This window comes from Leuciscus leuciscus (genome assembly GCF_965113295.1).
Source record: "Leuciscus leuciscus genome assembly, chromosome: 1".
Classification (NCBI taxonomy): domain Eukaryota; kingdom Metazoa; phylum Chordata; class Actinopteri; order Cypriniformes; family Leuciscidae; genus Leuciscus; species Leuciscus leuciscus.
The window spans coordinates 22,601,919-22,674,007 of NC_138725.1; the positions used below are offsets into that span (position 1 = coordinate 22,601,919).

Below are 72,089 nucleotides of genomic sequence, written 5' to 3' on the forward strand. Positions count from 1 at the left end.
TGAAAGACTAACACTTACATCTAATTATTTTGATTATATTATATTTTAGAATCAGAATATCTATTTCAATGTGATTGAAATTACTTGTTATTTTTAACAGTTTAACAGTACTATTATTATTAACAGTTTTAAAAAGAGTATGTAAACATGTGCAAATTAGCCTGTATAGAACATAAAGTTCTGTTGGTGTTTGTGTTTAAGAATAATGAATGTAAATGGAACAAAATGCATTCAATGACATCTTTCAAAGCAGTGATCCACAGTTTAGCTCACATAGACGGATGGTGTGATCACTGTGTGAAGAGAGTTTTGAAAAAGTGACTTTAGAATTGGGAAACTTACATTTTATTTGTGTTTGGAATAATCATTAATTTAGTTTCATTGCGAACATAGTGCTAAACAAGTAAACAAGATTTTATATTTAAATATTATATTATAATATATAATACTGATTTCAGAAAATCCCTGGGAGTGTGAATGAATAGAAATCAAACAATCGCGGGACAAATTATCAGTGTATTTTCCGGAATCTCTGTGTGAACGGGGCTTATGTGAGCCAAACTGTGGATCATTTATTATTGCTTTGGCAAAATTTTTTATTTATTTCTCACTTAACACAAACACCAACAGACATTTATGTTCTATACAGGCCAATTTGCAGATGTTTTAAATTCTGAATCTAAAAAAAACAAAAACAAAAAAATTATATTTAACTAAACACCTATACAAGTGTTAATCTCAGTTTCATATTTTTGTACAGTATTGTAAACGTGGATAATGTAACATTAACTGCAGTGAACAGTAGATAGTGTAATTCTTGTTTTATTTATTTTTTAAATACATTTTTACAAAAGAAAACTTTACAAAATAAATTTGGCAGGGTAAATCCCAGCGTTTTCTCTAGTTTATTCTAGTGTATTTGAGAAGTTGCACAGATATTGGTAACAGGACTCTGGGGGTTGTTGGCTCTCACCTAAGAAAAACACTGGCCTTTAAGGCCTTCCTGCATTGATATGTAAATTGTGTGTGGGGGGGAAGTGCAACAACTCAATATCACACACCCTAGTCTACATACACATGAAAAATACCTATTTTAGAAATCAAGGATAGTAATGAGTTATGGTTAAATCATTCAATCATTTATACCACAGTCTTAAATGATGTCTTAAATGATGTCAGGTTAAAAGACCATGATATCTTCTCCAAACCAACTTACAGCTTGACAGCAGTTCATTTCACATTCAAAATGCACTGAAACTTCATTCATGTGTCAGATCAACTCATTCTTCCAGAACACTAGAAAAGGTTTTACCCCCAAAAAACACACGTTAAATAAAAAAACACAAATAACAGGAAGCATTATAAAATATTTCTGCTGTTTTCTGTTGTTCAGAATTCACAACATTATATGTTACATGGTCATTGTTTACAGTACAGTACACATTTTCCCCCAAGTTTCCCCTTTTTATAGATGGTGATGAAACTGAAAGATTAATACCTGTATGTGTTCAGCTACATCTAATTGTTTTGATAGTATTTAATTTTTTAGATTCTGAATATATTTTACTACGGTATTACTGTAGAAGTGTTGCAAATGTCTGTGTCATTCAATGTTGTATTAATGCATTCAGTGACTACATCTTCCAAACTACATATTTCACTTAGACACAACCACTGCCAAAACTCAGAGCCCATTTTTATACACTCTTTTATACACTCAAAACTGTTAAACATAATTGAAAGATCTTATAAACATTGAGATCTTTCAATTTAAATGAATTAATTTCTCACTTAAACACAAAGACCAACAGAACTTGATTTACTATACAGGCTTATTTGCACATGCTTACATATTATTTCCAAGACTGTGTTATTTAATTTAAAAACCTAAGCTAGACTGAAATGTGTAATATTTCTACCGTATACCACATTGATATATATTATTCTGAAATATTATTTTTTTTAAATCAGAAAAAATAAGATGTAGCTAAACACATACACAAGTCTTAGTCTTTCATTTTCATCACCATCTATACAAAAGGTTTGTACATTAATGTAAACATGAACCATGTAACATAAACTGCATTGAATTCTGAACAGCAGAACATAGTGCATATTGCTGCCTGTTGTTTGTGTGTTTTTTGTTTTGTATATTTAATTTATGTTTGTTGGCTGAAACCTTCACTAGAGTTCTGAAAGAATGCCTTAATTTGAGACATGAATGATGTGTTTTGGTAGTTTTATTGTATGTTGGTTCATTAATGTTAAGTAATATCACTTAAATTAAGTGTAACAATTTTTAGGTCAGCATTTTTTCACCATTCCATGCCCATTTCCACACAAGTTAGTGTACATGCTAAAGATAAGCAGCAGCAGTATGCATGCACATGTTATATTCATTTCATTACACAAATTTACTTATTTTGTCCACTGTTTGATAATAAAGAATGACACGTTTGATTGCTTTTACATTTAGCAGTATCTCTGAATGTGATGGCGATGTTCATAATAACACTAAAACACCAGTCTCAGACAGCTACATAGTATCGGCCTGGATCTGGCCCACATCTGGAATCCACACAGCCCGGATGTGGGCCGGATCTGGGCCAACACTATGTTGCTGTCTGGGTTTATTGCCCTAAAAAATACACTGTAAAAAAAATACACAAAGGTCAAAACTCAATTTTATGTTGATTGTTGCATTTAAAATATTCAGATGGTTCAACTAAAGTGCCAGTGTTAAAATACATTGAGAATACTATGACTAACCGGTTAACTGACAGTAAGAATTTTGATGTATTATTACAATCAGTGGTTTCAAGTTTAATTAATTTATAAAGTACATTTAAAACAGCCACAAGACTGGCCAAAGTGCTGTACAAGACAACTAAATACGTATCCTAAATATACACACTCTAATACACAAAAATATAATATAATATATACATTAAAAAAAAAAAAAAATCAATACGCCAGAGAAAACAAATACCTTTTTAAAAGAGACTTAAAAATTGTTAGGGAAGATTCGACTCTAATCTCTAATGGCTTGTTTTCACTGAGCGGTACGGTACGGTACGGTATGCATTTATTTCCGTTTCCACTGTCAAAAGTTGTGAATGGTACCAAAAAGCCGAACCTTAACACTTTTTGGGTACCCTTCCGTTGGGGTACCAGCACAGTGGTATGGTACTAAAGGGTGGAGCTAGACTAACTGCAGGACGTTGATTGGTTGACAGAGAATCGTCACTTGCGCGTGCTACAAGGGGAATGACAACATAAGAAGCGCCATCTTTTAATTTACAGTTGACATATAATACTACTGTTACTGTGTCACGAAATGTAAATTTAAGAGTTTTTCAGGCGAGAATGTAGTTGTTTAAAGCTCAAATCTGTGGTTTATTTATAAAGATTTATGAAAATTTGATCCAGGTTGTGAGATCCAGGCAATCACCATTTGTGTGGCTATAATGTTTAAGATTTCTTTAAATGAAAACGAAAAGAGGCAGTGTGGTGTTTTATAACATATTTTGTTTTATTGTTGCCTAAAATGTACATACAGAGATAACCGGAGTAGCAGAGCGAGCTGACTGACGCTTTGAAGAACGTGCTGTTCCATTAGCAGAATTACCGGACTCGCGTCCTCGGGAGTCATTCTCCTGAGCTGGACTTGGCAAGTCCAAACTGTGCGTACTTGCTATTGAGAAACGCCTAATGTTTCTGCTGATATGGGTGCTTGCAGCATTTTGGTTCTGCTAGACATTAGCGCTGCTTTTGACACTATATGTCATATCATGGTGGTAGCGCAATGGATAAGACACATGCCTTTGGTGTGAGAGACCCGGGTTCGAATCCACTGTGAGACACCAATGTGTCCCTGAGCAAGACACTTAACCCCTAGTTGCTCCAGAGGCGTGCGACCTCTGACATATATAGCAATTGTAAGTCGCTTTGTATAAAAGCGTCAGCTAAATGAATAAAAAAAAAAAAAAAAATAAATAAAAAAAAATATCATCCTCCTTGACAGGTTGCGTGTTTTGTTAGGCACCTCTGGCATCTCTTTGCAGTATATTTATTTGGGGAAGAACAAATCGGAGGCAACATTAGTACAGCAGGGCGTCCCGCAGGGGTCAGTACTAGGACCTACTTTGTTCTGCATCTATATGTTGCCGCTTGGTGACATTATTAGAAAGTACGGTACGGGGTTTTTCCTTGTTATGCTGATGACATGCAGATCTATGTTAGCTCACTCCCTGATCCAAATCTCGCAATTACAGCTCTTACCGTATGTCTGGAAGAAATAAAGGTATGGATGCATGACAACTATCTTAAGCTTAACAAATCAAAAATGGAACTGTTACTTTTTGGTATGCTGACAGATTTGCACAAACATAACTGTCTAAGTCTGTTTTCTGATTCTGAATTATTGTCTCCAGCATCACAAGTGCGAAATCTAGGTGTTATCTTTGATCCGCATTTGTCATTTGATGCCCATATCAAAATGGTTTCAAAATCTGCATTTTTCCATCTTAAAAATATTGCCAGAATTCAAACTTATTTATCCCTGTCAGATGCAGAAAGGCTTATTCATGCATTTAATACATTCATATGATAGCACTTTATTGCGTGTAATTCACCTTATTCCGCCCCGCCCACTTTTAATACTTTGCGCTTCCGCAATTTGTCATCCGACTTCCGCTAAACTGACACGGCACATCCGGGTGTAAATCGTAAAGTACACCACAACATTCCGATCGCTTTACATTGTGTTCGTAACACTGTTGGTTAAATTGTTCTATCCTCTTAATCCAATTGTTATGGCAGCCCCTAACTGACCATATAATACTTGACATATTTTACCGTTAGAACAATAGAATTACGTCTAGAAACTAGCGTCCTTTCAGACGGAAGTTGAGGTCCCTCTCAGCCCAAAGTAAGATGACAAAACGAACGTAATGGCGTCACCCTCGTGGAAAATAAGGTGAATACACATGTCATGCACCCTACAACACTAATCCTAACCAAACATATAATACATATTACATATTACACACCACCATTACTAAACCTACCCTAAACCCACCCATGCGTATCATATGCACACAGAAACTCCTTTTCGCGTATAAATTGCACAATAAACACAATGTGTGCTATAGAGACACATTTAGTGTGACCGGGTTGGAATGACATACCAATTTCACAAATTCACGTTTATGTTGTTTACATGCAGATGGTAAAGGCATCGTTTTCAAAACCTTGCACTTTGAAACTCGTTTTCAAAAGCTTGCATTGTCAGGTGAAAATTGAAAATTATGTCCTGAAGTGTCCATTCTTTATTGCACTTTAGTTTTGTTAATTGTTCATTTAAGTTGGCCTATTTATTATATATACAGTTATATATACACTTTTATTCTGGTTTACTGTGTTCACAGAAGCACTGCGGGTGCTTGATGTGTGAATCCTCATGTTCTGTTGTTTATGCTGCTATTTGCACATGTAAATCTACATTTTTTAGGTTTTTGAATTGGTCACAGACACCTATCTATTCTAAGTCCATTTAATTCTAATCTAACCTTCAAATCATGTCAGTTAACTGATGATGACTGGTTAACAACCATCAGCTTTCAGTCAGAAAACAAAATGTTAAATGAACATCCCTACTTCATATATTTCAACTGAACCAACTAAAAATGTTCAGTGCAGCAAGTCGACATAACATTTTGAGATTGACCTCCAAAATCTTTACAGTGTGTTTGTGATGGCAAGAAATGTACAAAGCAGCCAAACACGTATCGTTCTTTACCATCCAACTGGGGACGCGAAGTTCATTTTGATTAATAAAATCATTATTCACTGTATAAAGTATGCTTTACGCTATACTAAATATAGGTCACTATAGTGACCTGAAATCGTTACCTTAAAGAGCTATTTCTGTTTGATTAATCCTATAAACCCTAAAGGGACTGCATAACCAAGCATAGAAAGTAAAAAAATTATATTATGAATGATAAGAGGATATTCTCGCCTCTGCTTTTGAACTGTTGCTGCCGGACCGTCTGTATTTTTTACCCCGTTGTAGATTTAAATGGTCTTTCCTCAAGCAATTCAATTCAATTTAGTCTGTCTTTATTTTGTAACTATAGTTACAAAATAAAGACAGACTTAACTGTTCACACACACACACACACACAGTTCCATTGCAGGCTATTGCGAGTCCCCTCTTGTATAGGTAGAAATCGTTCAGAGATGATATTCCATCTTGGCATGTTTAAAATATTATTATTTTTTTGCATATTTTAAGTTATATTATGAAAAAAAGACCTTAAAAGAAAATTGTGTATTTCATTTTTGTTTCTTCAAAATGACCAGATGCAGCAAGTCAACTCAAAAGTTTTGAATTAGATCAAGAAAGGTCCACTGTTGGATGGTAACGAACGACATATGTTTGGTTGCATTTAAATTTAGCAATATTTCAAACACTGAATATCTCTGTACATCAACATCCTAGAAACAAAGGAAACAGAAAAATAAGGACATGTCTATTGATTTTTTTTAAGAGTAGAAATTATGTTTTAATTAATAGGCAGCCAATACTATCAGTCACATTATTAATATCTTAATAATATAATAATAATTACATTATAATTATGACATTGAGTTGCAGATCCCCTCTTGGCATGTTTTTTTTTTTTATATATATAAAAAAATGCATATTTGAAGTTATATTATGAGAAATATAATATAATATATATGGTAACCCTTTATAATAACTGCATCCTATTAATCATTAGTTAAGCATTGGTAAACAGATAAATCATTATTCATAAAGCAGACATTAATAAGCAGTTTATAAATACACCTTTAAACGCTGTATTATTGAGTTAGAAGCATATCTATAATGTGTTTAATAATTGCATTTTCATACTTTATTAAATATTAATTATCAATTTATCATTTCTAAATGAAGTATAGCATTATTTACAAACCAGTTATTTAGGTGTTTACAGTGATTAATAAGATCACTTAGAAAGTGTGAGTAAATATAGTAGATTCAGGGAGTTATAAAGCATTTAGTAGTGGTCAGTTCACTATTTTGCGAGCTCATCTAAAGTGAGGACTAGTTATGCTTTGTAAATAATTTATAAAGGAGATTTAAAGACTCAGTTATCTTCTAAACAGAAAAAGGGAACAAACACACACAGTGATAGAGAACATAGAAATATTAACAGCCTTTAAATCTCCTTTATAAATGCTTTACAAGGCATAACTAGTCCTCACTTTAGATGAGCTCACAAAAACTCGTTTTCAAAAGCTTGCATTGTCAGGCCCCCAAAATGGCATTTTCGTTGAAATGAACGGCCAAAACGTTTTCAGTTTTCAGTTGAAAATGATGTCGTGTAAACAGACCCTAAAGCGTGTATTATTTATTGCACTTTAGTTTTGTTAATTGTTCATTTAAGTTGGCCTATTTATTATATATACAGTTATATATACACTTTTATTCTGGTTTACTGTGTTCACAGAAGCACTGCGGGTGCTTGATGTGTGAATCCTCATGTTCTGTTGTTTATGCTGCTATTTGCACATGTAAATCTACATTTTTTAGGTATTTGAATCGGTCACAGACTATTCTATTCTAAGTCCATTTAATTCTAATCTAACCTTCAAATCATGTCAGTTAACTGATGATGACTGGTTAACAACCATCAGCTTTCAGTCAGAAAACAAAATGTTAAATGAACATCCCTACTTCATATATTTCAACTGAACCAACTAAAAATGTTCAGTGCAGCAAGTCGACATAACATTTTGAGATTGACCTCCAAAATCTTTACAGTGTGTTTGTGATGGCAAGAAATGTACAAAGCAGCCAAACACGTATCGTTCTTTACCATCCAACTGGGGACGCGAAGTTCATTTTGATTAATAAAATCATTATTCACTGTATAAAGTATGCTTTACGCTATACTAAATATAGGTCACTATAGTGACCTGAAATCGTTACCTTAAAGAGCTATTTCTGTTTGATTAATCCTATAAACCCTAAAGGGACTGCATAACCAAGCATAGAAAGTATCTATGAAGAGAGAAAATAAGCGTTAAATAAGAAAAATAATGTTATGAATGATAAAAGGCGTAATATATAATATACTATATAATATACTATATATATATAGTTACATAATGAAGACAGACTTCACTGCCAGTTCACTTCACTGTTCACACACACACACACACACACACACACAGCTCCATTGCAGCCAAGTCCCCTCTTGTATAGATAGAGATCGTTCCGAGAGTCCCCTCTCGGCCAGTGTAGAGCGACATTGGTCTGTTAGTAATATAGATATGTATGTGTGTGTGCAATGACACATAACAATGGCAAGTAAATTGTTAGGGACTGCATAACCAAGCATAGAAAGTAAAAAAATTATATTATGAATGATAAGAGGATATTCTCGCCTCTGCTTTTGAACTGTTGCTGCCGGACCGTCTGTATTTTTTACCCCGTTGTAGATTTAAATGGTCTTTCCTCAAGCAATTACATTCAATTAAGTCTGTCTTTATTTTGTAACTATAGTTACAAAATAAAGACAGACTTAACTGTTCACACACACACACACACACAGTTCCATTGCAGGCTATTGCGAGTCCCCTCTTGTACAGGTAGAAATCGTTCAGAGATGATATTCCATCTTGGCATGTTTAAAATATTATTATTTTTTGCATATTTGAAGTTATATTATGAAAAAAGACCTTAAAAGAAAATTGTGTATTTCATTTTTGTTTCTTCAAAATGACCAGATGCAGCAAGTCAACTCAAAAGTTTTGAATTAGATCAAGAAAGGTCCACTGTTGGATGGTAACGAACGACATATGTTTGGTTGCATTTAAATTTAGCAATATTTCAAACACTGAATATCTCTGTACATCAACATCCTAGAAACAAAGGAAACAGAAAAATAAGGACATGTCTATTGATTTTTTTTAAGAGTAGAAATTATGTTTTAATTAATAGGCAGCCAATACTATCAGTCACATTATTAATATCTTAATAATATAATAATAATTACATTATAATTATGACATTTAGTTGCAGATCCCCTCTTGGCATGTTTTTTTTTTTTTTTTATAAAAAAATGCATATTTGAAGTTATATTATGAAAAATATAATATAATATATATGGTAACCCTTTATAATAACTATCCTATTAATCATTAGTTAAGCATTAGTAAACAGTTAAATCATAATTCATAAAGCAGACATTAATAAGCTGTTTATAAATACAGCTTTAAATGCTGTATTATTGATTTAGAAGGATATCTATAATGTGTTTAATAATTGTATTTTCATACTTTATTAATTATCAATTTATCATTTCTAAATGAAGTATAGCATTATTTACAAAGCAGTTATTTAGGAGTTGTCAGTGATTAATAAGATCACTTAGAGTAAATTTAGTAGATTCAGGGAGTTATAAAGCATTTAGTAGTGGTCAGTTCACTATTTTGTGAGCAAAAGTGAGGACTAGTTATGCTTAAAGCATTTATAAAGGAGATTTAAAGACTAATTTATCTTCTAAACAGAAAAAGGAAACACACACAACACAACACAGTGATAGAGAACATAGAAATATGAACAGCCTTTAAATCTCCTACATAACTAGCATAACTAGTCCTCACTTTAGATGAGCTCACAAAAAATAGTGAACTGACCTCTACTAAATGTTTTATAACTACCTGAACTACAGTAGAAATACATGTTAATAAAGCATTTATTAACACACTAAGTAACTATTACTATATGTCTGAATAATAAGTGTATGATGTATGAATGTACATTGAAATAGTTGAATCATTTACTCACACTTTCTAAGGGATCTTATGAACCACTGACAACTCCTAAATAACTGCTTTGTAAATGATGCTATACTTCATTTAGAAATGATAAATTGATCATTAATAAAGTATGAAAATACAATTATTAAACACATTATAGATATGCTTTTAAAACAGGAATAAAGCATTTATAACTGCATTTATATACTGCTTATTAGTGTATATTAATGCTTTATAAATTAATTAACTGTTTACTAATGCTTAACTAATGATTAATAGCGTGGAGTTATTATTAAGTGTTACTGAAAGCTCCTGAACTAAGCAGTTAAACAGCAGCTCTACAGTCTCAGAGCCTCTCTAGGACAGCAGCCATTCAGACAATAGAGAAGTGTGAACGACGTGTGTTAATGGGCCACTGCAGTTCCTGCTCCAGGCTACAGGAGCGCTGCTGAGTATGGACTTAAACACACACACACATGTAAGTCCCCACTTGGTCAAAAATGTAAAAAATTAACCAGAGCGTGTTTTAGCTGATTTTAACATGTTTTAAAGCATGACCAACAGGGGACTTGAAAAATGTCCCCACTTGGCTCGACGGTCCCCTGTTAGTGAGTGTGTAACGACACCAAGGTCCCCTCTTAGATAGATAGACGAGTACACACACACACACACACACACACACACACACACACACACACACACACACACACACACAAACACAAACACAAACACACACAAACACACACACACACAAACAAACACACACACACACACAAACACACACACACACAAAAACACACACACACACACAAACACACACACACACAAAAACACACACACACACAAAAACACACACACACACACACACACACACACACACACACACACACACACACACACACACACACACACACACACACACACACACACACACACACACACACACACACACACACAGAGCAAGTGATCTTGGCCTGAATGTGGCCTCTGCTGGCCTCCTCTCAGCCAGTTATGGCCCATGTGTGGCCCTTGTCTTTAATCCAGATCTAGGCCATTCCAGGACCGTCATTATTTGCAGCATGAGGACCGAGGGAAAAGGGACTCTGTGGACCGGAGCTGGACCAGACAAACATTGATATGTGGGAAGGTGTGATGAAGTTATGAAACTCCCATGAGGTTTTGTGAACAGAGTTTGCTGCCGATACAGTAAATGTTCTCACTGAACCATAAGACTGAAGCTATACTGTAGTTGATCTTTACAGATGAAGGGTGAGTTACAGTAATGTCTCTACCATGGTAAGTCTCTCTCTCGCTCTCGCTCTCTCACGCACACACTTTTGTGATTTTGTGTATTCTACTAACACAATTGAAAACATGCTGAAATGTTTGAAAAAAGTGCACTTTTGATGATCTGTTGTGATATTAGAACTAAAAGTGTAAACGTACAAAACGTAAAAAAATTTCACCTTACTTGTGAAAATAGTACCAAAGCGAATAAAAAAAATAAAACTGTATGTTAACTGAACAAGCAACACAATGTGTTAGAGATGTGATGCAAAAAGATTGTGTAAATAAAAAAAATAAAAAAATAGACACATAATTACTCTGAGGACACTGTACTGGGTCACTTAAAAATAACTATATTTCATTATGTTGAAATAGTTTTCTCTGACAAATAATCAGTAGCAATAATAGCTGGGTTTCCATCCACACGTAAAGCGAAGGCATTATGCAAATGTGTCTTCTAGTGACGTAGAGCCGTAAAGCTGTAGGATTCGAAACACAAACGACTCGTAACGGCGGATCAGAGACGATTCTTTCTTTTGGGAGAAAATAACTTTTATCGTGCACTTTTGAATTTAAAACTTTTTAGAACGTTTACATTCACAAACAGCAATATTACACTGCGTGAAAGGGAATATTCGAAAAAACATAATTGGGGAACTTTAACTCGATAAGAATTATCTTCATATTAAGAGTGTGTCAGTGATTTGAACAGCTCTCTGATAAAGACTAATAGTTTATTCTGGAGAGTGTGTTGTTTGCATTAAGTGAGGGGAAAAGGGTAACACTCTGTGACTCTCTCCTGTCATTTGTATTCATATACTGGATTATCCTGTGATGATTGGGTCAGTTCTGAGGGAGTTGAGCTGTTGTGGGTGAATCAGGCTGGTGTTGATCTGAAGACAGACTCCAGATATCAGATATTATCATCATCATCATCATATCGCTGTATCATCACTCTGACTACAACACTCCTGAATGAAGATAACAACAGAGAGTGGAGATGTCGGCTTACTCACAGAAATCAACTCAAGACCTCAGTCAGATACACTGTCAAGTATTCAGGTGAGAAAACACTCTTTTCAGACAGATTTGTCAAAACTTTCACACACTGGCTCTACTCTTCCTGATGGCTTCATATGTTTGGCAATTGTAAAATATTAGTGGTCAAAGTCATAAACTGCATAAAAATCCTTATAATTCCCAATATTGACCTCCTATGGGTCATACTAGGCTAAAATAGACTCTTCTGATTTATGCAATATTTCATGTATGACCCATGAGGGATGTCAATATTGGGAATTATAAGGATTTGTATGCAGTTTGAGGAATTCTAAGGCTTAATAATGTCATTGATTCAGGAAAGCTGAAGGTTTATGGGAAGCAGCTCACTGTGTTTCACTCTCATATAAACCAGGAATAAATGATACAGTAACATCTCTCTTCTCAACTACTGCCACTGTAAGCTGTGATGATTGAACACAAACTGCATGTCATGATCAATATGAAAATATGATGTTAATGTCCTGATGCGTCTGAACATTCATCTTCTGCAGCTCCAGTCGCTTCAACAACACTGACTCCAGTCAGAAGCTCAAACTCTGAGAAGACATCAAGCCGAACTACAGCAGCAGCTTCTACACAAGGTTCATGATCACATGATCACTGTCACACATCATCAGTCTCTCGCTTCAGTGGTTTGCACTGGCTCTCACAGACTGCTTTATCATCACACATATTATCATCAAAAAAAGCTCTTTAGTCAGATTTGTCAGTGAGTTTGATACATATGACTGGTCTTGTACAGTCTGTTGTCTGATGCAAAATAATCATACAGCTAGTGTAACTCACTCCACTCACATGATAAATTAATAAAATCATAGTGAGGATTTATTAAACACAACTCATCCCATGTTAGTGTGAGCAGCTTCAGCACTGATACGGTGCTGATAAATCATAGGGTGCGCTTTTAACATGACGGAATTTGCAAGCGGAAATACTGAACGCTTTGCTTTAGTTGGGCCCTTGACTTTTTAATGTACCCTTATTTTAACACTTTTTGAGTGTGGTCTAAGATAAATTCCCAGGAGAGTTAATTTAACACTGGAGTTTTTGCTGTGTATAGATGAAGTGTGATCTTGACGCATCTGTCAGTGAAACACTTCTGGAGGTTGTGAATTTGTGGTTTCACAAGCACAAACTTAGTAGCCTAATAAAAGCTTCATGGTACACACACACATTTAGCAACACAATGTGTTAGTGATGTGATGGGGGGGAAAAAAAGTGTAATAAATAAATAAATAAAAAATAGACACATTAAAATTACTCTGAGGACACTGTATTGGGTCACTTAAAAATAAATATATTTCATTATGTAGAAATTGTTTTCTCTGACAAATAATCAGTAGCTACAATAGCTGGGTTTCCATCCAAACATCCAAAGTTTATAAATTTTGCGTTTCCATCACTCGTTTCTGATGCAATACTTCAAAATATGCATAAAAACAGGGTGATGGAAACATTGCTAATGAGAGGATAAATATATGTTTGTATTGATTTGTGTGGATCTGTTCATTCAAAGCACTTTGTTCAGTGTCAAACATAACACTTCTTTATGGACTTGGTTGGTTTCTGGACGCCACTGTACAGTTCAGCTCACTTTCTGATCCAGAGCTTTTCAAAGTCAACACAGTTTTACACCAGAGATCTTTCTGATCGCTTCTTCAGCTGTGTCATAGAGTCAGGACTAAACACTGATGAGATCAGAGGAAGTTACCAACCAGAGGAGGAGCTGATGATGTTTAAAGGAAGAGCTGTAACTATATATAATGAAGAGGAAGACTGACAGAAACACAAAATGGCTGATAAGTGTGATCTGTGTCTGCTGGGACTGATCATTCTCTCTTCACTTCTCACAGGTAAAGAAATCTGTATTTTCTCTAAAGACATTTAGTGGAATTAGTCTGGAAAGAGTTCATTTGAACATGCTCAGTTTATTCTTGCACACATTCACGTTGTGATCTCAGAGTTGTGTATTGATAAACACAGATCATACTGTATTATTCCTGATACTGGACATAGTGTCACTCAAACATCTGATGATGAAGAATTATCTTCATATTAACCCTCTGGGGACCAAGGTGTTTTTGGGGCCCTTGAGATGTTCTGACATGCCCTGACATTTGTGCTTTTTTCAGTTATTTATAAACATGTTAATGGCAAAGGTGTAAATTCACTCTATATAGCACAAACGGGGCTAGCATAATATGTGAGCAACATGTATGTAGATGTTTGTATTTTTAAGAGAATAATGTTTATGCGTGGTTATTGAAAAAAATTAAAATGAAAGTTGTTGAAATAAGACCACAAAACACATACTAAATATGTGTCCACAAGACTTTTGACTAATGGATGTTTTCACTTCGAGTTCTGGCTTCAAAATTAAGTGAAAATTGTCTTGCTTTATCGTTCACATAAAACAATACATTGATTTAAATTGTGTAAGACAGGTTTTGCTTGGAAAGCCAATATGTGAGGGGGGCGTGAAGGAGGAGTGGTTTACACCTGAGAATACAATGTCCCACCCATTATGCGTAATTACTTGCATAATGATCCATTCATTCAGGTGTGACACTGACTGAGGCACAAGAATGAATGCAATGACAAAAGATATATTTAGAAGAAGACTTATATTGACCATATAAGATTTTGATTACATCTATCTTGTAAATATGTTTAGCTATTTTATAAGGTTACAATTACAACAATAATTACAATTTCAACAATTATTCAAGTGTACTCTTTCTTTGTAAAAAAAATATTATAGGCCTACATTTTATCTATGTATTCATTAGTTTGAATATAGCCAACATTGGAACATCTAACATCTTAGTTGATGACTTTATTTTTGACAAAAATAGTATTTTATATATATATATATATATATATATATATATATATATATATATATATATATATATATATATATATATATATTAGTGGTGGGCCGTTATCGGCGTTAACGTGCTGCGTTAACGCGAGACAAAAAAAATATCGCCGTTAATCTATTCTCCAAGTTGGGTTGGGAGATGGCTCTATATACTACACAAGCTATGATGACGCAATCTACCCGCGGCCGCGAGGTAAACCCGGCTGCAACGCATATTCGTCGTCATCTTAAGTAAACACGGCTGAAAGTGAAAGCTGGTGAAAAAGATCGGTGCAACATCCATTATTTGGACTTGGTTCGGGTTTAAGCCGTCAGACGAGCAGCAGCAAACTATATACAGAGTGTGTGGGGTAACAGTTCGGTAAGTTAACACACGACTAATCCGTTCGACCACCTCAAATTCAAAACGAAACATGATATCACTGAATACCAGCGCGCGCGTATTATTCCCATTCCAATATATCTTAGTGGTGTAGCACATAATCTCGATTTTAAGAATCGTTGTTGTGTTTCTTTTTAACTGAAAAGACATCAGTTAGACAATATTCTAATTTTAAATTTGGGGTTTCATAAACTCCAAGCGATAATAAACATTAGACCTACTTAAGTCTCTGCAGCTAGTGTACTTACATTTTATTTATCTGCAAAATTATGTTGTATACTTACAGTTTTGCAAAATATATGTTCTCAAAACTACATACACCCTTTAAAAAAAAATACATTTAGCAGTTGTTTAGCATGGGTCTGTGTAATCTGTTCTGAAATGGTTTTATTATAATATACTGTATATCGTTATCGCAAGAGGCTGCAATGTATATCACAATATAGATTTTAGGCCATATCGCCCATCCCTAATTGATAGCCTATAGTAGTTGATAATAACATAGGCCTACCTAATGTTGCCTATGGACGGTAACGGTACAGTAGTAACCTTTTACAGTCTATGAGTAGAACAGCTTTCTCAAGCAGTTTGTGATGCATTTTGGAAACAGGAGATGAGTCCCTGGTCTAATGCGCCACCTGGCTTGAGAAACCCGTTCTCAAAGACTTACTTTTATAGTCATTATTTGGGTAGCACACATATTCTGAATGCCTTCGGCAGAATTCAAATGAGCCATTTTAATCTAGATTAATCTAGATTAATTTCAAAATTAATCTAGATTAAAAAAAATAATCTATGCCCACCTCTAATATATATATATATTAGGGGTGTAACGGTTCACAAAATTCACGGTTCGGTTCGATACGATACACTTGTGTCACGGTTCGGTACGTTTTCGATACAGCAAAAAGAAAGAAATGCCAGAGAAATTTCCTTGATTTAATTTTTTTAATTCTTTTTTTTATTAAAACTAACATCATAAAGTATGATTTTTTTTTTTTTTCTTTGAGCAATTCTGGAGCTATAATTGACTCTTCTTAGGAGCACATAAAACAAAACAGCTCCTTCGAAAAAATGAAATGTAATATTGTAGTAGTTATAAACAAAGGTTTATTTTAGTTCAGATTAACATTTGAGGGCAGCAATTGTATTCATAATGTCAAAATAAAACCGACGTAATGTTACTTGAAGGCATTATAGCCTACTATTCCTGCCAAACTTCCATAGAGACAGAGCGCAACGCGTCATAATCTGAAGACCACGCCCACCAAGGGGGAAAACAAACCAACTGTCTCCATTGACTTTGCATTGCGAGAGGCTGCCTCCTTGTCATTTCTTGCTTCTAAGAAAAGACAGCATAATGCCTAAAAGCTGCTATGTGACAAGGTGTACAGCAAACAAGCTAAGAAACCCAGAAATAAGTTTTCATAAGCTGTCGACCCCAAAAAACGAGCGTTTGAGGACATAAAAGTGGATACAGGCTGGAACGAATGGGTAAATTGTGGCATCCTGACACTCAGTATGCACTAAAAATACAGTTAAACATTTGGTCACTGGTGAGCCAAATATCCAAATGTCAGTTTTATATATTATATTTCTGTAAGATAAACTATCCTGTGTTGCCGATTACGGTCTCCTCCAGCGGACGTACGTTAGTTCTCAGAGTAATGAGACACGTGACGCTCTGTCTCAACTGCCTGTATCCACTTTTATGTCCTGAACACTCGTTTTTTGGGGTCGAGAGCTAATAAAAACTTATTTCTGGTTTTTTTAGCTTCTTTGCTGTACACCTTGTCACAAAGCAGCTTTTAGGCATTTTTCTGTCTTTTGTTAGAAGCAAGGAATGACAAGGAGGCAGCCTCTCGCAATGCAAAGTCAATGGGGACGGTTGGTTTGTTTTCCCCCTGGGTGTGGGTGTGGCCTAAATACGCTCTGTCTCTATGGTTGCAGTTAGTGTTACTACAGTAAATCCATGGTGAATGTTGCTGATCTGTGGACACTGGATAGTTCATTCATGGCACAATGTTTCTTCCAGGTTTCCACGTCAGCGCTGTTTGATCCGTTAATAACGGAGAAATGTGAATGTTTCTCACTAGATCTCGCAGCGATGTTATTACTTGTGTGGAGAGTTCAAATGCTTTCTTTACTGGATCTCTTATTAGCGCTGTGTAGTAACAGTGTCGCATGATCACGATCGGCTCGCAAACTGATAAACGGTCCTTCAACCACACAATAACGAGCAGTTTCGTTCCGCTTGCATTACGTTTGCCATTTGATGTTGGCCAATATTGTGGTCGCGCCGGCATCTCTTACATTATGAGCGCGCTTGCCACGCGCAATGCGCCTACATGTGAAATAACAAAATTTTGGTCGGCAGGAAAAATGGTCCAACGAACCGTTCGGTTTGAAAATGCGTACCGAAAACTGAACCGAAAGCCTCGTACCGAACGGTTCAATACGAATACGTGTATCGTTACACCCCTAATATATATATATATTCTATATTTGATGTGGCAGTATATTCTACAGTAAAAACTGTACCCAAATCTAGTCAACAAAATGTTCTTTCATATTTCGCCTGACTGTAACGTTGTTTTTATGAAATATTAGGGCATATAAATGTTAATTTGCAGTTTACATTTACATTTATTCATTTAGCTGACGCTTTTTATCCAAAGCGACTTACAATTGCTATATATGTCAGAGGTCGCACGCCTCTGGAGCAACTAGGGGTTAAGTGTCTTGCTCAGGGACACATTGGTGTCTCACAGTGGTTTCGAACCCGGGTCTCTCACACCAAAGGCATGTGTCTTATCCATTGCGCCACCACCCCTAGTTTAATACGTTGCTTATACAAAGACATTTTATTTCAACATATTTCAGTCGATTTTTACTCATCTCAGTAACGTAGGCTATAACAAAGCATTTTAGTTGATTAAAGAGGTTTATTCTTTCACACACAGACACGCGATTCATATTGAGGCTAAACAGTCTTTACAAATATGTACCCTTCATTCATCTCACAGAAACGCGATTCATATTATAGAAACACGATTCATCTTTTACATAGGCCTACACTAACGTTATTCCATAACGTTATTCCACACAACATTTGAGAAAAGATAACTTAGCCTACCTCACTCCTCATCTATTGCTCCTCATATCAGCACTGTTCTCAGGAAACTTTTCTCCAGGATTATTAGGTAGGCTATGCCTCACTCGCGGCACGCTGCATGTGTTTACAGCTGATGTGGGCGTTTCACAGGTCTGAAATGGTTCAGAATTTGCGTTTGAATAGCGCTCGCTCTCCGGGGCGTGGTTACATTACATTTGAATGAGCTCTAATAAGCTCGACTGGAATCGCTCTCTTTTAATACAGATTTCACCAGCTGAGAATATTTGTTTTTTATATAAATTACTTAATTTAAGAGAAGCGATTTCAAGCTTTATGCCCGTGGGTATGTTTATCTGTTTGACTGAATTTTTGCGGAGTATCAGATAATTTTCGAACGCGTTTCAAATTGGACTTCACAGACAGAGAGAGTGCAGAACTTGAATCATGTTTATTTTTCTTTATTTGGCAAAAAGCACAACACTTTATTTTTATTGTGAGTATACAGAAAAAAAATAGAAACTGAACAGGATCGATTGATGTATAACACGAAAATGAAAGATCAAAATGAACAGAGCAGTTTGAGCTTATTTTACATTGCAAAAAAAAAAAAAAAAACTAGCAATACGCGGGGCGCGTTTTTGGTCCCCAGAGGGTTAAGAGTGTAAGGGTGGATTTCCTGCAGTGGTTCAAGCTGCAAGACTGCCGAATGACTAAAGAAAAGTTGTCAGCAAGATGGTAGAAAACGTACTCGGTTACTAACGTAACCTCGGTTCTCTCTAGAGAGGAAACGAGTACTGCGTAAATCTTACGCTAGGGGAAAATCTCTTTTCCGCGAGATACTGAAGCCAAAAAATTATCCTTAATTTTGAAATAATGTAAAACGCGTTGCGGCAGCATGCAGACACAGGCGAGACGGCTTGTGCGCCTATTGGCTGCCCTGCGGCAACTGCAGCAGCCTATCGATAAGGCCCACTCGTGACGTCAGCTCCAATGGGGGCGCTTCGCGCCCAATACGTCACGTCCCGCCAGAATGGGCGTGGTCTAGGGCTATAAACATAGCTTCGAGAGGCTAGCTCACTGGTTTTTCATCGCCGAAGCGAACCAGAGCGTGTGCAGGCACGGCAAGATACGCAGTACTCGTTTCCTCTCTAGAGAGAACCGAGGTTACGTTAGTAACCGAGTACGTTCTCTTACGAGAGGTACTCTCGTACTGCGTAAATCTTACGCTAGGGGAAACAGTGTAAAACGCCGTGCATGCTAAGATCCAGCACCAAAGTCCCAAGGGCAAGTGCCCGGGCTCATATAGTACATGATCATAATGGACTCACAGAGAGCCCAGGAAAGAGTGGCTAGAATAGCATCATTCCTGTAATAATATAACATCTTATAAGGAGCAGTTATACTGATGATGTGTCGTACAGTCAGGGCGACCCCCGGCCTGGACTGACGAATATAGTGGGTCTTACACACTGCCCATAGAGCTGCGCGATCCAACAGCGAGCATTTGCTCAAGCAGTTTCAGTATTCTGGCCCGAACACATCAGGGCAGACAGTACCGATTTTAGACCGAAAGCAGCTTAGCCTGCAAGGCGGGAACCTCTAGGTTATAATACCTTATAAATGTAGACGGGGAGGCCCAGCCTGCCGCCATACAGATATCTTGCAAGGCAATCCCACTAGACCAAGCCCACGACGAGGCCACGCCTCTCGTGGAGTGTGCTCTGACTCCAAATGGGCACTGTAAGCCCTTAGAGGTATAAGCCAGCGCTATAGCATCAACTATCCAACTGGATAGGCTCTGTTTCGACACGGCAAGTCCCTTAGAACGTCCGTAGAGTGAAAACAAAGAGCTGCTCTGTCTGTCTGAAAACAGACGTGCGAGACACATAAGCTCTTAATGCTCTGACTGGGCAAAGGAAGCTTGCGTCTCCTTCCTCGTCAGAGACCGGTAAGGCTGACAGGGAATGACCTGCGCCCTAAACGGTGTGTTGAGGGATTTTGGAACATAACCGTGCTTAGGTTTGAGTATAACTCTTGAGTCATTAGGCCCAAACTCCATACACGTCGCGCTTACTGAGAGCGCGTGTAAGTCCCCTGTGCGCTTCACTGAAGCGAGAGCCAGAAGAAACACTGTCTTGAAAGACAGGTGTTTAAGATCAATCGTCTGTAAAGGCTCGAATGGGTCACCTTTCATGGCTTCCAGCACTGTAGAAAGGTTCCATACAGGGACTGAGGGAGGCCTGGGAGGATTCAGTCTCTTAGCTCCTCTAAGGAAGACGATGACTAAATCGTTCCTTCCTACTGTCTGACCCAGCGTTGTTTTTGAGAACGCTGCTATGGCCGCCACATACACTTTGAGCGTGGAAGGGGTCCTGCCCTTGTCCAACAGCTCTTGTAGGAAGGAGAGAACCTCCGTCACCCCACAGTCTAGGGGCGACACGCCACGAGCTGTGCATCAGCTGGAGAACACTGACCATTTCGAGGAATAGAGACGTCGCATAGACGGAGCTCTAGCCTGCGTGATCGTGTTTAACACTCCGCTTGGGGAGGTCAGCGGGTACCCGTTGATGGCCCAAACATGAAGGGACCACAGCTCTGGGCGCGGATGCCAAAACGAGCCCTTGGCCTGAGAGAGGAGGTCCCTCCTCACTGGCACTGGCCATGGGGCAGTGCTTGCTAGCTGCATCAGAACTGGGAACCAGGGTTGGTTTTTCCAGAACGGCGCTACGAGTAGCACTGAGCATCCTTCTCTGATCCGTTCTATCACCTGAGGCAGGAGAAAGACGGGAGGAAAGGCATAGAGCGGGCGGCGGGGCCATACGTGAGCCAGCGCGTCCCTGCTCTTGGAGAAAAATTCCAGACAGTGAGCGTTTTCTTGAGACGCGAACAGGTCTACTTCCGCTCTGCCGAATTTCTTCCACAGCAGCTGGACTGTCTGTGGGTGTAGAGGCCATTCGCCTGTCGGAACATTGTTTCTGGACAGTCTGTCCGGTCCTACGTTCAGGAGCCCTGGCACATGCGCTGCTCTCGGCGAGAGCAGGTTGCGCTGAGCCCACACCAGGAGGCGTTCTGTCAGCCTGTGCAGGTTTCGGGACCTGAGGCCGCCCTGGCGATTTATGTAGGACACCACTGACATGTTGTCCGAGCGGACCAGGACGTGGTGTCCTCGTATTTAGGGACAAAAACGCGTCAGTGCGTTGTCTACTGCCAACATTTCGAGGCAGTTTATGTGTAGAAGCTTCTCCCGTTCTGACCATTGGCCGAAGAACGGTCTGCCCTTGAGCAGTGCTCCCCATCCCAAGGTGGAGGCGTCCGTAGACACTACCTTCACACTCGAGGAAGTCCCCAGGCTAACACCTGATTGGTACAAGTCGTTTGCTTTCCCAGGTTTCAGAGCTGCGATGCATTTCTGATTGACCTTGAGACGAAGCAGACCGGAAGCCCACGCTCGGCGCGGTACTCGCGCTTTCAGCCAGAACTGTAGCGGGCGCATGCGAAGCAAGCCCAACTGAAGTACTGATGATGCTGAGGCCATGAGACCTAGCATCCTCTGAAATTTCTTGAGCGGGACAGATGCGCCGCAGCGGAAAGAGCTCGCTGCGCGCTGAATGTCTAGTACGCGCTCTGGTGACAGTCGCGCTATCATAGACAGCGAGTCCAGTTCTGTGCCCAGAAAAGATATTATCTGTCTGGGAGACAGAGAACTCTTCGCCCAATTGACCCAGATTCTCGAGGTGATCGAGCAAAATGGTCCTGTGCTCTATGAGCACCGAGTGAGATTGAGCTAGAATCAGCCAATCGTCCAAGTAGTTCAATACTCGCATGCCCTGTAGTCTGAGGGGTGCGAGCGGCTAGAGACAAGCCGAACGGTAGGACTGAGCACTGATATGCCTGGCCCTCGAAGGCGAATCTCAAACGTCGCCTGTGACGTGACGCTATTTGTATTTGAAAATATGCGTCTTTCAGATCTATTGACACAAACCAATCTCCTCGGCGAATGTGCGTGAGGGTTTTTCTGGTCGTGAGCATTCCGAACTGTTGCTTCGCAAGCACTCTGTTCAGTTGCCTTAGATCTAGTATGGGTCTGAGACCCCCGTCTCTTTTCAGTACCAGGAAGTATCTGCTGTATAGCCCTCCTTCACTCTGAGCTTGAGATAAAGGCTCTATGGCCCCTTTGCTCAACAGTTTCAAAATTTCGGCTCGAAGTAGGTGGTGCTACTTCTGTTTTTACCGTAGCTTCGACGTGCGTCACATAGCGGCGAGGGCGTCGGCGAAACTGTAGCGAATAGCCTCTTTCTATAATGTCTAGCACCCACTTCAAAACCCCCGGGTAGCCTTGCCCATGCATCTGCACGAATGGCTAGGGGCTGAATGCGGAGCGCGCTCTGGTCGCTCAGCGACAGAGGGGCTTCGGTGTGCTGTAACATAAGCGTCGCGCTTCGAGGCAGGGGGCGCGCTGATAACAGCGGGCAGATTGCCCGCGCTCGACTCCTTTGCGGTGGTCAACCGAGAGGGGAGGGCTGGGCGAGTCCCGTAGGACCTGTCATGTCTATGTGTGAATGTGGGCGCGGGATAGCGGGCACATTTACAACACTGAGAGCATTGTCCGCCTGAGCAGAGCGAATGCACGTTGGTTTTGTTTTTACAGAAACCTTGAGATATGCGGAACGTAGTGTTTGTGGGCACTGGGCAGTGGGCACATTTACCACGTTTAATGCGCAATCGACCTGGGTCGATTTCATGTGCGCGAGCCCTGTGTGACGGGCTGTGTTTGTGTGTAGGAATTTCGTCTACATTCGTAACACCATCGGCCGTGGCCGGGACACCAGAAAATACACTCTTATGGGATTTATCTGGGTAGCCGTAAAAGCGGCGTTTGTGTGTAGGCAAGCGGGCTATTTCGCCGACTTGTTTACTGCAGAATACACTGGAACAGTCGCATTTACTGGAACTGAACGAGCGAGAAGTTGCCATAGAAACAGAAAGCGTCAACATGCTGGCGTTTGTTTGCAGGCGTGCGTGTATTACAGCAGGCTTGTTCACTGCAATATTGACATTTCCAGTCGTCTGAACTTCAGAGGCGGAAACCATAGAAACAGAGTTTGGGTGCAGGCGAACGGGTTGTACCACGCGCTCGTTGGCTGCAAAATACACATCTGCAGTCGCCTTTTCAGGGAACTGCCAGAGCGAGAATTGACGGCAAAAAGTGTGTTTTGCCGGTAGACCCGGGATTCGATCGCGGGTCTCTCGCGTGAAAATCTGACGATCTACCACTGGACCACAGAGGAAGACACATAGACATTCAGTAGCGCGAGTATTATCAAAGAGCGTCAACATGCTGGCGTTTGTTTGCAGGCGTGCGTGCAAAACAACAGGCTCGCTCACTGCAATATTGACATTTCCAGTCACCTGAACTTAAGAGGGGAATGAGAAATGTGTCAGGAGTGGAGGTTGGCCCGGCCGCAGCGGGGCTAAAAACACCCTTTTCTCCTTTCGCCAGTGACGCACGGGAACCATAGAAACGGTGTTTGGGTGCAGGCGAGCGGGTTGTACAGCGCGCTCGTTGGCTGCAAAATGCACATCTGCAGTCGCCTTTCAGGGAACTGACAGAGCGAAGCATTGGCGGCATAATATATCTGCCGTTAGACCGGGATTCGAACCCCGGTCCCTCGTGCGAAAAACCTAAGATTCCGCCACTGAGCCACAGGGGGGGAACACAAAGGTGTATAGATGCATGAGCATATAAAAGAGCGTCAACATGTTTTCTTCGGCGTTTGCTTGCAAGCGTGCGTGTTACAACAGGCTCGTTTGCTGCAATATTGATATTTCCAGTCGCCTAATCAGGGAACTGAGTTGTCTTTTCGCCGGTGAGTGACGCGTGAATGGGGCGCAAGGGCAGGGTAGCTTTCTTGTAACGTAAAGAAAAACTAACCCCGATCGTCCGCTTCCAGCCTCCCTTGTGAACGGCGCAGTTTGCGCGGCTCGAACAGAGGGAGAGAGAAAGCTAGCCCCGTGACCGTCCGCTCCTGACATCCCCTGTGAACGGCGCGGTTTGCGCGGCTCGAACAGAGGGAGAGCAGGTATCATCCCCCAAGCAGGCAAGGCAAGCGGGCGCACCGGCGAGCTTTGCGGGTTGGGGGGGGGCGGAGGAGCAGTCTCGGAGAAGGATGCCAGGTGAGTCCTCAGAGTCACCAGGCAGTAACTGGCTCGCAGTGAGGGCGGTCGCCGTCAGCGAGCGCGAGCGCGAGAGCTGCATGATCCTCAGGAAAGGGGCGTCTTGAAAAAGACGCCCGGCTCTTTTAGTGCAATGAGAGTGTGTGTCGCGGCGGCGAGCACACACACATACACAAAACACAGTAGCAGAGAAAGGATATAACGCCGGATAGCGCAACAGGAAGGCGACTGAAGGCGGCGCGGCCAGCGGCTTCAGAGTGTCGACTCGTCCCGCTGAAAGGCTTTTTCAGACGGCGCGGCTTCTCTCCGGATCCAGCGATGCGAGAGCTTCGCTGAAGAGATGAAAAATCAGTGAGCTAGCCTCTCGAAGCTATGTTTATAGCCCTAGACCACGCCCATTCTGGCGGGACGTGACGTATTGGACGTGACGTATTGGGCGCGAAGCGCCCCCATTGGAGCTGACGTCACGAGTGGGCCTTATCGATAGGCTGCTGCAGTTGCCGCAGGGCAGCCAATAGGCGCACAAGCCGTCTCGCCTGTGTCTGCATGCTGCCGCAACGCGTTTTACATTATTTCAAAATTAAGGATAATTTTTTGGCTTCAGTATCTCGCGGAAAAGAGATTTTCCCCTAGCGTAAGATTTACGCAGTACGAGAGTACCTCTCGTAAGAGAACTGTACATTTCTTGTCTATTCCACCCACTGCTACTTATACCAACGACGGAAATAAGCACAGTTACAATAGATTAATATGTGGGAGAGCGTTGCTATAGAGAGTGACGATATTGTATTGCAATAGGTAGCACTTCAAAGTCAATACCAAATCAGAACTATTTAGAACATTATTTGTAATTGAAAAGGTTTAATGACAAAATATGGTTATAGTTATACTTAAAATAGTTACAAAATAGATGTATGAGATGATGATAACTTATACCATTAATCTTACCCAGCATGTAAATGTTTCCTGAGAGAGAGAGAGAGAGAGAGAGAGAGAGAGAGAGAGGAGGAGGAAGTAAAGAGAGAGAGAGAGAGAGAGAAAGAAAAGAGGAAGTAAAGAGAGAGAGAGAGAGAGAGAGAGAGAGAGAGAGAGAGAGCATAACTTCTTTTATCCTTTCCTGACCATGTGACTTTAACCCAACTGTGAGACGTTTAAACTGACCAATCAGATAATTTGAACTTCCCCCAAAATACAAACATTTTGGCCAACAGGCCTTGATCACTATCTGTGTATTTTGGAACTCAAAATGGTCCTTGTGGTGGAAAGAGGGGGTAGAAAAACAGTCAAGATTATTTCAATTCTACAAGAGTGTGTCAGTGATTTGAACAGCTCTCTGATAAAGACTAATAGTTTCTTCTGGAGAGTGTGTTGTTTGCATTAAGTGAGGAAAAAACGGTAACACTTTACAATAAGGGTATATGAATAATAATCATGTACTAATACCTGGATTAATACTTAATTCAACATGAATTAATGATAATTGAAAGCATGAACTAATCATGAACCAATGACTACAGCCTTAACTACATGTTAGTACATGTTTGATAGTTAATGCATTCATTAACTTTTATGGATAAACCAAATCAAACTGCCTCTTTAAGAAGGAATAAGAAGTACCCTGACTGCACCTCCGTTCTCTGACTTCTGGAAAAGTCCCACAACAACTTAACTGGGCTGAATACTTGTTGTGTTAGAACATCATGTGCATTTGATAGTAAGTTTAAAATAAATCATGAGCTGAATTTGGTAAGTGGTTAACAGTTAATTAATTATGATTGGGCCCTCTCACCCAGTCAACACGTTGATCTCACATCTCTCCATATGATCACAATGTCACAGTGTGCTAAAAGTGTAACCTCATAGTGCACTCACTGTGTTCTCATACTATGATCACAATATGAGGTCACCCCAGCTAGAAATGTTATTGGACATGGACTCCAACATCGCTCATACGTCAAATTTTGGTTGAAAATGAAAACTGGGTTGACAACATTTGTTTGATGTCAGGCTCCAACTTCATTAAACATCCCCACAAACAGCATTACCAGCTTCACTTATTACAAACCAGATTTACTTCTGTCAGCTGACAGGGCTTTAAATTAACATGTATCTACAGTACCTAGTATAGAATCAAATCACAAGAATTGAATTGAAATTGTGAAAGCAATAATAAAAACAGTAGCATACCAGTCATTGTACCATGTAAACATTGTGTTGTCACTAAACTTAATAAAATTCTGTAAAAAAAAAATTCACATCCCCCCCCAATCCCAATCCACCCATTTCATGTTATGTTACGTTATGTTACTGTATGCATTTTCACTGTTTACGAAGGCAGGGTCTGCCATCTTGTCTTTTTGGCTTGTTGTTTCTGATTGCACTTTAACCCCAAGGGGGAAATCCAGATCAAATCCCAGAAGGGAAAATCAAAACAAAATAAAGTTAAAACTGAACAATTTCTTTGTCATCTGCAGATTGATTTTAAGTAAGGGAAGAAAAATTAATCGATTTAAATCGTAAATCGGATTTTTTGTGAAAAAAATCTGGGATTTTTTTTTTTAGGCCATATCGCCCAGCCCTAACAGATGAGTATGGCTAATTCAGCAAAAGGAGGTGGGTCTGCTTTTCTCTTTTCGAGCTGCAGATCAGCTATCAGGGCATTGTCCCAGCAGCCACAGCAGAACTGCCTCAACAGACAATGGTCTCGTTCACTCTCTGCAACTCCGTTCCGTTTGATGGCAGCACTCATAATTACATGCAATCTGTGAAGGTAGGCGGATGACCTTTCGCCAGGATTCTGCAGGGTGCTTATAAACTTGGCTAATAATTCGTCTCTGTCCTCCACTGACCCATAGACGGACTCCACCAGCCTAAGACACTCTGACGATGGAGTGTTCGGGCTCACATGCTTGATTATGTCTAAAGCGGGCGGTAACAAGCTGTCCAGAATTTTCCGTGTCTTGTGCGACTCAGGAAGGGATGGATCGTTTTGCAGGTAATCAACGCTTGCCCGCCAGGTGTCGAAGTCAGCCTCATTACATGGGCGGGGGCTCCTTCCAGAGAAAGCTTTTAGACGAAATGGGGCACTTTGCGAGGACATGGAGTCACTTGTTCTCACAATGTGTTCCATCACCACCCTCTGAATTCCTGGAGGGTGCATAGCAGACATGGGGAATTTCACAGATATCGTCTCTGCAGAATCGGCATCAGCATCATTCAAACAGTGAGGCGGCGCTGCGCCTATGTTCGCTTTGACTGGGTTTTCAGGCTCTACTCTCAAGGGGAGTGCTAGTTGCACATGAATGCGCATGCGTTGCGTCTGAACGTGTTGTTGTCTTTGGAGCTCTATCGATTTGATTTATAATTCTTGATTTTTCTCTTTAAACTGACTTACAACGAACATTTTCTACTTTTCCTCACTGAGAAGCACTACTGCTCAAACCTCATAGTTACAACGCGGACTGTTGAGCAGACGCGTCTCAAGCCTTTTAGTGATCCAACTCCGGATACTCTTATAGGTTACTCCAGTGGATCACGGCTGAACGCGTCTTCTCCACACTCACTTACAAACAAACAGTTTTTCGCCTATCGTGCGTCTACTCTACACCCTTACCACTAAAAAGACGGATTATATCCAAGACTTCAGTCATAAATTAGTATTAATATTGATAGCATCACTGGTAGCTTCGTTGCTAACTCACTGTCCATCTGTTAAAATGGCGAATATATCAGATGTAAGTAGTCTACCTTTTGGTGCAGGTGAGGACACATTTGAGCTGCACGCACTGCAGTCTGAGCTGGAAGCTGTTGAGAAACAGATCCACAACCTTTTATTGAGACAGGCCGAGCTAAGAGACCGGCGTTTAGCTCTTGAAACATCACGCGCCGATGTACACAAATCAGTGATTAACGTTACAAAACCGCTTCTCCCCTCTTCGCGAAACAGAACGCGATGCTGTGATCATCGGCGATTCCATCGTTCGGCACGTACACGCTACGTTAGGTAAAAGTAGGGGTGGGCGATATGGCAAAAATATCATATCACGATTTTTTTCAGGAAAATCACGATTCACGATTTTTATCACGATTCTTTTTTATGTTGGTTTTACTATTTTGTGACTGAGCATTACAGCCAAACTAATGTCCATATTTTAAAAACAAAGCCTTAGGCTTTTTACAAAAATTGCAAAAAAAAAAAAAAAAGAAAAAAAAAAAAGAATGGCAGACAGGGGCGAAGATAATTTTTTTTTCATTATTTTCTTTGTTATTAAATATTAAGATCAAAGATACATATTACACATACACAACTTAATATACAAATTAAATAAACAGTACTTTATGTTTTCAGCTACAGTAGGTGTATTTAACAGTAGCATTGAAGAAAGTAATTAAATTAACAAATATGAAAATAAAACAAAACATAGACTTCACTGTATAAATTATACATTGATACTTATTAAAGCTACTATTAAAGTTATCAGTCAAGAGCAGTGAGTGATTTTCTCTTTGCATTTTGTTGTTTTATTAACATTAAAGGGATAGTTCTCCTAAAAATTCAAATTGTCATAATTTACTCTCAAATTGTTTTAAACTCGAATAAGTTTCTTTCTTCTGTTGAAAATAAAAGTTATTTGGAAGAATGTGGGTAACCAAACAGTTGATGTACCCCAGTGACTTCCATAGTATATTTTTCTCCTATGGAAGTCAATGGGGACCAGCTACTGTTTGGATAGCCACATTCTTCAAAATATTAATATTAGAAAAATATTAGAAAATGTTAGAAGGAAATTAATACAGGTTTGGAACAACATTAGAGTGCGTAAATAATGAGAGAAATTTTTTTTTTTGGGTGAACTATCCCTTCAAGGACAAGCGGCAGCGTGTTTACTGTTACTACTGTCTCTTTAAGAGCTGCGCGCAACGCGTCTAATATACACGCATTTGACAAGCAGATTTTCTCTCAATTTTCTCAAGTTTGCTTTCACTTTAGACATAACCGACTTTGTTTATGTAAACCTTGTGTGTATTTGACAGTATTAGCACAATAAGACTCGAAAGATAACTTAGTCCAGTATCCAGGCGCTGGTAGACAGGCTAGAAACACACACGTTAGAACAGCGCATAAGCACGCGAATTAAATGTTTAACCGACAAGGCATTAAAGCACATGCAAATTATGAACTTTTGTGAACTGCAGTGTCCCGTTCCGCTGCGTTAACATTTTATATGAATATACGTCGTGTTGTTCAGTATGTTGGGACAGAGGCACCAGAACAGCAACTGAGAATGCACGATTCTACGATATTTCTTCAAAAGCAGATCGTGGAGACATTTTAATCGTCCACGATCAAAAATCGTCATATCGCACACCCCTAGGTAAAAGTAAGGTGCACAGTCACTGCTTTCCTGGTGCTCGTGTTTCTGAAATCGCTGCTCGCGTTCCCGAGATTCTGAACGGTGACGAGCGTGTCGGAACTGTGGTCCTGCACGCGGGAGTGAACGACATTAGGCTGCGCCAGACGGAGGTTCTGAAGAAAGACTTCAGGAGCCTGATCGATATGGTACGCAGCACATCGCCTGAAACAATGATCATTGTGTCAGGACCGCTTCCCACGTACCGACTAGGGCATGAAAAGTTCAGCAGATTATTTGCGCTAAATGAATGGTTAATGTCATGGTGCAATGAGCAGAAACTGCTCTTTGTAAATAATTGGAATCTGTTTTGGGAGCGTCCTAGGCTTTTCCGTGCTGATGGCTTACACCCAAGCAAATTCGGAGCAGATCTTCTGTCGGATAACATCTCCAAAATGTTAAATACCCTTTGACTAGTAACCAAAAGTCCAAATCATAGTCTCTGCTGCACCAATTTAACTGATATAAATACTAGTGTAGAACATTGCATAGAAACCGTGTCTATTCCTCGTTTAGTGAGATCAAATAATAAATCTACTGCAGGATCTAGGAAAAATCTAATTGTTATTAAAACAGAAAATTTTGCTATTAGTGAACAAAAACTATTTCTAAAGCTAGGTCTTCTAAACATTAGATCACTCACACCTAAGGCAGTTATTGTAAATGAAATAGTCACAGATAATAGCTTCGATGTACTTTGCCTTACTGAAACCTGGCTTAAACCAAATGATTATTTCGGTCTAAATGAGTCCATCAGGATACTGTTATAAGCATGAGCCCCGTATGATTGGTCGTGGCGGCGGTGTTGCAACAATCTATAGAGATATTCTCAATGTTACTCAGAAAACGGGTTATAAGTTTATTTCGTTTGAAGTACTTGTACTAAATGTAAAAAAAACATGGTTTTTAGATAAAATCCATTATCACAGTTAATTTAATGGATAAACAAATCTCCTTTTAAATCCAATATGGGTTTATATTTTAGTTTAATTATTTGTTTGTCTGAGTTGCAAGATGTCCGGTCTAATGATAAAAATCAAAGGCATGGGCGACTGGATTGTGTTGTCATGGAAATGGCTGGTGAGGGACGAAATAGACGTTCACAAACTGGCCCGGACAAATGTCATCAGAACGTCCATCAGCGAACGTTACAAAGCGGACCAAATACGGACGTCCTCCGAAGGTCCGCTCGGGAACGTTACAAAGCGGACCAAATGCGGACGTCATCAGAATGTCCGTCAGCGAACGTTACAAACCGGACCTAATGCGGACCTAACGCCGCCTTCACACTGGCAGTTGAAATCAGCTCCGATACGGCTACGAAACGACCGGAAGTCATTCATTTCCTATGGAGATTCGCAGACCGCATGCGAATGGGTGCGAACCGGGTCCGAACGAGTGCGGTGCGAAAAAAATCGTGTCCGTTGGTCATCCGGATGCGTTCAAAAAATTGAACTCTTGCGAAAGGCTACGGACGGTTCCTATCCGACAATTCCAGCGGAAGTTAGCGTTGCTATGGTACTGATAAACAAACCTGAATTCTCAACTTTTAATCAAATAAATAATGATTTTATAACGATAAGTTGTCATGTCATTTTTTTATTTTCATGATTTTCTAACGTTATTAGGGCAGTTAATACAATTAAAAGCCCTATATACCACTATATCACATTTAGCCGACCTGACATATCAACGTCCTGGGGAACTTTCCTCCACGCAGCAGCCGTCCGATTAATGTCTCTATAACCCTCATCAGAGAGATCATACAGAATTGTACATTCTGACACCGACAAAATCAACCGTTAATCTCTCCGCCATTTTTGTTCTACTCGCTTCCGAAGCTTTTCAACGGTGTAGTACGACGTCCGCTGGGGGCGTATTGCGTATTACGGAGCTGATTTCAACTGCCAGTGTGAAGGCGGCGTTAGGGGACGTTCGAAAAGTCCGGGGGACGTCCCCTGTTAGCTGGGATGTGGTAGCTTTAACCCACGTGCTATTCAATTCAGCTCACGCATTGCACGCGGTCAGCTCAAACTCAACTCTTACTGAATTTTTCTGGAAATTGTGGCTTATCTTTTATATGAATCAGATTAATATCTGAATTTTCACTCACCAAAACGAAATAGAATAACTATTTCATAAAAGAAAGTTTATCCACATCGCTTCACTCTCAAATCCATTCCATCTATTGTCCATCTCTGCTTCACTCTTCTCTCTCTTCAACAACACTACTTCAGGCTGATGCAAAGTCCAACTTTCCAGGCGCTCTTAATGTTTAATGCAAGGAGTTTCTGAAGAACTCTCTGACTCTGACTCTCACATCTGCTCATTGCTGGAAGTAGTGCCGCGCAGCCTGTGGGCGGGCTTTATCAATGTGCCACTACTGTTGGCTTACGGAGGTGTCAGTCACTGCAGCACAATGTGTGATTGGGTAAATCTCTTTTCAGTCTAGAACACTCTTTTTCTCTCTTTTTTCTTGTAACTTCTCTTTATTGGTAGCCACTAGCCAGTGTTGCCTGCTGGGTTACATCAGTGTATTTTCTACGGTTGAAGAGGAGGATCAACTAATCTTGTGCCGTCCAGTAATGTTTAGGAGAAAGCTGAAATCAAAAGTTCAAGATATGATGATATTACATTATTAAATATTAAGTCAGGGTATTTCTTATTCTTTCTTAAAGAGGCGTTTCATTTGCTATCATAAATGTTTATGATAGCATTAACTATCAAACACCGGAAAAAAGACTGTATGATTTGAATCTTCTGCTTTTTTATGCTGGTATGTTTTATGTTTTTTCATTTATTAATATCATAATGATCACTGATATATGCTGTGTTTCAGGTATCAGTGGAGTGGATGATGATCATGTGTTCATCAGTTCTGGTGAAAATGTGCGTCTGTCCTGTAATAATGCTCTTTCTGACTGCAAATCTAAAACTACATGGATCTACAACAGACATTCAGCAGGAGTTGAACTGATTGCTGGAGGGATAAAGAAAAAAGACACAGAGAAACATGAGAGACTGAGTCTGGAGTCTGACTGCTCTCTGAACATCAAGAACGTCACAGTAGAAGATTATGGATTATACAGATGCAGACAATATGTGAATGACAGACAACAAGGACCTGATGCACGTGTTTATCTGAATGTTCTTCATGGTAAGTTTATGATTAAGTTTATGAGTATTTATTAAACTCAGATGATGATTGAAGAGTCTGTGATTTGTGTCTTGTGTTCAGTTTCAGTATCGTCATCATCATCTTCATCCTCACAGACTGAGATCAGTCCAGGCCACTCTGTGACTCTCTCCTGTCAGTTGTATTCAGATACTGGACTCTCCTGTGATTATTGGGTTCGTTCTGAGGGAGTTGAGCTGTTGTGGGTGAATCAGGCTGGTGTTGATCTGAAGACAGACTCCAGATATCAGATATTATCATCATCAGATTATTATCGCTGTATCATCATCACTCTGACTACAACACTCCAGGATGAAGATAACAACAGAGAGTGGAGATGTCGGCTTACTCACAGAAATGAACTCAAGACCTCAGTCAGATACACTGTCAAGTATTCAGGTGAGAAAACACTCTTTTCTGACAGATTTGTCAAAACTTTCACACACTGGCTCTACTCTTTCTGATGGCTTCATACGTTTGACAATTGTAAAATATTAGTGGTCAAAGTCATAAACTGCATAAAAATCCTTATAATTCCCAATATTGACCTCCTATGGGTCATACTAGGCTAAAATAGACTCTTCTGATTTATGCAATATTTCATGTATGACCCATGAGGGACGTCAATATTGGGAATTATAAGGATTTGTATGCAGTTTGAGGAATTCTAAGGCTTAATAATGTCATTGATTCAGGAAAGCTGAAGGTTTATGGGAAGCAGCTCACTGTGTTTCACTCTCATATAAACCAGGAATAAATGATACAGTAACATCTCTCTTCTCAACTACTGCCACTGTAAGCTGTGATGATTGAACACAAACTGCATGTCATGATCAATATGAAAATATGATGTTAATGTCCTGATGCGTCTGAACATTCATCTTCTGCAGCTCCAGTCGCTTCAACAACACTGACTCCAGTCAGAAGCTCAAACTCTGAGAAGACATCAAGCCGAACTACAGCAGCAGCTTCTACACAAGGTTCATGATCACATGATCACTGTCACACATCATCAGTCTCTCGCTTCAGTGGTTTGCACTGGCTCTCACAGACTGCTTTATCATCACACATATTATCATCAAAAAAAGCTCTTTAATCAGATTTGTCAGTGAGTTTTGATAAATATGACAGGTCATGTACAGTCTGTTGTCTGATGCAAAATAATCATACAGCTAGTGTAACTCACTATTTATTAAACACAACTCATCCCATGTTAGTATGTCATCCCAGGAGCGTCACACTGATACGGAGCTGCTCTAGACTACTGCATTTTGTAAAAGAAATGCCTTGACATTGTGTAATCATATTTATATTTCCATCTTGTTTTTAATAGTTGTAACATCAACTACAGCAACAACACTGATTCCAGACAACACAGTCAACTCTCTGATTCCAGGTGTGTATGAACGAACTACACACTTAAAAAAAACTGTGAAATTTACGGTAAAAAACCGGCAGCTGTGGTTCCCAGTACTTTACCATAAAAAATACAGTAGTAACCTTTTAGTTTTCACGGGACAACCCTTATATTTCATAAACCGATAAACGTTATCATTCAATTTCACTAAAGTATTAAAATCTGCTTTATACCTTTGTAATATACTGATTACTACCATAATAATAATGCAGGTGGTAAAAAAAAAAGCACATGATGATTTAAAGTACACCATTCGTTTTCCACAAACTGAGGCACATGTTAATATAAAGAAGGTGCACAGTGTGATACACACAAATACAAAACACAATCATGGTGACACACACATGACTCCAAATAATGCCATAAACATTCATTAAACAATATATGATGTAATATAAACCCCAAATGTACATAACTGATAACAAAAACTAAGAAGAAACATAATTATTTAAATGAAATAACATAAAATGTGAAGTGTCACGCAGGGAATTCTGGGAATGTCAATTTAGAGAAACAACAAGAACAGAAAAAAAGAGAAGCGACGAGAGCAGAAACACAAGAACTACAACTGACTTCAGCCACAGCCTAAGATGAAATCAACTGAAGAGAAAAGAAGACATTAAATCTGTGAAGATCTCAGCAGAGGAGGATTAAACAACTCCACAAACAGCATTACCAGCTTCACTTATTACTAACCAGAATGACTTTATTTCTGTCAGACGTCTACAGTTATGTTTGAGAATTAACAGAGGTTTAGATGTTGATGATTTATTGTTTCATTTGTAGTCATGATGGTGATCAGTATTTGCTTTCGTTGGGCTCTTGACAATTTACTTTCTAACATTAGATTTTCTCTGTCTGCTGTAACTCTGTGTTTATACACGTTGGTTATGGCTGGGAAATCAGAGAGAGAAAATGAATCATGTGATGTTGATTATGTGTTGATGATGGCAATCATCATGTAGTGGTTTGATTCACTGAGCTTTTTTAGAGTCTTTTCTTTGATTATGGGTTATTAATTGCTGTTGCAGTACATCAGTGTTGTGATAATCAGAAGTATTTTTAAAACATTGTGCACAATAAAGGTTTGAACTACTGTATCTTTCAGACACACACAGACATCAAGAATCAGCATATGAGTCTCAACAACGGTGATGATAAAAGCGCAGTGCACTTGATGGGAGCCTTCAATCAAAACTCATCAATATCTCCCAGCATGCATTGCAGCATGAATAAATTATGCTGAATTGCTTCAGTATTTTCTTTTATTATTATATCTGATTTTATTTTTGCTGTTGTTTTTGTTGCAACTTTTTAGTAGCTTGTTTTGTGATGTTCAGAGTTTTATCTGATTATTTTGTTGATTTGTCACCGTTGTTCAGATCCATACGCTGATTCTTGATGTCTGTGTTGGTCTAAATCATACAGTAGTTTAAAACTTTTTTTATGCACCATGTATTTTAAAGTTCTTCAGAATATCTGTTTGTCACTGCTGGCTGGCATGCGGTGGGGTCACAGAGCTATTATACTGACATACATCAAAAATGTGAAAAATATTAGTATTAAACATTTCTCATACAATGAAAGATAAGACTCTTTATGAGATCAGTGAATCAGGCCACTACATGACGATTATGCAATCATTAACCTGCCAACATCACCTGATCACTTTTTCTCTCTGATTTTCATGCCATAATGAACGTGTTTTATAAACACACAGTTAAAGCAGACAGAGAATATCTAAAGATAGAAAGTCAAGGGTCAAGAGCACAACTACAGCAAACATTAATCTCCATAATGGTAACTTCAAACTTTATTATTTTCAATAAAACATCAGCGTCTAAACCTCTGGTAATTCTCAATAATAACTTTTATGACAAATTGGTTAGTAATACAATATTTTTTAAATTACAGGAAACCACAGAAGGCAATTATTATTATAATTTTTTTTTTACCATAACGTCCCCTTGGAATTATAAGGTTCTATCTGACATTTTTGTCAAAATTGAGTTATTCACATATTCTTATTCTGTGACAACTTATTGACATTATGTTTTTTTTTTAAGTTGTGTACATTTTGGGACTTTTTATTGAAAAACAAAAAGGTTCTATCTACAAAGTCGAACTCTAACTTGGCTCTATAAGGTTCTATCTGCGTGAGCCAATCAGCACTTTGAATGCAGAGAAGAGGACCAATCAAAAAATTAGTCATAGAGAGTATAAATCTGTGTTTTAAAAAATGAGTCACAGAGAGTATTATAGTTCTGTGTTTTAAAGGGATAGTTCACCCAAAAATGGAAATTCTGTCATAATTTACTCACCCTCAAGTTGTTTCAAACCTGTATGAATTTCTTTTTTCTGCTGAACACAAAATAAGATATTTTGAAAAATTTTGGTAACCAAACAGTTGATGGACCCCAATGACTTCCATAGTAGGAAAAAAAAATACTATGGAAGTCAATGGGGTCCATCAACTGTTTGGTTACCAAAATTTTTCAAAATATCTTATTTTGTGTTCAGCAGAAAAAAGAAATTCATACAGGTTTGGAACAACTTGAGGGTGAGTAAATTATGACAGAATTTTAATTTTTGGGTGAACTATCCCTTTAAAAAATGAGTCCGACATTTTTTGTGATTATATAGTCAGTGAATCATTTTTCAATGATTATTAACTATGAATTAATTTGCTGAAGCATGTCTGTTTTCTTGCAGTTTTTAAAGTCTTAAAATGTCTTAATTTTTACAATATTAAGCCTTAAAGGTCAAATAGTCAACAATTTAATTGATGGGGTCTTAATTACAACAATAAACATTAGCATGTTATTTCTGCCATACTGATGTCTAGAGAGAAAGCCATTTTACCTGGCCCACTTTAGGTGGAATAAAGTCCTGCTCAGATGTATTACAGTAGCTGCTTTCGGTCTAAACAAAAGAAAGATTAAAGTAACAATTTCTGCAATAATGTGTTTAATTACCCACCAAATTGGTATCAAAAATTAACATCTGCACTGGACAAAATATTTAGACCTACCTTGCTTAATTTGAAATGTCCTAAATACATGGAAGTGCTAAAAATATGAAATAAATGTCATAGAAAGGATAAAATTTTACTTTCTAACACATGTTGAGATATTGTTACAACATTAATAATTTTATATTTAGTGTTCAAATAATGTTTTAGCAGATAGAACCTTATAATTCTAAGCGAAAAGTGTTTTTGTAGAATTAGAAGGTTCTATCTGCATTTGACCCATTCCAAAAATCCCCATTTACAAATTTGAGAGGATTTTGATATTGTATATTTAGAATACATTTAGGGTCCCTGTTATTTTCATGTTTGAAAGAAACTTGTTCCCCATATAAATTTTCCTATATGTAATGCAAAAACTTTGAAGCTCAATATCTCAAAACTGCTCAGAACGCAGATAGAACCTTATAATTCCAAGGGGACGACAAACTGAAGTTTAATGCCATAAAACCTAAAATATTATGTTACGTTGCTAAATGGCCACGGTTACCTGCTGCTGAGTGCGGTTATTTCTATCTGTTTTTAATTTCCTATACAGATCACGTGAGGTCCCGCCGGCTGTGATTGTGGGCGGGGCAACTGCTTTAAAGACGCCCAGTCTGGAGACCGGGGGCTCTCTCTCACTTCCCATCTGCTCCTGGTAGCTCAAGCTCCGACGCGTGCTCGGCCTGCTGCTTCCTTTGTACTTGTTTAGAGCTTGGTTCAATGTTGGTTTCACAAGCACGATCCCGATATGGGATTATTGTTTGTTAGTTTATTGTATTTATTTTACAGCTGGTGGTAATTGGTGATGGGTTTTTGCATATTATTTAGTATAGATTAGTGGAGAGCAGGAGAAAGAGGACCCGGAAGACTCACACAAACTCTGTCTTTTGTTTTGAACGGGAGGCAGGCAAGTTTCATCCGCTTTGAAGAATAGTGTGGGTCAGGGTTTTCTTTTGTTTTTGTTATGTTTATTTTTGCCACCATGCTTTGCGTACGCTAAGGCGTATCACTTAATTAAAATTATTTATTTACACTGTCATCGAATCTCTGTGGTCTTTTATATGTTATGTCGATCCATAAATAATTTGATGGGTTCGTAACATATAAATGGGGGCTCGTCCGCGCATTAGTTTGCTGTGATCGCCTTTTGTTAATTATGCCGTGGATTTTCGGTGACTTTTCGTTAGTGTATTTAATTTTTTTTCGTTTAGGGTGGACCTATTCTTATTTAACGCAATGTTTAATTTAGATGCCTTTATTCTCGCTCCTTCACAGGAGGTTTTCTTAACTGCTACGCGTGATGACCTTGTTAGAATTGCTGGCCACTATAAACTTGAGGTGAGTGGTAACCCTTCCAAGGCTGAACTTCAGGATAGGCTTCTTGAAGGTTTGCGAGAACTTGGAGTATTTTTGAAAGTATCTCCGGATGCATCTACATTGCCTGAGGGTAAGCGTTTTCCTATTGAACCTCCACCTTCACCTAGTAAAGCAGCACTAGGGTTAAAACGTTTACAGTTAAGAGAGAAGGAAATTGAATGGGAACGCGAAAAAATTAGATTAGAGGCTGATAGACAGACAGTACGAGAACGGGAGAAGAGAGAACATGAATTTAGATTGAAAGATCTTGAGTTTGCGCAAGCATTACGTATTAAAGAGCTCGAGCTGAAGGCTCGTGAGGCTGGTGTTTCTGTTAGGCAAGATCAATTTGACATAACTCGTAACATTCGCCTTGTTCCTCCTTTTAATGAGAGCGAAGTTGATAAGTTTTTTGCACATTTCGAGCGCGTAGCAACAACATTTAAATGGCCCAAAGAAATTTGGACCATGACGTTACAGTGTGTTTTTACTGGGAAAGCGCAGGAAGCTTATTCCTCGTTAATTCTGGAAGACGCAGCAGATTACGAGAAAGTTAAACATGCTGTTTTGCGCATTTATGCTCTTGTGCCTGAGGCGTATCGACAGAAATTTCGCAATTATCATAAACCTGAAGCTCTTACACATGTCGAGTATGTTAGAGAAAAAGAAATGCTATTTGATCGCTGGCTTAGCTCGCAAGAAGTGACAACCTTTCAATCTCTTCGTGATTTGATTATTCTTGAAGATTTTAAAAACGGCCTTCCTCAAATAGTCGCTACCCATGTTAGTGAGCATCAGAATCTGACTCCGGCTCGTGCAGCTGTACTTGCGGATGAGTATGTACTCACACACAAGCGTGTTCCTTCTAATTTAAAATTTTCACAAAACGTTTCTAGTCATCCAAATGTGTCCAAGGTTTCTAGAGAAACCGTGCCTGTTTCTGGCCGCTCTTCAGACTGGCGTCCGTCGGGGTCTAACGTTACAGCTCCGACCTGCGCGTACTGTAAGAAACGTGGCCATGTTCTGGCAGAGTGTTATTCTCTGAAACGTAAAAATAAGGTAGCGAGTCAACCAGCTTCTGGTAGATCAGAGGTAGGGTTGTGTGTTTCGAACTTGCCTGTGAGTAGGGACGATACTGATAACCACAGTTTTGCGCCTTTTATAATGGATGGCTTTGTCTCTTTGCCCGGTGAACGCTCAAAAATTCCTGTAAAAATTCTGCGTGACACTGGCGCTTCACAGAGCTTTATCGTACAAGATGTGTTGCCTTTTAGTGAGAAGACTTTTACTGGGGATAGTATTCTTGTACGTGGATTTGAAATGGGTTATGTTAATGTCCCTCTGCATGAGATTTCTCTTATGTCTGAATTGGTCACTGGCAAAGTTACCGTGGGCGTACGCCCTTCTCTGCCTGTTGAAAATGTAGCTGTGCTGCTTGGTAACGATTTGTGTGGTGGAAAAGTTTTGCCTTGCCCAATAGTGTCTCATGCATTTCCAAAATCATGTACCGATGACCTGTCAATTAATTTCCCTGAGGTTTTTACCTCTAGCGTGGTTACTCGTGCGATGGCGAAGAAAGAAAAAAAAGATGAAATTGAGGATCAACTTGATCTTAGTGATACTTTTATTGCTCGACCTTCACTCTCTAGCGATAGTGATTTGTCTTTGAATTCTGCTTCACTGTCGTTTTCCTCTGATGTTTCTAATTTATCTATGAGTCGAGAGCAGCTTATCAAGGAACAGAAAATTGACCCATCTCTGTCTTCTCTTCTTTCAGAAGCTATGTCTGAAGAAGACATTGAGCATTCGCCGCACGGCTATTTTTTACGAGATGGTGTCTTAATGCGCAAGTGGAGACCTCTTATGGCCTCAGCGCAAGATGAGTGGAGAGTTCTCTTTCAAATTGTAGTCCCAATTTCTTTTCGTGATAACGTTTTGAGTATAGCTCATGACCATCACTTCGCGGGTCATCTTGGCGTAAATAAGACTACTGACAGGATTTTACGCCATTTTTTCTGGCCAGGTATTAAAAGGGATGTCGTGAGATACTGCCGAACATGTCATCTATGTCAGGTCACTGGTAAACCTAACCAGGTGATTCCGCCTGCGCCTTTACAGCCGATTCCGGTTACGTCTGAGCCGTTTGAACACGTTATACTAGACTGTGTTGGCCCATTGCCTCGAACAAAATCTGGGAATCAGTGGTTACTCACCATAATGTGTAGCTTGACTCGTTTTCCAGAGGCCATACCGCTCCGTAAAATCACAGCTCCTGTCATTATTAAAGCCCTGATGGGTTTCTTCTCTGTTTTTGGCCTTCCGAAAACCATTCAGACCGACCGCGGTACTAATTTTATGTCCCGTGCGTTTGAGCAAGCTATGCGTCAGCTCGCTGTCCATCATGTTACCTCCAGCCCGTACCGTCCACAGACTCAAGGTGCACTTGAGATGTTCCATCAAACTTTGAAAAGTATGCTTAAGTGTTTCTGCCTCGAGTTCCAGCGTGATTGGGATGAAGGTGTACCGCTTACTCTCTTTGCTGTACGCGAGGTGGTACAGGAGAGTTTGGGTTTTAGCCCCTCAGAGCTGGTTTTCGGACACACGGTTCGTGGACCTTTAAAGCTGTTGAAAGAGTCGTGGCTCGCCGAGCCTAAAGAGTGTTCCAGTTTGACTGATTATGTGTCCAACATGCGTAATAGGCTCAGCCGTGCATGTCAGTTGGCCAGAGACAATTTAGGTCTTTGTCAGAAGAGAATGAAACAGAGGTTTGATCAGAAGGCTGTTTCCCGAAGTTTCAGTCCTGGTGATAAAGTTCTTGTGCTGATTCCGGGGATGGGTTCCGCTTTACATGCTCGTTATAGTGGACCATATCGCGTTGCTCGTAGAATGAATGATTTGAATTATGTCATCTCTACTCCAGATCGAAGGAGAAAGACCACACTGTGTCACATTAACCGATTAAAATTGTACTGTGATCGAGGAGAAGATTCAATCTCGGAACTTACCCCGCCTTGCACTTCCACTGTCCGTGAAAATGCTTGCGCAACTAAATCGGCGCTGTCCAAGGCGCGTGGTGCTGAAGTTGTTTCTTCACTGGCGGTTGTGGGACAAGGAGAAAATGCGTCTCTGTCAGTACAACACGGTGTTGTGGCGAGTCCTCACCTTGAAGATGAGGGTCGTACTCCATCGATGGAGGTTATTGAAGGAAGAATGAAGAATTCTGAAGTTCTTAATGATTTAGATTTATTTTTGTCTAATTTATCAACATCAGAACGCAACGATTTAATCTCCTTGATTAAAAAAAATGAGAGTTTGTTTCCTGATGTGCCTCGTCGAACAACGGCAATTGAACATGACATTGATGTGGGGGTTACATGTCCAATTAAACAGCATCCGTATCGTACAAATCCACATAAAAGGTTGTTGTTTCAAAGTGAGGTAAAATTCATGTTGAAAAATGGCATTGCAGAAGCTAGTAATAGCCCATGGAGTTCGCCTTGTTTGCTGGTGCCAAAAAGTGATGGTTCCATGCGGTTTTGCACGGATTTTAGGAGGGTGAATGCCGTTACAAAACCTGATAGTTACCCATTACCACGTATTGACGATTGTGTTGATCGTTTGGGCTCAGCGGTATTTGTCAGTAAAATCGACCTATTAAAGGGTTACTGGCAAGTTCCGCTGACATTCCGTGCCAAAGAGATTTCAGCTTTTGTGACACCCGACCACTTCCTACAGTACACCGCCATGGCCTTCGGCCTTCGGAACGCTCCCGCCACCTTTCAAAGGCTTATCAACGGCGTTCTTGATGGTGTGCCTAATTGCGAGGCCTATTTAGACGATTTGGTCATTTATAGTGCCACCTGGCCTTCGCATATGGCCCATCTTTCTACTGTGTTTCGCAGGCTATCAGAAGCTAATTTAACCATCAATCTAGCTAAATGTGAGTTTGGCCAGGCCACCGTGGTGTATTTGGGTAAAGTGGTTGGCCGTGGGCAGGTGCGTCCTGTCCAGTCAAAAGTTGAGGCGATTTTGAATTATCCTCCTCCAACCACTCGTCGCGAACTCCGCCGTTTTCTGGGCATGGTAGGTTACTACCGGTCATTTTGCAAAAATTTCTCTGCTTTTGCCTCACCCCTCACTGATTTGCTCAGTTCAAAAGTGACCTTCGACTGGACTTCACGGAGTCAAGTGGCTTTCGAGTCCGTTAAAGCATTGCTGACTACTGCGCCTGTGTTGGTTGCTCCTGACTTTTCCCGGCCTTTTTCCCTCGCTGTTGATGCGAGCGACCTTGGAGCGGGGGCTGTTCTTTTGCAGCATGACGAGGAGGGTCTTGAACATCCTGTCTGTTTCTTCTCGCGCAAGTTTAACCGACATCAGCGTGCTTATTCGACCATAGAAAAGGAAGCCCTTGCTCTTGTGCTTGCCTTTCAGCACTTTGAGGTCTATGTCGGAGGTGCCGCATGTCCGGTTGTGGTTTACACCGACCACAACCCATTGGTTTTTCTCGATCGCATGCGCAATTCTAACCAGCGCTTAATGCGGTGGAGTTTGATTTTGCAAGGGTACAACTTGCAGATTAGGCACATCCGAGGACGCGACAATGTAGTTGCAGATGCATTGTCCCGTGCTTGAAGGAAAATATTGTAAATAAATTGTGCTTAAAAAAAAATGTGTATTGATTGCACCTTAATTTTTTTTTCTGTTTAGTTTAGCAGTTTTTTTTTTTCTTTCTGTTGAACATTAATGGTTTGTATATTTTATATTGTCATTTAAACAACAATTTATTTTCTTTAAGGGTGGGGGTGTTACGTTGCTAAATGGCCACGGTTACCTGCTGCTGAGTGCGGTTATTTCTATCTGTTTTTAATTTCCTATACAGATCACGTGAGGTCCCGCCGGCTGTGATTGTGGGCGGGGCAACTGCTTTAAAGACGCCCAGTCTGGAGACCGGGGGCTCTCTCTCACTTCCCATCTGCTCCTGGTAGCAGGCGGAGCACAAGCTCCGACGCGTGCTCGGCCTGCTGCTTCCTTTGTACTTGTTTAGAGCTTGGTTCAATGTTGGTTTCACAAGCACGATCCCGATATGGGATTATTGTTTGTTAGTTTATTGTATTTATTTTACAGCTGGTGGTAATTGGTGATGGGTTTTTGCATATTATTTAGTATAGATTAGTGGAGAGCAGGAGAAAGAGGACCCGGAAGACTCACACAAACTCTGTCTTTTGTTTTGAACGGGAGGCAGGCAAGTTTCATCCGCTTTGAAGAATAGTGTGGGTCAGGGTTTTCTTTTGTTTTTGTTATGTTTATTTTTGCCACCATGCTTTGCGTACGCTAAGGCGTATCACTTAATTAAAATTATTTATTTACACTGTCATCGAATCTCTGTGGTCTTTTATATGTTATGTCGATCCATAAATAATTTGATGGGTTCGTAACATATTACTACCGTATTTTTTTTACGGTAAAGCACTTGCAACCAGCTGACAGTTTTTTACCGTAAACTTTAGTTCAGTGCCGTAAAAACTAAAATATTTTTCCCGTAATCTTTAGATCACTGCCGTAAAACCTAAAATATTACTACCATATTTTTTACAGTAAATCGCTTGCAACCAGCTGCCAGTTTTTTACTGTAAACTTTAGTTCAATGCCGTAAAACATAAATATTTATACCGTATTTTTTACGGTAAAGTACTGGCAACCAGCTACCAGTTTTTTACCGTCATTTTTAGTTCAATGATGTAAAACTTTGTAAATTAGAAACAAAAAAAATGCTACCGTATTTATTACGGTAAGGTACGGTAAATGCAACGGTAAGTTTTTTTTTTACAGTGTACTTCCAAAATCTGTACATTTAACAGTATATTACTGTAAAATTACATGAAATGTCCCGTGAGAGCTATTACAGTTTTTCACTGTATATAGTAAGGGTACATACTGTTAAGCAATTAACATTTCTTTTCCGTTGCTTTTTTACAGTTTTTTGCCGTTAAAATTACGATTTTTTTTTACAGTGCAGCAGCAGCTTCTACACAAGGTTCATGATCACATGATCACTGGCACATACATCAACCTCGAAGGATTCCTCAATATTTGTGCATTTGAATGTTTTCATACAGGAAACATATGTTTTAGATGCCGTCAATAAATAGATATTCCACATTTCAATGTTTCTGCAAACTTAGAAATGCAAGTGTGCAAGAAACTTTTTTTTTTTTTTTTTTTTTTTTTTCCAAATCTCTTTATTCAATTTTAAACATGAAACAAGAACAAACAAAATCCCTCTACACATATAGAATACAGAAACATAACATCCTAAAAAAATAAAATATATATATATATATATATGATAATAATAATAATAATAATAATAAATAATAATAAAAAAATAAAAAATGTAATAATAAAAAAAAATAAAAATAATAATAATAATAAAAAATAATAAAAAAAAACACATTAATTATTAGCTGTGAGTAACGATCCGAGGACTACTGCCCAATCGTTTGCAGCAAAGACGCGGGACACTAAATTTATTCAGGATTATCTGGGAAGGTCAACTTCCCCACATATTCAAAAAAGGGATCCCACGTCTTTGAGAATTTAGCCTGGGAGCCCCTTAACAAATGTCTAATTTTTTCTAGTTTGGCGAAGTAAAGGACATCCCTAATCCAATGAAAGTACGATGGAGGTGTAGGAGACTTCCACTTCAAAAGTATCAAGCGCCTCGCTAACAAACTAACAAAGGCTATGAACATCTTGAGTTCCGCAGACAATGATATTGTAACCGGAGTTACCCCGAAAAGTGCAGTGACCGCATCAGGCACTAATCTCTTCCCTGTGACCTCACTCAAGGAATCAAAAATATTTTGCCAATAAGTTGTTAGGACTGGGCAAGACCAAAACATATGTATATGTGTTGCTGCTGCCTGGTGACATCGGTCACAAGTCGGGTCAATATTACTAAACATCTTAGAGAGCCTGGTCTTAGTCAGATGAGTACGGTGTACAATTTTACATTGGATGAGTCCATGTCTGGCACAAATTGAAGAGCGGTGCACTTTGTCGAGAACATTCCCCCACATATCGTCAGTGAACGCAATCCCCAGATCTTCCTCCCATAGCGCTTTAATTGACGACAAAGAAACCAATCTGAGTGAGTGAATCTGGGCATAAATGAATGAGATCATACCCTTCAAAGCAGGAGCTGGTTTTAAAAAAATATCTAGGGGTGTGTCAGAGGGTATAGAAGGAAACTGGGGGAACCTATGAAAAACAAAATTACGGATCTGCAAGTATCTAAAAAAGTGTTGTTTTGAGAGGGAGAATTTTTGGGACAACTGTTCAAATGAGGCGAAAGTGTTATCAATATAGAGATCCTTAAATGTTTTAATACCCTTATTGGACCAAACTTCAAATGCACGATCAATTAACGATGGAGGAAAGGAGTAATTAGCTGTTATTGGCGCCAAAATAGAATATGTTTGAAGACCAAAGGAACGTCTAAACTGATTCCAAATCTTCACAGTTGTCTTAATAATGACATTTTTTGTGTAACTTTTTATAGGTGATTTAACAGGCGAATGAGCCAAAGCTGAAAGTGAAACAGGCTTACAGGAAGAATGTTCCATTCCCAACCAGACTGACGATAATAATTGTGGACCAGAATGTAGCCAAAACTGAATTATTCTAAGATGAGCCGCCCAATAGTAAAACTTAAAGTTGGGTAAGGCCATACCTCCTAGCTTCTTCGGGCTCTGTAAATACTGTTTGCGCAATCTTGGTGGCTTCCCATTCCAAACAAAATCCGAAATAATGGCGTCTAATTTACGAAAGAAAATTTGTGGAAGGAAAATCGGAATACATTGAAACAAATATAAAAACCTGGGAAGAACATTCATCTTAATACTATTAATCCGAGCAGCTAGGGATAAGTTCAACACTGACCAACGGTTAAAACTGCTTTGTACCTGAGACAGAAGAGTAGTGAAATTAGCGCAATAAAGATCCTTGAACTTAGCAGTAACCTGAATCCCAAGATATTTTAACTTGTTTTGAGCAACTTTAAACGACAGGGTGTGAAGTGGATATTCATGTGCTGCTTTATTAAGAGGTAGAAGCTCACTCTTACTTAAATTTAACTTGTATCCAGAAATGGATCCAAATGAGCAAAGAACAGAGAGTGCCGCCGGAACTGACACAGAGAAGTCAGTAATAAATAAAAGAAGATCGTCAGCATATAGAGACACTCTCTGTTCCTGCCCACAACTCACAATACCTTTAATATGCGGGTCACCACGAAGCGCAATGGAAAGAGGCTCAATTGCCACAGCGAATAAAAGAGGACTTAAAGGACACCCTTGCCGCGTTGAACGATAAAGAGGAAAATAAGAAGACTGATTATTATTTGTTCTAACTGAAGCCAAAGGGGACGAGTATAAAAGCTTCACCCAAGAAATGAAATTTTCCTTAAAGCCGAATTTCTCCAAAGTATAAAATAAGTATGCCCATTCCACACGGTCGAAAGAAACTTATTTATAAAGGAGTTATAACATGAATATAACATGATATATTATGGTTATTATTAATATATAATATCATATTAACGTTAATATTTAATATGATATATTAAGGTTATAACATGAATATCTATGAATGAATAAAGCATCAAATAGATTTATTTTTGGTCAATGGCGATAGTCCTTCTCCTCCTGACACCTTGAGATTGAAGTAAGAAGATAATGATGACAGACTCATGCACATATTCATCATTTCTGTGATGTGAAGCTCAGGTATTATGTGATGATGATGTTGTGTATATGTGGCATTATGTGTTGAACTGAACTAACAGACGTGATCCACAGATCCAGGAGAAACTGAAGTCAGTGTGAATGCTGGATTATTATACAGAGGTACGACACGTTCATTTATACTGACAGCTTTATAACATTAAACTATCAGTCAGTCTGTAAAAGCTTCATCAATAACTGTTGATAGTTGAATACCCTTGACTTCAGTCATGTACAGTTTCTCTTCTTCCTCTCATGTTTCCTGCAGTGATTGTGATTATTGTTGAGATCGCAGTGTTTGCTGCTCCTACTGTGATTCTTCTTCAGATCATCTGTGCAAGAAGAGCTGGTGAGTTTTGAGCCGCACACAATCTGATGATTCACACTCATCTGATCTGGAACAATCTGCAATCATGATAAAAACACATACGAGAGGTCAGTCAATGCTTTTATTTTGCAGGGAGGAAGGACTCGAAGCACCCAGAGGAAATAGAGATGCCGACAATATTACAATAAAATACTGATGAGTTTAGAGCAAATCTGCAACAATCTTTAAAATAGCAAAAACTTACAGAGGATTGTTTATCGTTTTATTTTCTTCTTCTCAGAAAACAAAGAAAAAACTCTGATCACCCTGAAGAAATAGTGACACCAAGTTTAGATTAAAATGTGTTTTTGTTTTTTTTTTACAAATAAAAGGCCAGATTTATTTTCATTAACATCCCAGTCAACACGTTGATCTCACAGTGATCTCTCCATATGATCACAATGTGAGTCACAGTGAGCTAAAAGTGTAACTCACAGCGCACTCACTGTGTGATCATATTATGGCCACAATATGAGGTCACCCCAGCTAGAAATGTTATTGGACATGAACTTCATCGTTTAGACGTCAAATTTGGGTTGAAAATTAAAATTGGGTTGACGTCTAAACATTTGATGTCAGGTTTCAACTTCATTAAACAACTCCACAAACAGCATTACCAGCTTCACTTATTACTAACCAGATTGACTTTATTTCTATGGGGTTAGAATTGTTGCATTATTCCAAATAAATAGATTCATATTCACAAATAAATGTAAAGAGTTTCACAAAAAAATTATGTGAAGGGGGAGGAGAATTTATACATGTGTCAAGTTTAGTCGATAAAACACTTCCGCATAGGATACACCTGTGATTCCTCGCTCATGACTCCTCTGGAGGCCTCCTCACTCCTCGATCCTCACTCCTCGATCCTCGACTCCTCGCGGTGCAATCAGAGAATTAAGATGTCCTTCAAGATGGCTGAGCTCGATCGGTTTCCGGGTCATAGGATGGAGGACAGAGGAGAGAGGAGACGAGGGGGGATATTGAGATGCACCCCTAGCGTCGACATTCAGACAAATACACAAAGAAGTGGACTCCACCCACCGTTTACTCAAGCCAATCAGATAACAGCCACATTGAGCTGGTCAATCGTAGCACGTTCTCGCTACAACCAATCCCGTTTGGCTTTACACTTTGGGCGTTCTTGCTCTGAAATAACTTTGCTCATTCATCATCTGCATTGGCTCAAATAGGAAGTGTAGCCTATGCGTAAGGCCCATAAAATCGCTACAGCAAAAGAAGTTTAAAATTTGGATTTTGTTAGAATTAGACCATTAGACTGTGTATCAAGCCAAGCCACAATTTTTATGAGCCTTGGAAAAAGCCAGAGAAACAGCGCTTTACATCTCGGTAATGGGAACAACGCGTTATGGAAGCGTCACGTTATTCAAGATATAACAGAAAAGCATCAATAAGTAGCTGACTAATGAATAACTGGGTTCAACCTTGTGATAAATACATGAGTTTGTGTAACAGGTGAAAGGGAAATTACTGTCACACAACAGCCAACAGCTTTTCCCACTTCTTCAGTCAAGGAGTTTTAATGTCGCATAAGATCAGCTCCGTGGTTCTAACAATCTATAGAGCATTATATATAGAATTTTAAATATTAAATACCTGTATTACGATTCCATTTGTTTGTAGAGAAGATATAGGTGGGTTCTTTTTAAGCGTGTGACAGGTTGTTGCATTCCAAGAGATATCATGCATTTAAAAGTGAAATATGCCCGGCAAGCGATGCATTTATTGATCGGTTAAAACACTTGATCACACAAATAATATTTCATATTAATCAGACTTAATAGTTTTTTATGGTAAAAGTAACTTACAGCATCTAAAGTAGGCTAAATGCATAGATGTATTTTTCAGCATTGCAAGATATTTATTTGCAGCATCCAACCCCAGTACACACTGATGCTGAGGCTCGTACTGTTACATTTGGGTGGTCATTTGGTCATTTGGCTCATATTTGGTATTCTACATGCCATTTACTTATGTCCTATATCTATTTGTCACTGCGATTGTGCTTTAAAAGGCAAAATCTTATGTTCTGTAATTTCTTACATCGTGTCTACACCATGCAAGTCTATCTACACTGGGCAAAGCGAATGTGCAAATCATTTGTCCTCGTGTAATTGCGTGTAGTAGCCGCTACTTCAGAAGAACGGGCATCCGTTTACTGTCAATGAATCATCGTGTCGCGCTGCCCCGTAATATAAGTACGATTAAAAACAGACGTCAAGTAGGGAAAACTGTGTTAACATTTCAAACACGCTAGTTTTAACCACACAAACAGTTCAACTCAATTTGAACGAAGCGCCCAAAGATTAATATTGCTCCTTTCAAGGGTGCAATAATCAGTTCCCGCCCAGAGTGTAAAGCCAAACGTGATTGGTTGTAGTGAGAACGAGCTACGATTGGCCAGCTCAATGTGGGCGTTATCTGATTGGCTTGAGTAAACGGTGGGTGGAGTCCACTTATTTGTGGATTTGTCTGCACGTCGACGCTAGAAGTGTTTCAAAAGCCACAGATGCGTGAGGGGATTTACAAATGCACAAGAAGCAATTCACAAATGCGTGCAGCGATTTACAAATGCACAGAAAGCGGTTCACAAATAAATGCCAGGCACAGTTGTGTTTGTAAAATAAAACATTTGTAAATATTTTTTTATTTGCAAATCTCATTTTATGTATTTGTGATTTTTTTTTTTTTCATTTTTGTGAAACTCTTTACATTTATTTCTGGATCTTAATCTTTTTATTTGTGAATTTTATATTTTTTTGTGAAACTCTTTACATTTATTTGTAAATATGTATCTATTTATTTGGAATAATGCAACCATTCTAACCCCATATATTTCTGTCATATGTGTGGAAAAGTTCTTATTGAGATTAACAGAGGTTTAGATGTTGATGATTTATTGACATTAATAGTTTGGTTTGATGTCATCATTATGATGCTCAGTGTTTGCTTTAGTTGGGCAGTTTGACTCTTGATGTTTTAATGTTAGTTTTTCTCTGGCTGCTGGAACTGTGTGTTATGGCAAGAACAGTAAGAGAAAATGTGATCAGATGATGTCAGCTACGTGATGATAACGATATAATCATCATGTAGTGCTCTGATCAGCTGATCTCTTCTAGACTGTCATGTGTGTTAATTTCATATCATTGATTATAGTAATGTTTCTACAGTATGACATCCAAAAGTGTTTTAATAAAATAAACTGTATAATTTTGTAAAATGTAGAATGTTTTCTAAAGCTACCGTATATGTTCTAGTTCTAGCAAGAAATGGAAGCTTTAGCTAAGTTCTGCCAGGAAGACTCAATCACTACGTCACTTATTACCTTCATCTCTATCCAATCACGTCTTCATACTTTCTGTATAAAAGATGGTACTTACTCATGTTTGAGTTCGCAGATGCCGACGCGACATCAATTGATTGCGTTCACTGCTAACCAACAATGTCCAACGATACCCCAATCGTCTGCGACTACTCAGACTCTGATGACGAGTTTGTTCCGCCCTCTCCTCTTCCAACACGGCGCAGCACGCGCCTCCAATGCCGTGACTCGCTATGGGCAGCGTGGTCTACGGAGGACATGTACAGTACTCTGGAATCAGCTGGCATTCCCATCAGCCAAGGTCTGTCCAGAGAGGATCTTCTTCTTCTCGCCCAAAATACTCTGGGTAATCCACCGGAGTCCGTCACTAATATCGCGACTCCTTCAGCGCCCGGCCATTCAAAGCAAGCCGGCAGAAAGAGAACAGCCAAATCATCGTCACCTCATCCCGGTAAAAGAATTACGCCGCACGTTCGGGCAACTGTTCATCCGGATATCACCGAGCCTGACGGATTTAACTCTCAACTTCTCCAAGCGGTCCAAAGCCTCTCTCGAACTGTCAAAGGGCTCGAATCGAGGATGTCAAAGTTCGAACACTCTACTGCTATCTCCAATGATCCGAATCCGGCTATCAACTTCGCAGTAACTCCCCAATTTCGTCCTTCTGCCAGCGGATTAAGCGATCCTTCGAGTTTCGCTTCTACCTCTTCAGCCCCGTCAACTTTTCTTCAACCTGCTCAAACTCCATTTCAGGATGTTTCCGCTCCACCTGAAACTTCATCATTTAACCTTTCGACAGCAGCCCCTGCCCAGCTATTCGGTAGGCGTTTTGTTTCTCCAGCCGCTGCTACGGTGTCTCCTCACATCAGAACAAACATCATCCAAGGTAAAGATTTAAACCTTGCTTCACTTTTGCTTCCTTCGCCTGCGGCTGACAGGAAGGTGGTTGACTGCGGTGACGTGGCAGTCTTGCTTAAAACTTCCGATCCCAGATTACAACGGAATCTTACATTCGCAGAATTCGTTATCGCTTTCAGCATATTCAGAGACGTTCTGTGTCAGGTTTTTCCAGATCGAAGGGAAGAGCTGGATTTGTATTTAGCTATGATGGCAGACTTCAATCAACGTTACGGCGGTACATTATTCTACGAGTACCATAAATCATTCTCCGCCAAATCAGCTTCCTTCATTTCGCTTTTTAACTCCAGACTGGATTGGTCCGTGACTGACACCGAACTGCTCGTCCGTCATTTTGGCGGCGCAAAAACGCTGGCTTGTAACATTTGTAGCGCTCATGGACACTCGGCGTCTTTCTGCCCCAAAGCTCTCGCCAGCCAAGAACCGCGCGCTGTCCAAGGTGCTGATCACGTAAGGCCTGCATATGACAGAAAGAATCGCTTAATCTCAGAACACAACGGCACCTTTATTTGTAACAATTTTAATGAATCTGTCTGTTCTTTCTCTCAATGTAAATATGAACACATCTGCAGTTTCTGCAAGGATCCGCACCCGAAATCGGTCTGCCCACGCCGGTACAAACCTCCAATCCGAGGAAAAGCCCCAATTCGAAAAAAATTCTGAAAAGCCACCCTTCTACTCCAGTTAATGTTCCTAAACTCTCTAGCTACCTTTCTTCTCACCCCGATCCGACTTTTGTCGACTATCTAATCACCGGTCTGTCTCAAGGGTTTCGGGTGGGCATCCTTTCCAATCTCACCACCTCTTTCATAGGAAAAAATTTGCAATCTGCTATTACTGAACCAGAAGTGGTTTCTAATCTGCTAGAGAAAGAGATAAATAAAGGTTATATCATTGGCCCTTTTGCTTCCCCTCCTTTTTCGCCTTTTCGCATTAATTCCATCGGCGTCGCAACACGGAAATACTCCGGTAAAAAACGTCTTATCTTCGACATGTCATCCCCTCATTCTGATTACACAGCGAGTGTAAACGAATGCATACCTTTAGCACCTTTCTCTCTACATTACGCCTCGGTCGACAATGCCATCCATCTAATTAAGATAGCCGGTCAAGGTGCTTGGCTAGCTAAAGCAGATATCACTGATGCTTTTAAAACCATGCCAATCCACCCCTCTGACTGGCCACTCTTCGGCGTTAAATGGAATTCCAAATTGTATTTTGCCTTAAGACTAACTTTCGGGTGCAGGAGTAGCCCTCACATTTTTAATAGCCTTTCTGAAGCGATGTGCTGGATCCTGCTGAATGTCAGCAAGCTCCCTTTCGTTCTCCATTTGCTCGATGATTTTCTGTTAATCGATTTTCCATCTCCGCAATCTTCAATTCTGGACATTCTTAAAATTATCTTTAGTGACGTCGGCATTCCTCTTTCTGCGGAAAAAACTTTGGGACCCTCTACCTCATTAGAATTTCTAGGGATTACTCTGGATTCAAATCTAATGCAAGCATCTCTTCCCCCCGAAAAACTTTCAAGAATCAGGTCTTTCTTGGAATCTTTTCCCTCCCTGCATTCCATATCAAAGCGCGATTTGCTTTCGCTACTCGGACACCTAAATTTCGCCATGAGAATCATACCGCAAGGCAGGGCTTTCATCTCACGTCTGTTAACTCTGGCCCATTCCGCAGAAAAACTAAGCGATCAGATTCAACTAGACAAAGGTTGTTTGTCTGACATTCAATTCTGGAAAAGATTGCTTAACGATTGGAACGGCATTTCTTTCTTCTACAACGACGATTTTGAATCATCGCTTCAACTTCAATTATTCACTGACGCAGCCCCTTCCATCGGGTTCGGGGGGTTCTTTCAAGGACAATGGTTCGCAGAAAAATGGCCTAACGACTTTCCTAAAACAGCATCCGACTTCATTTCATCCGCGCTTTACGAGTTATATCCTATAGCCGTTGCCAGTGTCATCTGGGGCCCACAGTGGTCACGCAAACGTATCACGATGCTCTGCGATAACGAAGCCACAGTCGCCATCATTAATAAAGGTAGATCATCTTGCAATACGATCATGCCTTTTTTGAGACGGTTAATTTGGCAATCTGTCGTTTTTAATTTCATCATTAAAGCTGAACACATACCCGGCCGCTGCAATGTTATTGCTGATTCTCTCTCTCGATTTCGATTTCAGACTTTCAGACAGCTGTGCCCATCAGCCAGCCCGGATCCTGCAACCTGCCCTCCCTTAGCAGACATGATACTAAACTAAACGACCTGCTTACGTCAGTGAAACATTACATTTCTAAAGGCGTCGCTCCCTCTACACTTAAAGCCTATACGTCTGCATGGTCTGCTTTTCTTATGTTTTGCTTCTCCTTCCAAATTTCCGTTTTTCCTATTCTTATTTCGACCGTTTGCTCCTTTCTCGTTTTTAACTTTGAAAATCGCAATCTTAAAATCTCTTCTATTCGCAGACTCCTCGCTGGCATCCAATTCTACGCGAAATATTATAATCCTAATTTCCAAAGCCTTTTTTCTGAACCATCCGTTCGTTTACTGCTTAAGGGGTTAGCTAAATCTTCCAACAAAATAACAGACAAACGCCTGCCAATTTCCCTGCCTTTATTGCATAGACTAATCATTTCTGTCCGCAATGGCCTTTTTTCTGCATACCTTAACATCCTTCTAGAGGCAGTGTTTCTATCTGCCTTTTATGGGTTTATGCGTCCAGGGGAATTTACTTCAGAATCTAATAAATTCGATCCAGCCCGCGGCATTTCCTTTTCTGATCTACGCTTTGGACCTAAATTCTTCACACTATTTCTTAAGCACTCTAAAACTGATGCTCAAGGTTCCGGCGTCACTTTAACACTGTCAAAACTCGATAATAATTTCTGTCCCTTCACAGCTATGGTTAAATTTCTTAAAATCCGGCCTAGAACTTCTAAATACGCACCGCTATTTATATTACTGAACGGAGCACCCCTTTCCAAAGCTTGTTTCAGAACTCACTTAACCACTGTTATCAAAAGCTGCAGCCTATCCCCCTCCCTCTATACCGGCCATTCATTCAGGATCGGGGCAGCTACCGCAGCAGCTGAACGAGGAATCTCAACGTCAGCTATTAAGATCATGGGCAGATGGTCTTCTTCAGCATTTGAATCATACATCAGACCCGATTCAAAAACCATCCTCGAAGCCCAGCAAGCACTCCAATAACAAATCAGGTAAATTTCATACAATACTGGTGGTGGTGTTACGATAATGGCCTTGCGTGGCCTCGTCTCCATGTCTAATAAAAAAAAAAAAAAAAAAAAAAAAAAAAAAAAAAAATTATATATATATATATATATATATATATATATATATATAGCTACAGCCATATGGTATCGTCCGTACGGTCTATCAAGGCCTTTATGCTAGGTCTAACGTTATATCTGTGTGGTCTATCGAGGCCGTGTACGTCTGGCCTATCGTGGCTATTATCTGTGCGGTCCACCGAGGCCTGTATATGTCTGGCCTATCGTGGCTATATCCGCGTGGCCTACCGAGGCCTGTATATGTCTGGCCTATCGTGGCTATATCTGTGTGGTCTAGAGAGGCCTGTATATGTCTGGTCTAATGCGGCTATACCTGCGTGGTCTATCGAGGCCTGTATATGTCTGGCCTATCGTGGCTATATCTGTGCGGTCTACCGAAGCCTGTGTACGTCTGACCTATCGTGGCTATATCTGTGCGGTCTACCGAGGCCTGTGTACGTCTGGCCTATCGTGGCTATATCTGTGTGGTCTACCGAGGCCTGTATATGTCTGGTCTAACGTGGCTATATCTGCGTGGTCTAACAAGGCCGTTTAGGTTCGGTTAATAAAAAAAAATAAAATAAAAAAATAAATAAATAAATAAAAAAAAATAAAAAAAAACATAATCAAACATAGGTACATAAAATCCATCTTACGTTCATCATACTGACTATGTTAACTCCTTTTCTATCTTTCAGAAAATCAGGATTCACGACCGGTGCGTATGCTTTTCATCTATCAATTTTTGGGGGGAGGCTGGCCCCGTCCCGGTGGTTCTTAATCCACCTTCTTTTGGGGGTCGGCTGCGCCCCTGCCTTCGTCTCCAGGCAGGAGATGCAGATCCGCTACCCTCGGATTACGAGCTATGGACGGGGCCTACGCCAAAGAACTTTACAATGCTTGCCGGGCTGCCAATAAATATATGCTTTGTTACATCACTTTATCTTCCGAGTCTTTCTGGTAGAAATGGAAGCTTTAGCTAAGTTCTGCCAGGAAGACTCAATCACTACGTCACTTATTACCTTCATCTCTATCCAATCACGTCTTCATACTTTCTGTATAAAAGATGGTACTTACTCATGTTTGAGTTCGCAGATGCCGACGCGACATCAACCTCCATCCTCCCCACCACCACCAGGATGGTCCTGTCCATACCTTCTAGGGGGGTCGGCTGCGCCCCTGCCTTCGTCTCCAGGCAGGAGATGCAGATCCGCTACCCTCGGATTACGAGCTATGGACGGGGCCTACGCCAAAGAACTTTACAATGCTTGCCGGGCAGCCAATAAATATATGCTTTGTTACATCACTTTATCTTCCGAGTCTTTCTGGTAGAACTGATATGAATGTAAATGAATGTAAACACTTTACTTTTTGCATCCTTTTCCTTCATGTGAAAAAACTAAAAACAAATTAGCTTTAATGCAGTGCACATATACAGACAGCCTACACAACCTTCTAAACAGAATGTCTCTAATTGTCCATAAGGCCAAAATAAAAGCAAATGTGATCTTCTTGATTTGCACAATATGTTATGCTTGTGTCTCTTGTGCATGGATACATCCAGAAAACATTTTCGTGGAGTTGTGAAATGTGGAGCTTTTAGGGTTTGGAGCTGTTATCAGTCCGACTGGCAGGAGTGTGTAGTGGGTGTGGCCAAACTATCGCATATCACTATCACGTGCAATCAAAACTTTTCATCTCGCAAGCAAAGGTTTTAGCCACGGATGGGTAAACTCGGTCCTAGAGGGCCACAGCTCTGCAGAGTTTAGCTCCAGCCCTGATACACTCTCCTCCCTGTATCTTTCTAGTGTAGCGTCTGGACCAATCAGACACACACTAATTATTCATTATATTTAATGAATAATCCAGCAAACTCACTCTCCCAACAAAGGTCTATGAAACTTCCCCCGAAACTAACATCCCAAATGAAGTGAAAACACTGGCAGAACCCGGTGTCCTGTTACAGGACACAGTAAGACTGATAAGAATACTTTTACGACCCCAAAAGGAATTTCCAGAGAGTTGGGACACTCACTTAATTCTAGCTGAGGACGAGAAATAAACCCTGTTAATCCTATATATTCTATATACTGTATAACCACTTGAGAAATGTATAAACATTTATCTAATTTTCCCATCTCATGATTTTCCTTTTATGTGGTTTGGCCTATGTTTTCTTGTAAACTCTAATGGGTTAATGTTTCAAACTTTGCAAACTATGGTTAACCAAAAGCATGTTTTGCATGTTTGGTCTCTATAAACTCCAAACTTCGTCCCCCATTTGTTAATTTACATTACATTTTGCTAACTTTGTGACGCATTAGTATTATAAGAATCTTGAAGATTCTTCTCTTAACCCTCTGGGGACTAAGCCCTTTTTGGTCAGTTTTCTCTATTTTTACATTTGGGCTTATAAACCATGTAATGGAGATGGAACACCATGTGTTCCCTTTCGAAAGCTACAATCGATGCTGCACTGCTCAGCGCATTGGGAACGTCTTTAATCGTGACCAGCTGTGAATATTGTGTGTAACACGTCGATAGAATTGACCCGGAGGTAATATAGCCTCGGTCGGTGACGTCATCGGCGCGCTCCCGCGACACGAGGCTATAAATAGATGAGCCACAGGTGCATCATCAGGTCTTTTGTTTTCAGACCATTACTGTGCAGTGTGTGCGTCAAAAACTCTCTCTCTACCTTCGTTCTGATACAGATCTGTTGCTAGGAGTTAGTTTACTTTTTCTCTCTCGTTACATCATAGAGTTTAAAAAGTAAAAAAAGAAGTGAAATGAGTCAACAAAGCAGTAAGCGTTGTGTTCCTCCATGCTCCCGTCCTATGTCTGAGCTGGATACACACGATTATTGCTTTGTTTGTTTGGGGGAAGAGCACGCGGTACAGGCTATAGAGAAGGGCGGGTGTGAGCAGTGCGATCAGCTCACAGTTAAGATGCTCCGCGCCCGCCTGAACTATTTCCAGTCCGCACCCACATTACCATTGTGGGGCTCTCGCATGGATCTGCATGACGAGCAAGAGACGGGTCCGTCCCTTTCGCTTGCTGCGTCACCAGATCCAAACATCCCTTCTCGTGATTTCGAAGCGCGCTCCGGTGCTTCTTCGGTTCATGAGGGGGATGATATATCTCTTGGTTCGTCAGATCATAACGAGCAGCCACCTTCTGAGCATTCCACTCGTGATAAGAAATCTGTCGAGGAATTGCTAGAGGTGGTTACTCGCGCGGTGGCCAGGTTACAGCTTGACTGGCCACGCGACCAAGAGACCCCCAAACCCAGTAAGCTTGAGGATAGGTTTCTGTCCGGTGGCAGGGGGGAGAGAACATTACATCAGTCTCTCCCCTTTTTCGAGGACCTCCATGACGAGCTGTCTAAGTCATGGAGTAAACCATATACTTCTCGCGTTTTTGTGCCCTCGACGTCGACTTTTTCGACTATCGTGGGTGCGAAAGCGCGGGGGTATACGGAGATGCCTCGGGTTGAAGAGACGCTCGCGGGCTATCTCTCACCCGAATCAGCATCTTCGATAAAGAAACCTACCCTCCCCACTAAACCCTGTCGTATTACATCATCGTTAGTGGGAAAAGCTTATCAAGCTGCAGGTCAGGCTGGTGCTGCGCTGCACACTATGGCAGTGTTACAGGCGTACCAGGCTGACCTGTTGAAGGATTTGAGTGCGGGCAGTACGATCGACGAGGAATCTTTCACGGAGCTTCGTCATGCCACAGATCTGTCTCTCCGTGCGACCAAGCACACGGCCCGTGCCATCGGCCGTTCTATGTCTGCTTTAGTCAGCACGGAGAGGCATCTGTGGCTTAATCTGACAGGGATTAAAGAGAAAGATCGATTGTTTCTGATTGACTCTCCTATATCTCCATCTGGGCTGTTTGGTGACTCGGTTAACACCGTAGTCACACGCTTTAAGGAAGTCAAGAAACACGAGGAAGCGTTCGTTCAGTTTCTTCCTCGCCGCACTCAAAGGGAGGGGCCGTCTGCCACCCAGCCCCGCCCCGGTCCTTCAAAAGCCAGGGAGGTGAAAAAGCAGAGCGTGGCGAGTCGCGCTCCCCCTCAGAGAGACTGGAGGCAGACTCGCCAACCTCCCAAGTCAGACCTCAGGACTATTATCAATAGAAAGAGAAAGTCCTGATGGTCTGGCGCCCAATCTAGTGGGGGTAGTCCCCCCGCGGGATGGGGCGCGTTCAAGAACTATTCGTCCCTTCCCGCTACCCTCACAAAACCACTCCATCCCCGCCACCTCTCGTGCTTCGGGGGGCAGCAGTTTCCAGCGAAATATTAGATGTTCCGTCGTTTCCGGCTGTCATTCCGGACACGGAACATCTGATATCCCCTCAAAAGGAAGTATTAAAATGAATACCACTCTCAGAAAGTCTGGCAGCGTGGAAACTTCTGCCGGGCGTTTCTGCGTGGGTATTAAGCACAGTACAGTTAGGATACAGAATCCAATTTATTCGTCGTCCTCCGCGTTTCAACGGCGTGATTTTCACTACCGTGAAACCGGAGCAGATGCATGTACTGTCGCAAGAGCTGCAAACTCTTCTGAGCAAAGAGGCCATAGAACGTGTTCCTCTTCCAGAGAGGGAGTCAGGTTATTACAGCAGATACTTCCTAGTACCCAAAAAGGATGGGGGGTTACGTCCAATCTTAGATCTTCGAGGCTTAAACCGCACAGTCAAAGCACTCAAGTTCAAGATGTTAACCGTCAAGACGGTCGTGTCGCAAATACAACATCACGATTGGTTCGTCACGATCGATCTGAAGGACGCATATTTTCACATAGAAATACTGCCACAACACAGGAAGTTCCTGAGGTTCGCTTTCGGGGGCGAAGCGTACCAATTTCGGGTTCTTCCATTCGGTCTAGCACTGTCATCCCGCACATACACAAAATGCATGGATGCAGCACTGGCTCCATTACGACTCCAGGGCATTCGCATTTTGAATTACATCGACGATTGGCTAATACTAGCACAATCACGAGAGATGGCGCTCCAACACAGAGACATCGTGTTAGCTCATCTAGTTTCTCTAGGGCTGAAACTCAACACCAAGAAAAGTGTTCTTTCTCCTGCTCAGAGAACGAATTATCTCGGGATCGTTTGGGATTCGGTTACGATGCGGGCACAAATGTCTCCCGCTCGAATCGAGACCATTCGGCAGACCATGACCAAAGTCAAGCTGGGCCAAGTTCATACTGTTCGTCAGTATCAAAGAATGTTAGGTCTCATGGCATCAGCCTCCACGGTGATTCCTCTGGGGCTGTTGCACATGAGACCGTTTCAGTTGTGGCTAAAAGCCAGAGGATTTCATCCAAGAGCCAATCCTCTAAGGCAAATAAAAGTGACGCGCCGCGGGCTTCGTACACTATCTCTGTGGCTCAGACCCCGGTTCCTCGCCTTGGGTCCCACTCTAGGGGCGCCGTGTCGTTGCAAACTGCTAACAACGGACGCCTCCCTGACGGGCTGGGGAGCGGTCTTGGATGGCCGTCCAGCTCAAGGGGAATGGGAGGATCATCAGCTCGATTGGCACATCAATTGCCTCGAGTTGATGGCCATATTTCTGGCTCTGAAATATTTTCTCCATCATTTGAGGGGCTGTCATGTCCTAGTGCGGGTGGACAACACAGCAGCAGTCTCGTATATAAATCACCAGGGAGGTCTGCGCTCACGCAGTTTGAACAGAATAGCGAGACAGATTTTTATCTGGGCCCAGGGCAAGTTCCTGTCACTCAGGGCAGTATACATTCCAGGGCATTTGAATGTGGGAGCAGATCTTTTGTCCAGACAGACACTACCGACGGGGGAATGGAAACTCCACCCAGAAGTAGTGAAACAGATTTGGACCAAATTTTACGAAGCGGAGGTGGACCTCTTCGCCTCCCAGCAGACAGCGCAATGTCCCCTCTACTTCTCTCTGAGTCACCCAGCTCCTCTGGGTCTGGATGCGATGGCGCACTCATGGCCCAAGATGCGCCTGTATGCGTTTCCTCCAGTTTCTCTGCTCCCGGGAGTTCTAGCCAGAGTTCGCCAACAAGGGTCTTGCCTCTTACTGATAGCGCCGCGTTGGCCGAACAGAGTATGGTTCTCGGAGATAATGTCTCTCCTCGACGGCTCGCCGTGGGCGATTCCGGAGAGGAGGGACCTTCTGTCTCAGGCGGAGGGCACGATATTCCATCCCAGGCCCGGCCTGTGGAATCTTCACGTTTGGCCCCTGATGGGTACCAATTAAGAGACACTGGGCTTTCGCCGGATGTTATTGAGACCATTCTGAGTGCTAGGGCTTCCTCCACTAGAAAAAGTTATGCCGGTAAATGGGGCGTTTTTGAAAGGTGGTGTGTTGAACACAATGTAGATCCAGTTAACTGCCAGATTGCTTCAGTGCTGGACTTCATGCAAGAGAAATTATCAACAGGCACATGTCCTGCCACTCTTAAGGTTTACGTGGCCGCTCTTTCGGCTTGCCACGCCTTAGTTGACGGGGCACCACTTGGGAGACACCCTCTGCTCTCTCGCTTCCTTCGGGGAGCCAGGCGACTGAGGCCTCCAGCAAGAACCAAGGTCCCTTCATGGGACTTAGCTATAGTTCTCGAGGGTCTGGTTGACACCCCTTTTGAACCTATAGAATCAGCGTCTGACAAACTTCTGACTTTAAAAATGGTTTTTCTAATGGCAATAACTTCCTTGAAAAGAATTGGGGATATGCAGGCTCTGTCTATCTCGCCATCCTGCTTTGACTTTGCCCCAGGAATGGTGAAAGTGATTTTGCATCCACATCCTGATTCCCTGCCTAAGGTTCCATTTTCGGCTGTACATCCTGTCACTCTTGAGGCTTTCTGCTCCCCGCCGTTCTCAACGCCGGAGCAGGAGAGATCTCATAGACTGTGTCCAGTCCGTGCTCTTCAGGTTTACGTCCACCGCACTAGCCAGTGGCGTAAGTCGGAGCAACTGTTCGTCTGTTATGGGGGCAGCAACAGAGGAGGAGCTGCTACCAAGCAGACTATGTCTCATTGGGTCAGGGATGCTATCGCTCTTGCTTATGAGGCGCGCGGCCAAGCTTCGCCTATAGGCCTTAGGGCTCCCTCTACCAGGGGGGTCGCCTCTTCTAGTGCTCTGACAAGGGGGGCCCCTTTGCAACATGTTTGTGATGCGGCAGGTTGGTCCTCTCCGCACACATTCATAAGATTTTATAGTTTGGATGTTCATTCCACTCCGGGCTCTCATGTCCTTGAGTCAACATCGCAAGCTAATGTCTAGGCCTTCTTACGTTCTTGTGAAACACACCTGCACAACCGTGGGAGTCCAGACATGTTCAAGCACGGCGGCGTGGGTATTCTCGTTCCCAATGCGCTGAGCAGCGCAGCATCGATTGTAGCTTTCGAAAGGGAACGTCTCCGGTTACTTAATTGTAACCTTGTTCCCTGAGAAAGCGGAACGAGATGCTGCGCTACTTTGCCGTGCTGAAGATGTCCCGGGACTGCTCTTCAGACAAAATATCCTAATGATGCACCTGTGGCTCATCTATTTATAGCCTCGTGTCGCGGGAGCGCGCCGATGACGTCACCGACCGAGGCTATATTACCTCCGGGTCAATTCTATCGACGTGTTACACACAATATTCACAGCTGGTCACGATTAAAGACGTTCCCAATGCGCTGAGCAGCGCAGCATCTCGTTCCGCTTTCTCAGGGAACAAGGTTACAATTAAGTAACCGGAGATGTTTGGTATCTATGGATTCAGAAGACCCTAAGCTAACATAAGAATGCATGTAATGTGTTTATAAAGGAAGTATGAGTAAAAAAAATTAAATAAACTAGATAATTTCAAAAACGAAAATTTTATTTTAGTAATTTATTACTGAAAATCACACCTTACACAACAATAGTGAACAGTTTTTGAACAAAATCTATATTTTTCAAACCCTTTACTTGACAGACATTTGTAATTGTTCAATCAAAAGTGTAAAGAACAATTAAATAATGAACTTTTATATACAAACAGTCCGAGGCGTTTTTTCTCAGGCATGCCAGTGATTCAAATTTCTCCTCGTCACTTTCCAGTAACTGTTAATTGTTCCAGAGCTTGTTCTGAGGTAAATATTTTACTGCTTGCCATCATAAAAGTGCTAAAACAATAAAATAATAATGCTATAATTGCTAATATGCTATATATATAAACATTATAATTGTTCTGTCTCTCTCATATAAATCTGTGTGTGTAATTCTACGCTCTGTTCGCTCTCTGTCTCCTTCTCCACTCGACGCTGTTTGCGTCATATCACTTACTATAGTACCACCCCTTGCAAGGACAGAGTCCTCTGATTAGCTAGAATATGTCATGGTAACCTTCCTCTGATTGGGCAAGAAAAATATTCCTCCCAGCGGCAATTTTTCCATTGGTCTTTGCGCGTGGAATATTCCTAACAACATCGATTTCATTGGCCTTATACGCAGTGGTATTGCGCAACAAGGAAGTGTGTATACCATATACCACTGTTTTCAGCGGAGTCTGAGGAAGACGGCAAAAAAGACCCCATCTCTCTATCATTAATAGTTTTTAAGATAATTACACATTTGTAAAAGTATGCCATTTTGGGCGGTACCGCCCAATCCGTCCCCAGAGGGTTAAACACCCAATGAAATTACATATTCAAATGCCTCCTAGAACACAATGGGTCGTAAACATTTTCCTCCAAAGGAAACACTTCTTATTGGCTCACAGACCCCCAGAGGGTGTGACATCTTCACACTCTTAGCCTCTCCTCTCTTATGGTGCGTTCACACCGGACGCGAATAGCGCGTCAGGCGCGAGTGATTTCAATGTTAAGTCAATGCAAAGACGCGTTAAGCACGTAAAAAATTCTTGCGGCGCGAATGAGGCGTAGAGCGTGGCGCGGTAGACGCGAATTGAGCGTCTGGCGTGTTAAGCGCGTTACACACAAATGTTTCATGTAGTGCTTTTTGTGCATTCTCGCGTTTGACGCGAATTCGTGTCTGCCGCCCGAGTTGAAAAATCGGAACTTCTGCGTCAATTCGCGCTGCGTTAACCAATCAGGAGCCTAATTGCTGCTGTCACGTGGTGAAGTGACAGTTTATAATGTTATTTTATGTTTGGCCTCGATAAACTATTTTGTAATATGACTAAAATGCTTGGTGTGCAAAGCAAATCTTTCACATAAAAACTCGATTTCAATATATGAAAGATACTCATTTTGTATTGAATGCTATTTATTCCATATTCTAGATTATATGAAACATTATTATTCTAATGTAAAGACAACAAACACAATTTAGTGTATAAAAACTTTTTTTTAAATCACAGGACAGGTTTCACTTTTGGAGGCTGGCTCCATTTATTATCAAAACAAAAATAAATGACAGATTAGGTGGGTGCGGGCGAGGGTGAACCTCGCGCCGGGCTGTAGAGCGCGGGCTCGACAGGCATAGACCACTCGAGGCTGAGGCCTTATACGGCCTACGCTGTCCTCGTCAGCATCCTCACCGTTAGGTCCACCAAACCTAGCTCCTGGAGCAAATTGTGAAACTCCTGAAACCCTCCAGAGGGTCTGGTGGACCCGAGTACAGCGACGATGTCCCCTACGCAGCTGTTTCTGCTCTCCAGAGCATATACGAGCGGTGACTCTCTCGATTAATGCTAATGCTCGATAAACATCTAAAAAAGATGGCCGCCAACGGGTTTCGAAACTTTCGCCTCTGACGCGCGTAAAAACAAAAGTTTGAAGCAAAATTTACGCGCGTCAGAGGCGAAAGTTTCGAAACCCGTTGGCGGCCATCTTTTTTAGATGTTTATCGAGCATTAGCATTAATCGAGAGAGTCACCGCGCGAATTAACACAAAGTGGTCAAGCGTCAAACTAGACGCGGTAGACGCGAATTTGACGCGCTATTCGCGTCCGGTGTGAACGCACAGTTAGCCTCTTAGTCTCTCTTGATTCTTGCTCTCTTACTCTTTTGGTCCCTCCTGAGAAGTCTTAATGTGAAGATGATGCTGAACTAGAAGTCCCCCAAGGACCCCCAAGCTTGTGCCAGGCTTCGGCCTTGTCTTTTCATTCACCAAAGACCCTCTGACTCACACTGGTTCTCTCTCATCAAGACAACATCAGGAAAGATCAACTGGAGCCTCAACAAATTGCATCAGGACAGTTTAATTCAAATGGGTGGGACATGCAAGTATCAAACTTTGTCTCATTATTTGATACATTAAGTATCCTTAACCCTTTATAAGAAGGCCGTGTTAGAACTAAACTGATGGTTTGCTCAAGGCTGATGATCTGCTGAATTTGAAACAATGCTATAACTTCTTGCTTTCCTGTATTCTGCTTCAGTCTCTTTCCCTTGGCAAACTGTATGCATGTATGTATGTGTATGTTAGAGTAGTTTAAATGTTTAGTCTAGTTAATAAAGTCTTGTTCATATCACACGTAAAGTTGTCCGTGTCTCAAGCTCATATCCGGAGTCACTAATCATATCGATTTTGGCTACAGGCTCTGAAAAGTACTGTACAGTAAGAAAGACATTTCCCATGCCCCGGAAATGTACACTTCTATTTCAATTAATAACCAATATTGAGGGTTCACAGGATGAACTGAGTAATTGGTTGTAATGTTATTGTGACTACATCAAGTTAATCCGATTAACTGATCCAAATATTCATAATCAATTATAACAAGTTATGATTGATTATTAATATTTCATAGAGCTAATTTGCTACACTAGTAATCCTGAAGACATTGATTAGCTGCTTCAGGTGTGTTTGATGAGGGTGCCAGATAGCAAGCAACCATCGAAACAATGTTAAATGTTAACTGCATTAAATCAACATCACTTTTGCACCCGCAATTAATGTGTGATCTCGTGAATAAAGTCTATAATTGAATTTAGTCTGACTGCAATGCTATAGCCTACCTAATGCAGCGACCCATGTGGCGTTTCCTGATGGATCGAGGTCGTTCTTTAACCAGGGTGATTCTGCCAGCTCTTTACTCACTCTGAATGAGGACAGTTCATGGAGAGTGGGGAAGGGTGTACCAGTGATTCTCTCAGCAGACGATCCGCTGTAGTCTTCTGAGATCTGATAGATGAGCTGAACCAGACAGTTCTAGAAGTGCAGAGGATTCAGTGACTGCAGAGTATACTTGTATCAGCAGCTCCTGTGGCAAGTTGAACTTCTTCAGCTGGTGAAGGAAGTACAGTCTCTTCTGGGGCTTTTTGACAATGTCAATGTGATTGTCCCACTTCAGGTCCTGAGAGATGGTAGTGGCCAGGAACCTGAATGACTCCACTGCTTCCACAGTGCTGTTCATGATGCTGAGAGTGGGGAGTGCAGGGAGTTTCACCTAAAGTCCACGATCATCTCCACTGTTTTGAGTGTGTTAAGCTCAAGATTGTTATAACTGCACCAGACAGCCAGCTGTTCAACCTCCAGTCTGTAAACAGACTCGTCACCGTCCTGGATGAGGCCGATAAGTGTGGTGTCGTCTGCAAACTTGAGGAGTTTGACGGTGGGGTCTTTTGTGGAGCAGTCGTTGGTGTACAGCAAGAAGAGCAGTGGGGAGAGAACGCACCCCAGCCAGTGCTGATTATGCAGGAGCTGGATGACAGTTTTCCCAGCCTCACTAACTGTTGCCTGTCTGTCAGGAAGTTTGTGATCTACTGACAGATGGAGGCGGGCGCAGTTAGTTGGCGGAGGCTGGGTTAGTTTGGACAGGAGGATGTTTGGTATGATGGTGTTGAAGGCCGAGCTGAAGTCCTCACATAAGTCCCTAGTTTGTCCAGATGTTGTAGGATATAATGCAGTCCCATGTTGTGACCAAAACACTGCAGTCGTGTCCAGTCATTTATGGATGTGGCCTTTACAATGTTGGCTCCATTGTCTGTAGTTATGCAAACAAGATTTTCCTCCTCCAATTTCCAGTTTATGTGAGCACCCTTTAAAGTGGTGGTTGATTATGATTTCACTTTTTTAACTTTAGTTAGTGTGTAATGTTGCTGTTTGAGCATAAACAACATCTACAAAGTTACAAAGCTCAATGTTCAAAGCAAAGGGGGATATTTGCTTTTAAAGAAATCGCTTTTTAAGGACTACAACAAACGGCTGGTATGGACTACACGACATTCCTCCCTGGTTAGTGACATCACCAACCCTACAATTTACATAAACCCCGCCCCCAGAACACGATTTATAGATTATCAAGACAGAATATGCTAATCAATGACTAGAAGATAACTACACATAAGCTACATAATTTCATCAACTAACCATTCAGAAATGTCCTGTTGCTTCTACATGTTGTCACTTCTTCTTGAGTCTCTCCATCATTGTCTGAATCCGGTTTGAACATAAAAGGCTAAAAGTTTTTGAAATGTTCAGTGCATGTCTGTGTGAGTGCAAGCTGTTGTAGCTCCGCCCCCTGTCCCGGGAGCAGCAGCTCATTTGCATTTAAAGGAACAGACACAAAACGGTGCGTTTTTGCTCACCCTCAAAAAGTGACAATTTTAACATGCTATATACAAATAACTGTGGGGTATTTTGAGCTAAAACTTCACATTTTTATATCTTAATTTATATCTTGTGAAAAGGGCATTATACCACCCCTTTAATCCCTGTGCCAATGCTTCGCCAATGTGGTCCTCAGGAAAAAACCCAGTCTGTAGGCACCGACTTTTTAACTCATGAGTAATGAAATTAATCGTTATGCTCATGTATGGTTCCTTTGCTCTTCTGGACCATAAATCTGAAGTTGCTGCAAAATACTGTACATCTCGCAGTTCCGTTTCAATTGCTCCACGACACTTGCTGTACAGAGAAGGTATTGCAACATGTGAAAAATAATTACGAGAGGGCATGCAATAGCGCTTATCAAGGGTTTTAATCAGTTTTTTAAACACATTTTTTTCAACAGTGGTCACGGGAGCCATATCTTTTGCCAGGTGAAATGCGGTTGCATCTGTTATTTCTTTGTGCCTGAGGGAGTTTGATGGGTATGGTGTTGAGTTAAATAGCGTTGCTTTCAACGTTTGTTTCGTCTGGCCGTAATTCAATGTCCCATTACCAATTATTCCTCTATTATACTATGCAGTGGTATTCAGCTATGCTGTACTCAAAGGTATTCTTTCCTATGGGGACAGGGGGGACATTAAAGGACATTAAAGTCACCTATTGTTGTTTCTGGCGTTTCATCGCTGTCTGTGCCGCAACCGCGATACCTGCTCATTAGACCCTTCAGTGAGCTATTTTTAGAGTGTGCACGCGACGTTCCTGGATCTGGACGCGCGCATCGACACAAGCTCGGTTCTGCTCCTCCGTGGTATTGCGGTTGCGGCACAGTCAGCGATGAAATGCCAGATACTACAACAGGTGACTTTAATGTCATCATGGATGAAAAGAACGAAAGGAGATGTGAGTTGGTGGATTCAGTAAACTAGCTCAGGTCAGGATAATCATATTTTCTGTCTACACCTGTTGATGTTAGCCTTACGTTGACTGAGCTAACGTTAACATACACTGCTGCTTGGTAACTTCAGACTGTTAGCTAAATATTGAATGTAGAACATTCTGTGTAGCTTACTAAAGAAGAACATTTTGTAGGCCTACCATGAAAACGAGTCCACTTAAAACCGCAACATTTTCTGTCAGCAATGTACAAGTAGTGTGTAACAGTCATGTTCTTTTAGTTTTGTTCTCATGGACTTTTAGTTCCCTTTCGAGAGGTCTCTCATATTGCGTAAGGATACGCTATGGGAAAACTCCTTTTCTCAAGAATACTTAAGTAAACTTTTAAAACACATTGCAGCTGCACTGCGAGCACAAATGAGCGCGGGCGCGCTCATTGGCTGTGCTGCGGCAACTGCACGAACCTATAGCGAGGCAGCTCTGACGCGAGAACCAATCAGGGCGCTTGGTTCCCTGGCGTGTCACAGCCTGCCAATATGGGCGTGGTCAGAGGCTATATATTGGCGAGACTCGCCTTCGTACTTCAGATCTAACTCCTTCAGCGACTTCATCCACTTCGCTGACCTCCGGAATACAAAGCTTCGCCGCCGTCGAAACACAACTCAGCGGGATAGAGCTTCTGAGGACGCCGGCTTCTAGCCACCTTCAGCAAGCCGTGTTGCTGCGCCATCCGGCGTGCATATCCTTTTTTTTTCCGCTGCTTCGTGTGTTCGCCGTTGCGATCCACACTCTAAAAGAGCTCATTTCAGGCATTGTTTCAAATGCCTCGGACTAACTGCGCCTCGTGTAGAGGCCCACTCGTCGGTGGAGACCGCCACATTCTGTGCACTTCATGCCTGGGCCGTGACCACGCTGAAGCCGCACTTGCCAAGGGCGGCTGCCCGGAATGTGACGTCATGGACTTATCCACTCTGCGAGCGCAGCTCACCAGCTTCGCCGACGTAGACCCACTCAAAGCCGCTCCTCTGCTCGAGCTGCGCAAGAAGAAGCGCCGCTCCCAGAGGGAGCCTGAGCCAGCCGAGACGAGCGAGCTCACGCCGGCTCAGTCCCCCCGTGCCTCGGTCTCTCTCCAGCATTCCCCCTCGCCAGTCCTGTTTAGGCCGAGCAACGCCCCTCTCTTTAAGCGGCGTACCTCGTGTCGTTCGGGGCTTCAGACGAGGAAGAGGACGACAAGGACAGCCTTTCTCTTGAGGGTTCGGACGGTGAAAAATGGTTTCCATTTCCGGCCCACCGCCATCCACTCAGGACAGTGTGAGAGCTAGCATGGACTCCGAATTCGAGTGCTGACTGAGGCCGTGGCAGACCTCGAGATCGACTGGTCTCCACCCGAGCAACCACCGCGCAGCAGGCTCGACGAGTGGTTCCTGCAGGGGCGCCGGCAGACCCCCCCAACAGAGACCCGCTCCCTTCTTCCCCGAAGTCCACGAAGAGCTGACCAAATCGTGGAAGGCACCACACTCAGCTCGTATCAAACCCTCATTTTTTTTTTACCTTTATTTTACCAGGAAGGCTCTCTAATGTGGACGGCGCCAAAGAGAAAGAGAGCGGTGGCCGCCCACCTGTGTCCTTCGACCGCCGCGGGATGGAAGACAAAAGCTTCTCATCCCTCGAAGCCTTGCTGCACTACTTCCACCCTCGCTAGCCGCGCTTACGCCGCCGCCGGACAAGCAGCATCGGAGCTTCACACAATGGCTGTACTACAAGTCTTCCAGGCCAAACTTCTCCACTCCCTGGACGAGTCTGGTCCTGACGCAGATGCTTTTAAGGATTTACGCAGCGCCACCGACTTGGCGCGTAGAGCTACGAAATCCACAGCCCAAGCCATCGGCAGAAGTATGGCCAACCTGACGGTGCTTGAGCGGCACATATGGCTGACATTGACGAACATGAAAGATGCTGACCAAGCTGCCTTCCTGGACTCCCCCGTCTCGACATCCGGCCTTTTCGGCCCTGCAGTTAAAAACTTCTCCGAGCGCTACACCGAGGCTCAGAAGGTGTCACAGGCGATGCGCCATTTCCTCCCCAATCGCTCCAGCTCGGCGTTGAGTCACCAGAACAGGAGGAAGCCTCCTTCGCAGCAAGCAAAGTCAGCACTGCCGGTCACCCAGCCCCGCCCAGTGGCTGGAGTCCGTCGTCGATCTCGCCCTGCTAGACGCGCTCCATTCCCTGAGAGGCGGGGACCCCGACCCAAGATTGTGTTGGACCCCGAGCCGCGCAAGCTTTCCTAGCTATAAGGAGAAAAAGAGAGAATTCGAGTCCCGCCGAGGCCGGACCGATCTCTCTAAAAATCCCCAGACATTTCCCAGCTCCCTAACAGACGGCTGGAAATGTACAGCCAGCAGTAATCGAGTCTGCCACACTGCACGCTCACCTGCAAACAAATGCAGTTTTTATGGCGACCCAAATAATCCAAGAAAAGAGCTCCTTTTCTCATGTGTCATATGTAGGTCATGTGCCCGCTATAAAGTTTGCATGCCTGCACATAAGCACTATCCCCATAGTTACCAATTCGCCACCTCAAGCTGCGAATTCAGCAAATGTGGGAGGTGCGCCCCTCACACGGCCCGCACACACTGTACAAGCACTGTGCATGTAGTCTCAGACACTGTTCACACAACCTCAAAAGCTCTCGCCAGCTCAGGCTGTTCGAGCCAGCTCAGTTCGAGCGCCCAGTACAACTTGTGCGCCCCTACACATTCCAACACGGTGCCAGTTTTTCCCCCTGCCAGGGTAGAAAAATTAATGAACATAGACCGTGTACCCAC

The 72,089-nt window shown here is 41.3% G+C and overlaps 2 protein-coding genes and 1 long non-coding RNA gene across 4 annotated transcripts; all 3 read left to right on the forward strand.

The window, feature by feature from the left end:
* Nucleotides 1-13,674: 13,674 nt before the first annotated feature.
* LOC309514093 (uncharacterized protein) lies at nucleotides 13,675-33,791 on the forward strand (the record flags this gene model as incomplete). Its single annotated transcript, XM_082190230.1, has 3 exons — nucleotides 13,675-14,039; nucleotides 32,992-33,309; nucleotides 33,391-33,791. Exons 1-3 carry the CDS (start codon nucleotides 13,979-13,981, stop codon nucleotides 33,789-33,791), a joined length of 780 nt encoding a protein of 259 aa, XP_082046356.1. The 5' UTR covers nucleotides 13,675-13,978.
* A 203-nt stretch (nucleotides 33,792-33,994) lies between these two features.
* On the forward strand, nucleotides 33,995-38,872 carry LOC309503880. Its single transcript, XR_014207914.1, has 3 exons — nucleotides 33,995-34,307; nucleotides 34,661-34,723; nucleotides 38,311-38,872. It is a non-coding gene; the product is annotated as an uncharacterized lncRNA (long non-coding RNA).
* Nucleotides 38,873-51,528: 12,656 nt separating this feature from the next.
* On the forward strand, nucleotides 51,529-57,133 carry LOC309500525 (uncharacterized protein). 2 transcript variants are annotated; one of them, XM_082172135.1, is made up of 3 exons: nucleotides 51,529-55,752; nucleotides 56,523-56,542; nucleotides 56,920-57,133. In XM_082172135.1, the coding sequence occupies exon 1, from the start codon at nucleotides 51,727-51,729 to the stop codon at nucleotides 53,185-53,187; it is 1,461 nt and encodes a 486-aa protein (XP_082028261.1). In that variant the 5' UTR covers nucleotides 51,529-51,726; the 3' UTR covers nucleotides 53,188-55,752; nucleotides 56,523-56,542; nucleotides 56,920-57,133. The 2 variants fall into 2 exon arrangements, with proteins under 2 accessions (XP_082028261.1, XP_082028260.1); XM_082172134.1 differs by having other exon boundaries at nucleotides 56,523-57,133.
* The last annotated feature ends 14,956 nt before the right edge of the window (nucleotides 57,134-72,089 follow it).

Excerpts from the sequence above, each read along its gene's own strand:
- LOC309500525 (XM_082172134.1), top strand. The coding sequence starts at position 51,727 with ATGTCCAACGATACCCCAATCGTCTGCGACTACTCAGACTCTGATGAC.